This window comes from Lathyrus oleraceus, chromosome 1, assembly GCF_024323335.1.
Source record: "Lathyrus oleraceus cultivar Zhongwan6 chromosome 1, CAAS_Psat_ZW6_1.0, whole genome shotgun sequence".
Classification (NCBI taxonomy): Eukaryota; Viridiplantae; Streptophyta; class Magnoliopsida; order Fabales; family Fabaceae; genus Lathyrus; species Lathyrus oleraceus.
In genome coordinates this window covers 937,665-1,009,753 of record NC_066579.1, presented here as the reverse complement: position 1 = coordinate 1,009,753, position 72,089 = coordinate 937,665, and the positions used below count along the sequence as shown (strand labels likewise).

The window sequence follows — 72,089 nt, the reverse complement described above, 5'->3', positions numbered from 1 at the left end:
TATACATTCACAGCATTATGCATACCATCATACATTCATCAACACATGTATCAAAACATCATATCATGTCAAATAATTAATCACAGTATTAGCACACTCCACTAATACCTATACTGCTCATAACAGCGGGAATTAATCCCTATTACATCATACGCCAATATAGGCCAAACACCAATTATGCACACATTATTCAAATATTAATTTTCCCAATTTCCAACAGTGTTAACCGGTTAACGCCCTGGGTTAACCGGTTAACGCAACACAGAACACGCTTCCTGGCAAAACTCAACAGTGTTAACCGGTTAACGCCCTGGGTTAACCGGTTAACACAGACAGAACAACAATATTTTCACAACTCACAACAATGTTAACCGGTTAACGCCCTGGGTTAACCGGTTAACGCAAGCAAAACAGCAATACCTCACAATTCCTAACAGTGTTAACCGGTTAACACCCTGGGTTAACCGGTTAACGCAAGACAGAAAGCTGTTCCTGCGCTAACACGAAGCAGAATGCAGAATTCTCCGCATTTTCCGCCGTTGGAGGACTTCCGGACCTCCGATTCCAATTCCGTAAAAAGCTATACGTTCGGGAAATCACAACTCGCACAAATACAGATTCAATTACAGCTTTAACACAACTTATCCAACGAAATTTTTCAGCATTCAACATCCCAATTAGGGTCAATTCAACGGTTTATCACTACCCATTACATGTTAACCCATAATACCCATTAAACGACGATAAACCCCCCTTACCTGAGTTAATCCGGCGATCCTTTAGCTTCAAGCTTTTCTCTTCTCCAACCTTGTTCCTCTTGCTCTGTCTCTTTGCCCTTTTCCTCTTTTCAGCCGCTTCTCTGCTTTTCACGTGAAACCCTTTCTTTACCAAATGGGACTCTTTTCCTTATTCCAACTTATATACTCCAATAATAAAATCCAATAATATTATTCCAATAATAATAATAATCCAATAATATTCCAAATTATTTAATTAAATTAATAAATATAATATTAACTTAAATTAAATAATTATCTTATTTTTATCGGGGTGTTACAGGAGCTACTTGGATCATCAATATGATCTCAAGAGAGGAACTCCTTGTGTGGTTTTGTTCTCTTTCCCCTCACCTCTTGTATGTTTAGGATTTAGCCCTTCTTCTTCTTCTCTCCACTCTAACCCAAGCCAAAACTCTTTGTGCAAACATTTAACCATTGTTTTTAAACATTAGAAACCTAAGCCTTATGCTTTAGATTTTCAAACTTTCTTTTCATAACACTTATTTTGAATTGAACTTTTAAGTCAACTTTGATCATTTTTGTATATACTTCTAATTGGTAAATATAACCCATTCAAATTTCTTTTGTGGTTCCAATGGCCACTTTCTTAATCAAAATCTTTCATAACCTTTAGCTATTAGGTTTAAATTATCCTTGTGGTAGATGTAATACTCACCTATATCCTTAGTGATGGACAATAAGTCTTCCATGCTTACTATAGGGTTAACCCCTCACTAGCATGTTGAAGTTATCCTCACATGGTGGATTTGTGGTTTGGTTGAGTTTTCTCCCTTTGATAACAAAAGACCTTAAGGCTTTTGGACCAATCAATTCACCCACTTGTTTTGAGATTTTTACCCCGAACTACAACGCTCGTCTCACCTTCTTTTCTTCGCTGACCGTTACCAGCAAACAGTTTCTTGGGAACTGATGAGTTGGAAGCACTGTTGTCTTGAATTCGGCCCATCTTCAACAGACTCTCGATCCTTTATCCAGCAATCACTATCTCTGCAAAGCTGATTGACGGGCAAGCAGCCAATCTCTCGATATAATTGCCTTGAAGAGTGTTTATGAACATGTCCGCCATCTCCCTTTCAGAAATAAGGGGTTGGACGTATGCAGCAATCTGTCTCCAACGCTGAGCATATTCTCTAAAGGTTTCCTTGGCAGTATGAGACATTCCTTGCAACAAGGTCCGATTTGGAGCCATGTCCAAGTTGTATTGATATTGCTTGACAAAAGCCTCTGCCAAGTCTTTCTAGCTCTTGATGGTAGTACGAGACAAATGAGAATACCATTCACGAGAAGCTCCAGTTAAACTGTCTTCAAAATAGTACATCCACAACTTTTCATCTTCAGTGTGAGCTCCCAACCTTCCCAGATAAGATTGGAGATGAGTGCGTGGGCAAGAAGCCCCGTTGTATTTCTCAAAAGTAGGGGGTTTGAACTTGTTAGGGATCCTTATTCCCTGAACCAGACCAAGATTGGTGACATCAAAACCTAAGGAATTTTGAGACTCCAAAGATTTGAGCTTCTCAGCAAGCTCATCCATACGGCGAGTGGTCTCGAGGGCCTCGTCGTGCAAAGAAAATTGATCATACTGACAATCTTCAGTAACGGGGCACCCGTTAATCCGAATCCCTTGATTCACATTGTACCTTCCGCCAATACCATTCCCAACATTTCCCGTGTTGCCAACATTACCCGGGTTTCCATCAACATTTACGTTACCCGCGTTTCCAGTGTTCACATGGTTATCAGCGTTCCCAGGGTTACCAGGGTTCCCCTCAGCACTTGGTATTTCCACCTCTGGATCGGGCCTCGGTTGCTCAACCAATTCCTTCAGCTTCGTCTGGCCTTCTGCCATACCAGTCATCAATGTCATGAACTGATCCATCCTTTCACGCATATCAGCCAGTTCTTTCTGTATCTGGTCCATTGCTAGTCGTGGACGGTTTTCCTTTGTCGGGTACCTGTGAACTCGCTTGGGACCAATAACTGCCTGTAACAGGGAACAAACATTAGACACTGCGGTGACACCTGCAAAACAAACTAGGGTTAGTATGTATGGCATGCGATGCACTGCTTATTTGATTTTAAGCCCCCCCCCCCCTTAAAAAGGGAATACCCTGCAAATAAATAAGCATGAGATGTTGGATACAAATATGCAGATGATGTTATGCAATGCAATGGCATGTCAATCAGAATTGCTGGATCCGCTTGAACATCTGTCAGGTTGCACTGCCTGGAGAGAAATTAAGAGGATCAAGCAAAGCACACCAAACAAAGGTCATGGGATGGATCATGTTATCCTTAATATCAACCATCCATTTTTGGTGGATTATGGTTTACACCTTATCAACACCCAAGTTTCATTGATATTAAGGATACCTGAACGGATCAACCATGAATCAAGGGTTTGTTGCAAGTCACGAGCATGGAGTTTAGGTTAAGAACCACCCAAAGGGAGTGTACTAAGGTTTAAACCTACCAAACATGTTCTACAAAAGGTTCCCATAGTCATAATCCCATCTTTCGGATATTATCGGAGGAACGACTACTCGTATTCCAAAAATATTCTCAAGAGAGACTCTTATGAGTGTAGTATCGCGTAACAATCGTATCAAATCTTACACTTGAACGACTTTCACACTACGTCCTACGAATAGGCCAAGATGGGTTTGGTAAACTAAGGTCCTTGGCTTCTAAGGTCTATATTGGAAAAAGTAATGTCTAACCACAACTTACTTGTGTGACATTATTGATCCCAACATGACCTCCACCAAGTGAATGGGCTTGCAAGTCAACTTGCTAAGGAATAACTCCACACAAGTCAACAAGACTATGCCATTCTCCTATCCTAAGTGCACTCGAGTTCGGGTATAGAACTCATCTCACAAACAGAACCAGCAGATACGACAGTCATATGTACACAATGCAATAAAGCAGGTAAATGCTTAAAGATAAATAAATGTACAAAAGAATAAACACCCAATAAACAAACAACCTACAAAAGCTAGGAGGGACTCGCTTAGGGAAACCGGGTCCCCAGCAGAGTCGCCAGCTGTCGCAACCTGAAAAATGGAATGCGAAAAAAAACAACCTGCGAAGAAAGATAGGAGAGTCGCCACCGTGCGTTATTTATCCCAAAGGAGGGAAAGGAAACGCTCGAAGTAAACCTGGAAAAAGGAAAGGACAAGACAGGGTCTCGCAACCAAATCTTGGGTTCGAGAGTCGATTATGCGAAGGGAAGATATTAGCACCCCTACGCATCCGTAGTACTCTACGGGATCCACTTTTGTAGTTCTTGTCTAAATGGTGTGGGTTTATCTAATGTGTTATTTACTAAAAAAAGGGTTAAAAGAAAATGACTCGCACGGATGTCGCATCCACTGCATACGTATCTCATCTGAATATGAGAATCAGAGTCTTCGTAGCTCGGCTACCTAGGGGTCAAGGGTAATTGTGCTCGCTAAGACATCGCGTCTTATGCCTACGTATCTCATCTGGAATGAGAATCAGAGCAAGCCGTAGTTCGGCTAACTATGGGGTTATGGATTGGGTTTTGGACGAACGACGTTACTACGCAATCTACCGGATGCTCGACCTTTGGAGACTTACTCGCCTGTAGTAGAAGGAGTTAACGTGTTCTTAGGAGAAGAAAAATCAATGAGTTGGTAGGGTTAGGGATGCTCATGCAAAAAGGCAGTCCTTGACGAAGGAACCGCGCTACCTGTGGGGATACGAACACATACAAAACAAACATGTATAAAGTAAACGTGCCAACAAGGCAATCAGATTAAATCTCCCAAATGGTATCCCACAAGCAAAGTGCAATATCCAGCGAGCTATCCCTGCAAAAGTCATGTGAGCCTTCACAAAAACTCAACAAAAGGGTTAGTGAAACACGATAAGCATTTTTTTCATGGATAACAGTATGGTTTCAGAAACCTCAAACCCTGTGGCATACACTTCAGAAATTAAACGGTTAAGCATTCAAGGCATTATTTATACATTCATACATAATTATGAACCCGTGGGTAAAAACCTAATGAAATTCATCCATCATACCTCAAACATTCAGAGTATTCAACTTCAAAGCACAAAGGTAATGGGAATAAGGGCAAACCTGATTGGGGAGATCGGTTGAAATCAAATGGCACGGTTGGATTTGCAAACCAATGTTAGGGTTTGCTTTAGCTGGAAGTGTGTGAGTCAGAATGAATCTTTCAGAGTTGCCTGGAGGTTGCTGCAGATTAATTCTCACTATCTCTGTCTATGTTTCTCTCCAGGTTTTGTCCAGGGTTTTGTTCCAAGGAAACCTCAGAGTGTTTTGCTTCTCTTCCTTTTTCTGTTTGTTCTCCCTCTTTTATAACCTGATTTTCATGGCTTTGTGGACTCAAATGAGAGAGGTCCAAGTCCAAGATTTTTCTATTATATTTTATTTATTTATTTATTTAATTTATTTATTATTTATTTATTTATTTTCGAAACGCGTGGGCTTCGCCTAGCGAGCATGACAGTTCATGAACAAACTTTTGCTCCTTCAAGATTAACGTTTTGACTGATGAATAGACCCCATTTGAACATGTTGGAAGTATCTCAAGCCATTCCCTTGTGTTGATTGATCACCCAGATAGGACCCACAAAGTGTCTTGGATGATGTTCAAGCTTCTTGGAGCTAATCCCGATTGACATAATGAAATGCAATATATCTAATGTTAAATGACCTAAAAATGAATGCGTGAATAAGGAGGGAAAATTTTGGGGTGTTACACAAAGTGCCAAAATCATGAATTTGGTGCCAATTTTTCACACGGTTTGAATATCAGATTTCCATATTGGATTCACACGTTTGGGATCCAATCTCACACGAACTTTTACCTCATTTCATTCCCTATAAATAGATAAATGTTTTGCCTCATTTACTAAGCTTCAAGAGACAAGAAATCATTGCCTCACTGAAACTCGAAAGCACCAAAAAACCAGTCACTTGTTTTTTTGATTCAAGTCCTTTTGCTTCCAAATTTCTGCCCATAATCCTTCATCAACATCATCTGAACCTGTCTGAAGCATTGTTGTGGTCTGAAACTCCCTACAACCTTGATTCCAGTTTCACAATCTTCAACTTTCGACCTCAATTTGGACAAGGGAGTTATGAGTGAAATTACACTTCAAACAAGTTACCATTCTCTTCGTGTTGTTCCACTGATTGAAATCCCTCATCTCTTTCTTATTTATCTTTTGGTTTGGTTATTTAATTTAAATTTGAAGTTTTAGGGTTCATCACGAGTTTGAGAAAATTCTTTCTGCTAAGAGAATATCAATTGCTTTGATGCAGAGAGATATGGACGATGATGGTAGTAGAAGCTTGTATGAATAGTATTTGAGCTCAAAACTCCCAGTTCCTAAGTTTGCAAAATAATAAATCTAGAGGTTGAAAGCGAAGTGCTTCGCGCGCTTCAGAGGGAAATTTGAATCCCTTTGTCAATTAGAACGCGTCACCTCTCTTATTCGTTACATTTGAATATTTTTTTCTATTTTTATTTCATTTAATTCATTTTCCTTTCAAAATTAATTGTAAATAGTTCCTTTATTATTTTTTAGTCCAACTTTTTTCATAAGTTCATAAAAATATTCTCTACCACATAATATTTCCATATTTTTTAAAACTCATTTTGCATTTAATTCATATTTTCTTTTATTTTTCATTTAAAATTTTCTTCCATCCTTTTTTCAAGTATCATTTTGTTTTCTAATTATTTATTTAGAATGATTAATTTCAAATCTTTTGTTTTTCTCATACTTCTGGCTGGTGTGATTCTCATCTCTGCAGTGGTGGCCGATGAACCAGATCCTGATCCACCAAGTATGAACCTTGAAATCAACATCAATTTATTTGTTTATCAACTTTGTTTAGAATTGGGTGAATTAAATTTGTGCATGAAACTGATAAAAGATTTTAGGAAAAAACATCCATATGATGAATTTTTATAACCACTCTTCGTATGAATGCATTTGGTGTATGATTACATTTTGTTGTTACAGTAACTTAATTATGTATGTTGTTGATGAAGGTCCAAAGATAAGCATCTATGAAGAGCTTAAGGGGTGTTACAAGCATGAAAAAGGTAAAAAAAAAAATTATATGTTTTATTTTAATGGGATTGATAAGTAATGTAAATCTTGGTTAATTAAGTCAATTTTGTAAAAATTTGCAACTTTAGGTGGAAGAAAAATGATTTTGGAGCCACTTCATGATGGAAACTGCAAGGAACAAGGAGGCGAAAAGTATGGTGATAGCGAATTTGATGGTATTGGTGGCGGTGTCAGTCAAGGAAGAGGTAGTAGAGGTGGCATATGGAGAGGTAGGGAAAAAGGAGGTGGAAGTGGTAGTGATGGAGAAGATTCTGGTGGTGGAGGAAGTGGAAGTCGAAAAGGAAGAGAATATGGTGATAAAGGCAGTAGAATTGGAGGAGATTATAGTGGTGGAGAAAGTGGTGCTGGTAAAGGCAACGAAAGTGAAGGAGATTATGGTGGTGGCAAAGGCGGTGGTAGTAGAGGAGATTACGATGGTGGAAATGAAGATGGAAGTGGTAGCAAAGGAGATTATGGTGGTGGAGCTAGTGGTGAAAGTGGAGAAGGTGGTGGTAAACGGGGAGATTATGGAGGTGGAGCGGGTGGTGGTAAAGGAACTGGTAGCGGAGGAGATTATGGTGGTGGAAGTGGTAGAGGTAACATGGGAGATTATGGTGGTGGAGGTAGTGGCCATGGATCCGGTGGTGGAAGTAGACGAGACGACAATGAAAGTGAAGAAGGTGGTGGAAGCAAATGAGAAGAAGGAGGTTATTAATGCAATGGTACATGAGACTTCTATGATTTATGGCAAATATAAAAATAGAATATATATACTCTATTCAAATTTCTTTTATCCTTAAACATATGTCATAATTACAATATTGTCTCTCTTTATGTGTAGTTCATGAGTTTTGAATAAAAATATTGAGATATTGATAATAATAATAATAATAATAATAATAATAATAATAATAATAATCACCATCATGGAAAGTTTCCATAATCCATTATATGTTTTGTTCATAAATACCTATTGATAAATACAAATAATACTTAAATACTCTAATTAAAAAGTGTTCAAATAATATACCGTTAATAGTATTAGTATCTTTACAATTCACTCAATATTATTTTTTAAAAATCAATCAATTCTAATGGGTCATGAAATCCCTACAAAAAAAAATTATTAGATTATATATTCCCTTCACCCTTCTTAATTAAGTAATGTATATAAATATTCTGAAGTATCAAATCATCATGATTCATAAATAAAAATATAAAAACTAATATTGAATGACATAAATAAAAATATAAGGTAATGACAGGTGCATAATGCACTCAAGTTTCTAATTTGTTGCATGAAAATTTTAATAGTAAAGTATATATACTAAGCAAGGCGAAACTAATATTCCCACAAAATCAATGCCTCGAGGATCCTGAGCGGGAGTTAAAGATCCAATTGTTTTGGGGGGAAAATCATTTACCTTTTTTAGTTACCAATATGATGTTATACTTTAATATCACTTACATTTTATGGTAAGACTAAGTGAATGTAACTTTTGCTTGAACAACACAATTTGTTTTCACCAAAATATCATTTCATATGCACGTTTAACATAACTAACGTGTTTTAACCAAAGTATTACTTTAGATGCACGTTTAACGTAACTAACGCCATACCAAACATATGTTTTTCAAGGAATTTGAATTTGAAACTTTTATCTTATGAAAACATAGATTTAGTCTATAAAAAGAATTCTAATTCTAATTTTTGTTCATCTAAATTAGTAGTTGAAACTAGAACTTGAATCAAAATTCTCAAATACTAAAAAATCCATACAAATATCTAAACTTAACTAAAATCGATATTGTTCATTGATGTGGAGGATAACACAAGTATTATTTCTTATTGATCTATCGATCTAAATCATTCTTTGATCGGTAAAACTTATAACTCAAGATTATTTTGTATAAATTTATCAAACCCCATTTGTGTTCTTATTCTTTGATTTCATGAATTTCATTAAAAACCAAACATTGGAATTATATGTTGTGCATTTTAATTTTTGTTAAGTGGAGTTAGGCATTTGATATACAATAATTTAAAATTAGTGAGACTAGATAAATAAGAAGTTCGATATGTCGTCTAGAAGCTATGGGTTTTTTCCTTTTCTATATTATAAATTAAAACACATGAATTTCATCGGAAATTAATTATTCTAATTTTGAAGACAAAAATTTATTATCGTCATTTTATTTATTTATGGTAAAAATTTACCTGCACAAATATTTTATAAATTGGTTAATTGATCTTATTATTATTGTTATTATTATTAATAATAATATTTGTAACACCCATATTCTTTTCCTAATTGTGCTTATTGTCTAATTGGTTAGTTGATGAAGAATTAGTTGTCCTAACGTAACTCTAAGCACTTGATTAGAGGTGAGTGTCAATCATTAGTAATAAGGGTCCATGTGCAAGGGCAAACCAATATGTTCTAATGGTACTATAAAACTTAAACTAAAGAGAAACCTAATTTCTCTACATATTTTCTCTTGGTTAGTAACTTGAATATCAAATGTGACATGATAGGAAGAATAAGCCAATGACAGTTAATGGATGTCGAGTTGCAAGTTAGAGCTAACCATCCAGACTTCACCCAACCCATGGATGGAGTCATTTTGTTAAATCAGTGGTTATATGTGCTGATTGATTCTGAGTTGAGAAGGGTGATATTGGAAGAATCTCACAATTCACCTGTGATACCCCAATTTTGCCCTTCCTTCAATAAATCGACACCTTTATCATGACATTCACATCATCTATATAGCATAACATGCATTTCATTCCACATAATACCTAAAATATCGACTAGAATAAACTTTTGAATTTACAGGCAGACCGATCGAACTGATTCTCAAATGAACGTGAAATTAGTGGGCGGAAATTTTAAAATCGAGCTTGCAAATGTCAGTTTTATTAATCTACAATTCGTGTAGTTTAATATGGCGTGTTCGTTTTATTTTTCTACTACTTTTTTAGTCGCATTTTGACCAGTCTAAGCCTTTTAACCAATCATTTTTTATTTTAAAATTTGATCAAAATCTGTATGTTTTCGAGAGCTTTATTTCACACTGGTCATTTTGGTGCATTTAGTTTAATTTTTCGAGCATTTTTGTACCCAACTTTTTTTCAATTTGAGTTCGTTTATCATTTTTTGTCAAAATGTTTGAAATAAGTAAATAGAATTTTCAATGTTTCTGTTTCGAGTTAATTTTGATTATTTAGATTAATGTAATTTTTTTTATTTAATTTATTTGTAACTATTTTTACACAATTTTCACTCAATATGGGCATTTTCGATAATTAATAAAAATAGAAAACCCTAGCATATATAAGTTAATAAGTGTTGAAAGAAGAGGACCTCAATTCTACAATCCATGTCGCCTCTTTTTTAGGTAAAACAGAAATTGAAAAGATTAAAGAATTGAACCAATAGCAGCTACAGTGTGACATTCACTTTCCAAAATCTCCCTCTCATTTGACATACCATCTCTTAACCCCTAGCATATACTTCTTATTGTAAAAAAGAATGCTTAAATGCACTTTTGATCCCCTTAGTTTGAGCATTTTAAAAAATTGTTCCTCGTACTACAAAACTAGTGATTATGGTCCCTAAATTTTGATGGTCTTTGGATTTTTGTGTTCCCTCTCCACTTTTACATACATGACATTGATTATTCGGATAAAAATATAATTTTGAATGATATATCATTAATGACTAGGATAATTTATTAATTAATATTTTTTATAGAATAAATTAATTATTAATTATTTTAATTAATATTTTTAGAAATTAATTAATTAAAATTTTGAAAAGAATTACTGGGCCTAAGCCCAATTCATAACAACATCCTTTTCAAACTTGCCCAAGAAGACATTGAGTAATGCATTGTTGACTTTTATAAACACTAAAATTGTTTATGAAAAAAACAATGTGGGGCATAATTCCCCCTTTTCCTTATGACTTCTACTCATATCTCTATCATAAACTAAATGTGCATTGATGCTTTTCAAGAGATAACCACCAAAATAAACACAATCTGGTAGCCATCAGATTATATTAGTTTTTGATGTCTAAAGATCTCAAGGAGTTCAATTTCATCGTGCATGATATTTAACAGCTTTTACTTGTTCCGTACAAATTCAAACTTCTTTACAACACAAAATTTTTGACGAATCATAACTTTGTACATAATACAACGTGTTCCTCTACCAATAATGTATTGATCACTTAGATTCTCCGTAGCTTGCAACACTCGTTTCTTAAGGGAGAATGACTTGCCTGAGATGTTGAATTCCTGAACATATTCAAGTCCAATCCATCAAGCTCCTCCATCAATATAATACCATTGATTTAGATCAGACACCATATTTGATTCCTTTCCAAGAAGACACCTTTGAACTATAATTACCAGTACAACAGAATTAAATATTGAGGATCCAATAGATATCATCACAATTTGAACATTACTAATACTGATACCTTTATGATCAGTTGAGTAGTGTGATTTGGAGACACATGGATTTATATTTAGGGGAGAACAAAGGTATGAAATAATAAATAAATAAAATAAATAAATAAAAGCAAAACAAATAAATAAGATAAAAAGAAAACAAATAAACAAACAAAACAAACAACCCTAAAACTAAATGGTAGGCTTAACTCTCTTTAGGGATATTCCCCAGCAGAGTCGTCAGTTATCGCATATCAAAAAATATGATCTCGTGAAGCGCGTCAAACACTCGCGGATGGACTGGCAGAGTCGGCACTGTTCTCTATTTATTCCTAAGAAAAGGGGAAATGACAATAAAACTGTAATGGAAAGAAAATGATAAGATGTTCATCGCAACCAAATTAGGGTTCGGAAGTCGGTTATGCAATTGGAAGGTATTAACACCCCTCACATCCATTGTACTTAACGAGAACCTCCAAAACTTATAAGGTTGATTATTTATTAAGGGTCTATTTATTTTATTTTATTTTTATTCGAGTATTTACAAAAATAAATTATTTACAATGGAAAAAGTTTTTTTAATTATTGTGCTCGCCGGGGTTTCAAAACTTCGTGTCTACGTATTCTCATTGTGCAATGAGAAAATCATAGCATCATAGTTCAAAAAAAAGTTTGTGTGTTGGTTGCTTTTATATAATATAATTTAAGTCATTCTTGTGTTCAAACCCCGACTTGTATGCTCGCACGATGGAGGCTTAAGCACTTGTTTATGTTTTGCGTTGAAAATAACTTGAACTATCCTTTTATGAAATATTTTTGGAATGGTGTACAAGGACACATAAAAGGTTTGATGAGTGATGTTTGATTTTAAGTGTTTTGGTTCTAAGTAATCGATCGATGCAGATAGCGCTAACCAATCAATTACTCAAGGACATGGTGGATGTGTATCCACCTTCGATTTTCAAAAAATATTGATTTAATTTAACTTATAAAATTAGTTTGATGATATGTACAGATATGAATTATTTACAAGTTGAGAAAAAAAATATTATCTTCTATTTACTTTATTAATTCGAATATAAAGGAATATTTTATATATTTTTTAAAAATAGAATTTGAATAAGAAGAAGAATTATGATTGGTTGTTTGAACTTATAAAATAAAGGGAAATATTATTCATCATTCTTCATCATTAACCAACTAATATAAAATTTAAATTTAAATGAAAAACTTTTGTTTTAAATTAAATAAAAAAGGATAGTTTTTGTAACTAGCTAACAATTAATTAAATTAAATTAACACCAAAGCACAATTTAAAAAAAAACACTAAATGACTAACTTAAAAATACAAATAAATAATAAAAAGAATAAGAAATAAGAAAATAAAATAGAATTAGGAGGGGGTGCAAATTCAATGGGGATATTGGACTTTAAGCAACACCGTAGGGTGTGAGAATCAGTGGGTGCTAGGCCCAACTTTTAGTATCCCAAACACAAAGAAGAAAATAGAAAAAAAAATGGAAACTAAATAAAATAAATAATAAAAGAAACTGGGCAAACATAGGTTGCTGGATCTGATTACAAGGACGTGATTGAAGGTTTTTTATAACAAGGGTGGTTGGCAGTGCATGGGACTGGTCCATGGTTATCTGATCTGAGTGGCCAGGAGAAGCCACATGTTGTTCATCTACAACATGGTGATGAGAGTATATAAATGAAACTCTCTTCAAAAACTCTCATTTCCTTATCTTTTTTCTCTCCCTAATCCCCCTTCCATTTTCTTTCTACGCCCTTTTCCCTCTATCTAAGACCACCACCCTAAGGCTCTCCCCTCTCTCTAAACAACTCCAGCTAGAAATCGCCTCCTCCAATGCTTCCACCCTAAAAACCTTTACTGGACCATCCCTTTCAACCGGTGTTCATCAAGATGATGAACACTAACCCAAATCTTCAACCAAACACGAATCTTAGGCTTTAGAAACCCAAAACCCTAAGAACCCTAAACCTAAAACATGAATCCTAACGAACCCTAACCTTAACCTTCAATCTAAACCCATATTCCTATGAACCCTAAGAATATTTACATGAACCATAAAGCTAAATCCAAGAACCCTAACTACCCAGAACCTTCATCTTCTTCTTCAACTTTCAACCTCTAAACCTAAATCAACCCAGAATCATACCTAACCCATTCCAAATTTACCCTACCTTTTTCCAAACCTTAGATCAGAGCTTCTTAAATCTTAATCCACCCTCAAAACAACAACGTCAAGCCAAAAAATCTCAAACCCCAAAATCGCCTTCTGTTTGAACCCAGACCAAACCTTTCCCATACCTAAATCATACTAGAGAAACATGTAAACATAAAACAATCCACAGAACTACAATAAAAACCATAACTTTTATGAAACTCAACGAATCATGCGAAGAGGTTCAACAAGCAATCCTACCTACAAGGATAAGACTTTCCCAAGTGAAAAGGTAATATATTTCCTTTGATCTTTCTTTCTTTTTACTACTCCTCTCTTCGACTTTCGATTCTTCCTTTAGGATGTCTTTCTTTTTCCTTTTGATGCAAGGCCTTGACTTTCGATTCTTCCTTCAGGATGTCTTTCTTTTTCCTTTTGATGCAAGGCCTTGCTTATGGAATCCTGGTGGAGTAGTTGGAGCAAAAGTTTAGGGAATTAGTTGTTGTTGCTCTTTAGGGTGAAGAACAACAACTTAGGGTTAGAATTTGTGAATGAAGAATTGTAAAAAAAACGCTTTGTTATTTATAGTGAAAATTAGGTTTAGGTTTTCATGTCATATTGATTAGATTAGGAAGTTTTGGATGTAATTTGTTAGTCTTCACATATTGAAATGTAACAGAAATTCCACATAAATGAAAAGATTATATTTTTAATTCTTAATTCGATTTAAGCCTCTCTGATTCCACTATTCACGCTACTTTAGGTTTTTTTATGATTTTCGAATTTTGGGCTTTTATTTAACTTTGTTGACGCATTATAATAACAAAACTAATATTAGAGAAAAAAATGATTAAAGCGTTTTCGAGAAAATAATAAGTTTATGAAGAGAAAAATAAAAAGGCACTCTACTTAATATTTAAAAAATAATAATTAAAAATGCTAATAATAATGCTATTAATTATAAATAATAATATAAATAGTAATAATAATATCCTAATAATAATCTGTATGTTTTGGAGAAGTTTACTTCACACTGATCATTTTGGTGCATTTTGTTTAATTTTTCGACCATTTTTGCCCCCAACTTTTTTTCAATTTGAGTTCGTTTATCATTTTTTTTGTCAAAATGTTTGAAATAAGTAAATAGAATTTTCAATGTTTTTGTTTCGAGTTAATTTTGATTATTTAGGTTAATGTAATTTAATTTAATTTAATTTATTTGTAACTACTTTTACACAATTTTCACTCAATAATGGCATGTTCGATATTTAATAAAAATAAAAAACCCTAGCATATATAAGTTAATAAGTTCTGAAAGAAGAGGACCTCAATTTTACAATCCACGTCGCCTCTTTTTTGGGTCAAACAGAAATTGAAAAAAATAAAGAATTGAACCAATTGCAGCTATAGTGTGCCATTCACTTTCCAAAATCTCCCTCTCATTTGACATGCCATCTCTTAACACCTAGCATCTACTTCTTATTTTAAAACAAAGAAAGCTTAAATGCACTTTTGATCCCCTTAGTTTGAGCATTTTAAACAATTGTTCCCCCTATTACAAAACTAGTGATTTATCATTGATGACTAGGATAATTTATTAATTAATATTTTTTATAGAATAAATTAATTATTAATTGTTTTAATTAATATTTTTAGAAATTAATTAATTAAAATTTTGAAAAGAATTACTGGGCCTAAGCCCAATCCATAACAACATCCTTTTCAAACTTGACCAAGAAGACATTGAGCAATGCATTGTTGACTTTTATAAACACTAAAATTGTTTATGAAAAAAATAATGTGGGACATAATTTCCCTTTTTCCTTATGACTTCTACTCAGATCTCTATCATAAACTGAATGTGCATTGATGCTTTTCAAGAGATAACCACCCAAATAAACACAATCTCGTAGCCATCAGATTAGATTAGTTTTCGATGTCTAAAGATCTCAAGGAGTTCAATTTCGTTGTGCATGATATTTAACCGCTTTTACTTGTTCCGTCCAAATTCAAACTTCTTTACAACATAAATTTTTTGACGAATCATAAATTTGTACATAATACCACGTGTTCCTCTACCAATAATATACTGATCACTTAGATTCTTCGTAGCTTGCAACACTCGTTTCTTAAGGGAGGATGACTTACTTGAGATGTTGAATTCCTGAACATATTCAAATCCGATCCATCCAGCTCCTCCATCAGTATAATACCATTGATTTAGATCAGACTCCATATCTGATTCCTTTCCAAGAAGACACCTTTGAACTATAATTACCAGTACGACATAATTAAATATTAGGATCCAATTGATATCATCACAATTTGAACATTACTAATACCGATACCTTTATGATCACTTGAGTAGTGTGAATTGGAGACACATGGATTTAGATTTAGGGGAGAACAAAGGTATGAAATAATAAAGAAATAAAATAAATAAATAAATAAAGCAAAATAAATCAATAAGATAAAAAGAAAACAAATAAATAAACAAAACAAACAACCCTAGAACTAAATTGTAGGTTTAACTCTCTTTAGGGATATTCCCCAGCAGAGTCACCAGTTGTTGCATATAAAAAAATATGATCTCGTGAAGCGCATCGAACACTCGCGGATGGACTGGCAGAGTCGGCACTATTCTCTATTTATTCCTAAGAAAAGGAAAAATGACAACAAAACTGTAAGGGAAAGAAAAGGATAAGATGTTCATCGCAACCAAATTAACGTTCGGGAGTCGGTTATGCAATGGGAAGGTATTAACACCCCTCACATCCGTTGTATTCAACGGGAACCTCCTAACGTTATAAGGTTGATTATTTGTTAAGGGTCTATTTATTTTATTTTATTTTCATTCGAGTGTTTACAAAAATAAATTATTTACAATGGAAAAAGCTTTTTTAATTATTATGCTCGCCAAGGTTTCAAAACTTCGTGTCTACGTATTCTCATTGTGTAATGAGAAAATCAGAGCATCGTAGTTCCAAAAAAAAGTTTGTGTGTTGGTTGCTTTTATATAATATAATTTAAGTCATTCATGCGTTCAAACCTCGACTTGTATGCTCGCACGATAGAGGCTTAAGCACTTGTTTTTGTTTCGCGTTGAAAATAACTTGAACTATCCTTTTATCACAAATATTTTTGGAATGGTGTACAAGGGCACATAAAAGGTTTAAATAGTGATGTTTGATTTTAAGTGTTTTGGTTCTAAATAATCGATCGATGTAGAGAGCGCTAACCAATCAATTACTCAAGGACATGGTGGATGTCTATCCACCTTCGATTTGCAAAAAATATTGATTTAATTTAACTTATAAAAGTGGTTTGATGATATGTACAAATATGAATTATTTACAAGTTGAGAAAAAAAATCTTATTTTCTATTTATTTTATTAATTTGAATATAAGAAGGAATATTTTATATATATTTTTAAAATAGAATTTGAATAAGAAGAAGGATTATGATTGGTTGTTTGAACTTATAAAATAAAGGGAAATATTATTCATCATTAACCAACTAATATAAAATTTAAATTAAAATAAAAAACTTTTGTTTTAAATTAAATAAAAAAGGACAGTTTTTGTAACTACCTAACAATTAATTAAATTAATTAACACCTAAGCACAATTTAAAAAACACTAAATGACTAACTTAAAAATACAAATAAATAATAAAAAGAATAATAAATAAGAAAATAAAATAGAATTAGGAGGGGGTGCAAATTCAGTGGGGATATTGGACTTTAAGCAACTCTGGAGGGTGTGAGAATCAATGGGTGTTAGGCCCAGCTTTTAGAATCCCAGACAGAAAGAAGAAAATAGAAAAAATGGAAAATAAATAATTAAAAAATAACTGGGCAAACGTAGACCGTTGGATCTGATTACAAGGACGTGATTGAATCTTTTTTATAACAAGGGTGGTTGACAGTGCATGGGATTGGTCAATGGTCATCTGATCTGAGTGGCTAGGAGAAGCCAATTTTTGTTCATCTACAACATGGTGATGAGAGTATATTGTTAGACTATGACACGGATCTAGAAGGGGGGGGGGGGGGGGTTGAATAGATCCCAATTAAAATTTGAGTCGGCGCTACCAATTAAAAAATTGGTTTTGAAAATTTGTTTTAAGTGCGGAAGCGGTCGAGGAAAATATAGTCTAAAACAAACTGTTATTGGAAAACCGGATATGCGTCAAGCCTATGGATTAGTGATAATGTAGAATACGAATCACTGCACTAGTCACACTATCAATGATTTGTTTCACTTACTAGGATTCCTAGTTCCAATGATTGAAAGAGAAAACCAAACTAGATACACAACTAAGATAATTTTGGTTTAGGCAAATTATCAAACACTTGGTGTGCGAAAACACTCCAAGTGATATTTATGTTGAGTAAGTGATTCCAATTAGTCTAGTACAATTTCTTATTGTACTTTGGATTCAAAAACAGAGTTTTTACTTCTTACTCAATTAATATCAAGGTTTGATAAAGTGCTTATACAAAAATCACTTATTTTTTAAGCCAAAACAAATATGCTGAAAAATAGAGAAGACAAAGATTTGATGAGGCAGTTCCCCCGTCGTCCTCGCTTCGGGGTACGTCTGCCCTCAATTCTAAAACTAGAATTGAGATGATTTAATAGATATCACCTGTTGAGTATAACCGTTTATACAAGGATTGCAAAGCAAATATACAACAGAATTCTCAAGACGTTGAATGTTGCTTTCTGTCATACGGTGAACTGACTTTGTGTGTTTTTGCTTTGGAAAGCAAATGTTGCGGATAGCAAGAGTCGCCACCGACTTTTCTTTTATCCAATAAGGAAAGGCGGAAAAGAACAAGAAAGACCTTGATTAGATTTTGGGTTCGGGAGGTACATTATACAAAGGGAAGGTGTTAGCACCCTTTGTATCCATGGTTATCCATGGGCTCTTAATTGCTTGATCACTTATGTTTTTCTTGTCTGAAAAAGTGTGTGAGAGCTGTTTAGAAAATGTTTAAAAAAAAAGAGTTTAACTTTGTAATGATTCTTGTGCGAATGTATACAAAGTATTTATCTCGTTTAATTTTGAAAGTTGTTTAGAAAAATATAACTTGGCAATGATTCTAGTACGAATGTATACCAAGTGGTGATTTTCTAAAAGACGTTTTGAAAAGTGGGAGGTGTGAAAAGTATTGTAAGTTGTGAGTCAGCATTTAAGAGTTATACCTAACCAAGGTCTTTATAGGTATTTCCTATCCTTAGGAGGGTAAAACTGTCCTTACTATTGAGAAGTAAGTAGTCTTATCCTTTGGATGTAAAGGGACATCGTAGGGTCATCGATTGGTCATTGAAGGCAACATTTGTAAGGATACCTTAGCATTCGAAGGGACGATCATCATTTAACCGTAGGCTACCACGAAGGGTCATCGAGGGACAAAATCATGTATTCGAAGGCAACATTCGAGGGACTATGATGATTTAACCGAAGGGTCTTTGCTAAGTGTATCCCCACATTCGCGGGACATGACCGTAATACCGTAAGGCAACAAAGAGAGGGCCAAGATCATATATCCAAAGGCAACAATTTATAATCAGTTAGGTAATTAGGATGAATCTCCACAAGGGTATCCCACAAATAAAGTGGAATACCTAGCAAGCTACCTTCTTCGGGAGTATGTGAGCCCTCACAAAATTCAGCAAACAGGTCAGAATACCAAATGGGGTGCAATCAATAGTTGCACCAAACAAAGGAATCGCAGCAGTAATAATGTCAGGCCAATAATACACAGCTATGATATGACATGTCAGATAAACACAGAACAGAATAGAAAAGAAAAAAAACAGCGACTGTCATGTTCGCTACTGCCTCGCCTAGCGAAGGCTTGGCGAACACTCGCTACATGTTCGCTTAGCGATGTGTTAGCGAACGACTGTGGGTTTTGAGTTTAATAACAGTACGATTTCAGCAAGCTCCAAACCCTATGGCATCCATTACAGAAATTACATGGTTAAACATTCAAGGCATCCATGCATACTTAAATCCACATGCAAAAACTAAGATATATTTGTAAATTCAATCATTATGTCACATGTAAATTGGGAGCATAAAGCGGTAGTGGTAAAGCAAACATGTTTGCAATTGAATTGCAACGTTGAATTGGCAGATCACTCTTAGGGTTGGTGCCGGATTGAGTTGGGTGGAGGTAACCTTTGTGCAGATGAGTTTCCTTCGAGGTTTCCTTTAGGGTTGCTCTGAATTCTCTTGGTTAGCCTCCAGGGTTTGTTGTCTGTCTCTGTATTTGTCTCTGTCTGTCCCCTTCTGAATGAGCTTGGTATTTATAATAGTTTTTGTGACCTAATGGGCTCAGAATGAAGCCCAAAATTTCTGGTATTCGCAAGCTTCGCTAGGCGAGTAGTGCAGCGAAGAGTTCGCTAGGCGAAGGACTTTGCTCGCCTAGCGAGCAAGCCAATTTAAGTCATTTTCTGGATTTGGCCACCTGTGTGCTGGGTCTTTATTCCTTTAAGATCAATGTCTTGACAAATGAGTTGGAGTGCCTTGAAAAATGTCTTGCAAGATTAACGGGCAAATTTTGGGGTATGACACTTTCACTCCTTGTTCCTTGATTCAAGGTGAATCAAGTCCTTCGATTGTTGTTGATAGACCTCCGATTTCAGCCCCTTTGCTGAATAACCCTCAGTTCTTCAAACCCTCGGCCTGGCTGATCTCAACTACAACAAATCGAACCCGAAATCTTCCCTTCAATATCACTGAATCCGCTACTAGATTGATGAAGACTTCCTCTTCTCAATCACCTTCGCTCTGCTGAAAATTGATGAAGAATTAGTCCAAAACCCCCCCAAAAACAAACCAGTCTTGGAGGACAAAACCCTAAAGGTTTTATTCAAGAAAAAACCTGTCGCAAGCTTCAACCCGAACCGGATTCCCCAATCTCGGCTTCGAATGTTATCACCTTTAACCAATCACAAAGCACTTCAAAAATGGTTGTGTGTAGTTGATGTGTTGTGAGATGTTGAAGATGAAGATGATGAATCTTGGACACCTATTTCACTTTTTCTTGTTCTTTGAACACTTGAAATCAATTTGACAAATGTTTGTTGATACAAGTAACTAAACTTCTATTTATAGTAACAAACCAACCAACCCACTTAACAGCTTTTCAAACAGAGTGGGAAATACTTAAAAACTGAATTTGTGCACGAACAGTCGACCATAACAGGTCTATGCGTCGACGCATAGCCTGCAGTTTTGGACAGGCTGAAAAGTACACCAGTATGCGTCGACCATAGGTCGGCGTGCGCTGACTCATGGTTCATGCGCTGACCCATGCGGTCAACTCAAGCTTTTTGTGCGCTGACCCGTGGGAAATGCACTATGTTATGCGCTGGCCCGTGGGAAATGCATTATGTTATGCGCCGACCCTGTGGTCGACTCAAACCCTGCAAATCTGCAAAAATTCATATTTTTGTGGTTTTCATGCATTTTGTCATGACCACATTTTATCCACATATGTTGTATGAAATATAACAGTTTAGATGAGCATAGAAAAGGATATGATAGGTGATATGTTGCATTTGTTTTGTAGAGGTGGAATCGACAATGTCGATTCATCCATGGTGGTCATTTGTCATCATCGAAACCTATGATCGTATGTTGTATGACAGTTTGCCCTTACATACTCCCCCTTTTTGATGATGACAACCTGTGTGAAACCAAAGAGAAACAACATGCAATATTTACACACACTCCCCCTTTCTTTTGTAATTTAAGGCTGGCTGCAAAACAAACTGTTAGTTGTGTTGTGAATATCTTGGCTTGGCTTTGGTTTGGTACATGCTCTTCTCCCCCTTTGACAACATCAAAAAGAGAAAGAGAACTGTGATTCAACATAAGATGATATTCAATAGGAGATAACGAATCATATAATAATACCACACCAAATATTACTACTGAACAAATTGAAAATGAGATAACATTAAACTAGATTAACAAACAAGCATAACAATAATAAGTTTAGTCAAACAACAACAATACAGATGCACATGTAGTTCTATGCCCTAATGGCCTCGTCCTCGACTGAAACAAGCATCCGTTATTTGGTCAGTAACAATACTTAGATACTTGAGCCCCACATCGACGGACCGCTCCTGTCGTTCAAATGTTTCGGTGAATGCTGCATACCGTTCATTCATGCTGGTAGAGAGGCTATCAATCCTCTCATTTTGTGCTTGAAGCTGGCTGCTAATATGAGCATAGCGCTCATCCTGAGTTTGTATGAAGGATTGTTGAGCCAGCTGCATATTTCGCATCATATCTAAAAGTTCAGAAGAGTTTTCTTGTTGAGGAGGATACGATGGAGATTCTTCGGCACCATATTGATACGGCTGATAGAATTGGTGTTGTGTTGACCAGCCCATATGTTGCCATTCACCCCAGCCACCATGGTTGGGGCATCTTCTGCAGTTGAATAGGTATTCTGAACCCAAGCTGAGTTTGTGTAGTCGTGAGTGTCAGCTTGTGGAGGACTATCATGCTGCTTAAATGCTTGTCCAGCTCCTTCTTCTTCATTTTCCTCTTGGTCTTCTTCTTCACTTTCATCACTTTCATCATCTTCTTCAACAGTCGTAGGAATATACCCTCTGCGAACAAATTTGTATATTCTTCGCTCATCACACCAAAAATATCCCATCATAGACAAAGTTTTTAGGCTAAATTCTTTATCTGAGGAAATAGAGGTATACGGAAAGGACGGATAATCCACATCGGCTGCAGTAAGAACCTCTTGAATAAAAGATCCATAGGCAAGAGCCGTTCCTCGTCCAGAGTCTCGTAAGCTGAACATCCTACTAGCAATGTAGTAGGGCCAGTTTATTTTACGCTGATTTTTCAGAATGTATATGAGATGAACCTCCGCTTGTTCAACTCGGGAAAGGCCACCCTTCTTAGGTCGCAGGATGCGTGACACAATCCACTGGAGAATGCGCTCACCTGTTTTCAGTTTACCGGCAGTGACAATTCGTGGGAACGCATCACTGTTCACAATGTGGTCTGGGTATGGTCGTTTCAGCATAGCGTTCAAAGCGCTCTTAAACTCATATCCTTATATTGGGTGAGAATCAGTTACCGCAGCAAGAGGATTTTCATCAGCAGCCAATGTCATATCAAAATATTTATTCCAAACATTAGACTTAAACGATACCTTTCTTGTGTCGATCCTGGAGTGAAACTTTTGCCCACGAAATTTGTCATGAAGGCAAGTGTAGAACACACGGACCAGGTCTTCGCTATATTTGGCATTGCATTCCAGGAATTTAACAATGTCGTGATACTGTAGCAGAGACATGATTTTTACGAGATGCATGCGTTCTGCTGTGAGTTTGTAGAAGGCATGTTGCCTGACAACTCCTCTTTTACCAATGTCTTTGTTGAAGGTGTCGACAAGAGCCGGTGGAACTAATGATACAGCGGTAATGGGTAAAGAGGCAGAGGATGATTCCCTTGATCTCTTACCGGTAGGTCTGCGGGATGAGGAAGCCATTGGTAATGATTTTGAAGCTTTTTGTGAGGGAAGAGAGTGAAGCTTGGTGAAGGTTTTTGAGAATGATTTGCAAGAAGGAAGTTTACCCTTTTTATAGATGAAGATTTAGGGTTTTGGGAAGAGGAGAGGCCAAGAGACAATGGGCACTAGGTAGATGCAACTCACAATGTAGTGGGTTGAATGCACACTTAATGAGAATTTGAAATGTAAATGCATGGGAAGTTTGAACGTTTTCTGCAGAGAAAAACTGAGTTTTCGTGCGATGCGTCGACCATACCCTCTGCATGCGTCGACGCATACTGTTTGAATTTTGAAAAAGAGAAAATTTTTGAGGTGTGCGTCGACCATTGCCCTGTTATGGTCGACTCATACAGGCAAATTTTGCAGTTTTTCACTGTTATGCACATATGCTCACATGTTTGATACATAAATAGAATGCCACACAACATTTAAACATCCAAACAGATATGGCATAAGAAACGATGCATATATATATACAATATTATCATGTAATACAACTATTTAACTATGAAGGTTGGGAGAGAGAGAAGGGTAAAGGAACAATATCACCTCGATGCCGGAATAACTTGATGAACAATGTACTTGTGCTTGCAACAACATCAACTTGTTAGAAGTACAAGACTATAGTTTTAAATGAAATAAGATAAAGCAAGCAATTTATGACGCCCGTTCCGAAATGTCGAGAATACCAAGTTCTCGGCGAATATGAAAGAAAGGCTCAGTAGCTAGCGGCTTTGTGAAAATGTCCGCTAGTTGATTTTCAGTATTAACATGTTCAAATACAACATCACCTTTCTCTACATGATCCCGAAGAAAGTGGTGTCGAATTTCGATATGTTTGGTGCGAGAATGCAACACAGGATTTTTGGTAAGATTAATGGCACTTGTATTGTCACGGAAAATGGGAATACGTTCGAGTTTGAGGTTAAAATCCAATAGTTGTTGCTTAATCCATAGGATTTGAGCACAACAACTACCGGCGACAACGTATTCCGCTTCGGCGGTTGATAGAGCAACTGAAACTTGTTTCTTGCTGTGCCAACTGACCAAGAAATTTGAAAATAAGTGACAAGTACCACTGGTGCTTTTCCTATCCGATTTGCAACCAGCAAAGTCGGAATCGGAGAAACCCATCAATGAGCAATCATTACCTTTGGAATACCATAGTCCATACTTTGGAGTACCGGATAGGTATCGAAGTATTCGTTTGACAACTTTTAGATGGGATTCCTTGGGACATGATTGATATCTTACGCACATACATACGCTAAACATAATGTCGGGACGAGAAGCAGTAAGATAGAGAAGTGATCCAATCATACCTCTATACCTTTTTACCTCTACATCCTTACCATTTTCATCTTTATTCAAGTTTGTACATGTTGGCATGGGGGTGTCAATGGCCTTGGCTTTTGCCATGTCAAATCTCTTGATAAGGTCCAAACAATACTTTGTTTGACTCACGAATGTTCCTTCATTGAGTTATTTAATTTGCAAACCGAGAAAGTATGTGAGCTCCCCCATCATACTCATTTCGAATTCACCCTGCATAAGATCTGAAAACTCTCTCACGAGATTCATGTTAGTAGACCCAAATATAATATTGTCAACATAAATTTGTACTAATATCAAGTGCTTTCCTTGACGTTTAATAAAGAGGGTTGTGTCAACCTTTCCTCTTGAGTAACCTTGATCAAGTAAAAATTTACTTAGTCGCTCATACCAAGCTCTAGGAGCTTGTTTGAGACCATATAAAGCCCTTTTTAGTTTGTAAACATGATCGGGATACTCATGAGATTCAAAACCCAGAGGTTGTGCAACGTAGACCTCTTCATTTATGTAACAGTTAAGGAACGCACTCTTAACATCCATTTGGAATAGTTTAAAGTCTTTCGCACAAGCGAAGGCAAGGAGAAGGCGTACAGCCTCGAGTCGGGCAACCGACGCATAAGTTTCCTCATAGTCGATGCCTTCCTCTTGGTTATACCCTTGTGCGACTAAACGCGCCTTATTACGGGTTATTACCCTGTTTTCGTCCAACTTGTTCCTAAACACCCATCGGGTGCCGATTACTCGATGATCTCGCGGAGGAGGGACAAGGTCCCAAACCTCATTTCTAGTGAACTGATTTAGTTCCTCCTGCATTGACAAAAACTAGTGTTCATCGAGTAGGGCTTCTTTAGGGTTTTTAGGTTCCATTTGTGAGACGAAGGCGAAGTGATAACAGAATTACTTAGCTTCGATCGAGTTGTAACACCCTTTGAGATATCTCCGAGAATGTTGTCAATTGGATAGTCTTTGGGAGACTTCCAAGCTTGAGGGAGATCATCGTTTGAAGGCGGATGAGCTACCTTGGTTTCCTCATGGTGTACATCTTTATCCTCCTCAACTTTGACTTTGTCGGGTTGATCAATCCCTGGCTCGCCACCCTTGAGTATGTCTTCCGTAGATGTACCTGCACCATGAACAACACTACCCTTTCCGACGTTTCTCGGATAGGATTCATCAAAAGTGACATGCACAGACTCTTCCACAGCAAGTACTCGTTTATTATATATTCTATATGCTTTACTCGATTCAGAGTATCCGAGGAAGATACCTTCGTCGGCCTTGGAATCGAATTTGCCCAAGTTTTCCTTTCCATTATTTAATACAAAACATTTGCAACCAAAAACATGTAAGTGAGAAACATTTGGCTTTCTCCCTTTTAAAAGCTCATACGGTGTTTTATTTAGAATTGGGCGAATGAGCACCCTATTCAAAACATAACACGCCGTACAAATGGCGTCGGCCCAAAAATATTTCGGTAAACCACTTTCGTTAATCATTGTTCTTCCCAATTCTTCCAAAATCCGATTTTTACGCTCCACAACCCCATTTTGTTGAGGAGTACGTGGAGCGGAGAAGTTATGATCGATACCATGGTTACCGCAATATTCTTCAAATAAATGGTTTTTGAACTCACCCCCATGATCGCTTCTAATTGAAACAATGTTTGTATTTAATTTATTTTGGGAAAGCTTAGCAAACCTTTCAAAGGCGGAGAACGTATGCTCTTGCTTACTAAAAAGATAGTCCAACAAAATCTAGAAAAATCGTCCACTATTACGAAACCGTAATAATTTCCTCCTAGACTTTTAATCCTAGACGACCCAAATAAGTCCATATGAAGAAGTTCGAGAGGTCTCGTTGTTGAAACGATATTTTTGGATTTAAATGAGATCCTCGTTTTCTTCCCTTTTTGACAAGCATCACAAAGGTGATCCTTGGTGAACTTTATTTTGGGGAGACCTAGGACTAGATCTTTTGAGACTACTTTGTTTAGTAAGTCAAAGTTAACATGTGCTAAACGCCTATGCCATAACCATGAATCTTCACTCATTGTTACAAGGCATTTGTCACTTGTTAACGATACTTCGTTCAAGTCTAACATATAGATATTATTCACTCGCAGGCCATTAAACATACTCTTCTTATCATCATTATGTACAATTTTGCAACAATCTTTTGAAAATGATACATTGTATCCTTTGTCACATGATTGACTGATGCTAAGTAGATTGTGTTTAAGACCTTCGACAAGCAATACATCAGAAATAGTAGTGGAAGAAGGGTTACCTACACTACCTTTACCTAGTATTGCTCCACGGTTGTTGTCACCATAGGTTACATATCCTTTCTTCTTAGCCACGAAGTCAATGAAGAGTGATATGTCTCCTGACATGTGCCTTGAGCATCCACTGTCCATAACCCATCTTCTTTCGGTGGTCTCTAGGCATTGTACCTATGGAAATGCAATTAACACGAGAAGGTACCCAATGGCTTATTGGGTCCTGAATGGTGAGTAACGAAATGGTTGCATTTGGGCAGCCATTGATAAATGCCTTTAGGAACTAAGAATCTCCTAAACCTGCATTTAGCAATGGAGTGCCCTTTCTTGCAACAATAAAGACAAGAGAAATTAACATTTTGATTACCTTTTCTATCTTCATCCTTTATAACATATTTATATTTTTGATATGGGTTAACCATACTTTTTCGAAAGTTTGATTTATCGATTGCAAAGGTAATCTTGGGCTCAAGAGCCTTGTCAAGTTTGGCCTTTAGGTTTCTTACTTCACCTTGCCAAATATAACAAGTATCACACCCAAAGTTTATTATCCTATTTCTAAGGTCCTCACAACCTGCTTTTGTGCTTTCTACAATAGAAGCTTTGAGTGCCTCAAGTTTCCTTTCGGATTCTCGAATTTTTTGTTCCAAATGGGAAAAAAATTGGTTATTTGAGGCGAGCTTTTTAAAGGCCTCTTTCGCTTCACAGTGTAAAGTATCAAATGCAGCTTGTAATTCATGATGAGACATACTAGAGGATTTTTCATATTTAACATGTCGTACCTGTTTCTTTTTGTTCTTTTGATGAGCAGAGAGGCATAGGTTTGCAGCTTCATCTTCATCACTAGAACTTTCATCATCGGAGGAGTCGTTATCGCTTTCCCAAGCTATGTATGCTCTCCTTGGCTTTGATGATTTCTTGTGTGATTTGTATGATTCCTTTTCCTTTGTCTTCTTGTTCATCGGACAGTCCGGTTTGTAATGACCGGGCTTCCCACAAGTGTAGCATGACCCTCTAGTCTTTTTACCTTTTGAGTCATCATCTTTAGAGTACCTCGATTGTTTCCGGAAATTTACCAAGTTCTTATCGGAATGTTGGATGTCGTTCTTTCTCACGTAACGATTGTAACGTTTAACGAACAATCCCATATCTTCGCTCTTGTCCTCTTCTTCTTTGTTGCTCGAGGAATAATCACTTTGCTCTTTTGCTTGAGACTTCGAGGAGGAAGTCTTAAGAGCTATTGATTTTTTTCACTCACCTTTGTTTTGTCCTTCTTTTCTTTCTTTTCGTGTTGTTCTAGGCTCAAGAGTACTTGTTCGTGCTCTTGTAGTTTGCCAAATAATGTTGTTAAGTCTAATATGGTGAGATCATTTGCTTCTTTGATGGCGGTCACTTTCGGCTGCCATTCCCTGTTAAGACATCTCAAGATCTTATTAGTAGCAATATCATTAGAAACCGGCCTACCTAGTGAATGTAATCGATTGATGAGATGAGTAAATCTCTTTTGCATGTCAGCAATGGTTTCCCCTTGCTCCATGAAAAAGAGATCAAACTCTTGTGTTAGTGTGTTGATTCTTGCCAACTTAACATCGTTCGTCCCCTCATGGGCAATTTGTAGTAAATCCCACATGGCCTTAGCAGTAGGACAATGGGATACACGATAGTATTCATCTACACCTAATGAGAAGATTAGGATATTTTTGGCTTTACAATCATAATTGTATTTCTTTTCATCATCATCGGTGCATTGTGCTTCGGGCTTTGGCACTAATTCATCATTCTCATTGGTCATGGTTATTTCAATTGGACCATTGAGAATAACGTTCCATATTTTTCTATCTATGGAATTTATGTGCACCCGCATACAGTCTTTCCAATAACTATAATTTTCACCATTGAAAACGGGAGCTCTATTATAAACCCCTTTAGGTTCGTTAGCCATTTTCTATCAAAGTTATATTTTGAAGCACGGAGTAAACCGGAGCTCCTGATACCACTTGTTAGACTATGGCACGGATCTAGAATGGGGGGTTGAATAGATCCCAATTAAAATTTGAGTCGGCGCTACCAATTAAAAAATTGGTTTTGAAAATTTGTTTTAAGTGCGGAAGCGGCCGAGGAAAATATAGTCTAAAACGAACTGTTATTGGAAAACCGGATATGCGTCAAGCCTATGGATTAGTGATAATGTAGAATACGAATCACTGCACTAGTCACACTATCAATGATTTGTTTCACTTACTAGGATTCCTAGTTCCAATGATTGAAAGAGCAAACCAAACTAGATACACAACTAAGATAATTTTGGTTTAGGCAAATTATCAAACACTTGGTGTGCGAAAACACTCAAAGTGATATTTATGTTGAGTAAGTGATTCAAATTAGTCTAGTACAATTTCTTATTGTACTTTGGATTCAAAAATAGAGTTTTAACTTCTTACTCAATTAATATCAAGGTTTGATAAAGTGCTTATACAAAAATCACTTATTTTTTAAGCCAAAATAAATATGCTGAAAAATAGAGAAGACAAAGATTTGATGAGGCAGTTCCCCCGTCGTCCTAGCTTCGGGGTACGTCTGCCCTCAATTCTAAAACTAGAATTGAGATGATTTAATAGATATCACTTGTTGAGTATAACCGTTTATACAAGGATTGCAAAGCAAATATACAACAGAATTCTCAAGACGTTGAATGTTGCTTTCACTCCTTATTCCTTGATTCAAGGTGAATCAAGTCCTTCGATTGTTGTTGATAGACCTCCGATTCCAGCCCCTTTGTTGAATAACCCTCAGTTCTTCAAACCCTCGGCCCGGCTGATATCAACTACAACAAATCGAACCCGAAATCTTCCCTTCAATATCACTGAATCCGCTACTAGATTGATGAAGACTTCCTCTTCTCAATCACCTTCGCTCTGCTGAAAATTGATGAAGAATTCGTCCAAAAACCCCCCAAAAACAAACCAGTCTTGGAGGACAAAACCCTAAAGGTTTTATTCAAGAAAAAACCTGTCGCAAGCTTCAACCTGAACCGGATTCCCCAATCTCGGCTTCAAACGTTATCACCTTTAACCAATCACAAAGCACTTCAAAAATGGTTGTGTGTAGTTGATGTGTTGTGAGATGTTGAAGATGAAGATGATGAATCTTGGACACCTATTTCACTTTTTCTTGTTCTTTGAACACTTGAAATCAATTTGACAAATGTTTGTTGATACAAGTAACTAAACTTCTATTTATAGTAACAAACCAACCAACCCACTTAACAGCTTTTCAAACAGAGTGGGAAATACTTAAAAACTGAATTTGCGCACGAACGGTCGACCATAACAGGTCTATGTGTCGATGCATAGCCTGCAGTTTTGGACAGGCTGAAAAGTACACCAGTATGCATCGACCATAGGTCGGCGTGCGCTGACCCGTGGTTCATGCGTTGACCCCTGCGGTCGACTCAAGCTTTTTGTGCGCTGACCCGTGGGAAATGCACTATGTTATGCGCCGACCCTGTGGTCGACTCAAACCCTGCAAATCTGCAAAAATTCATATTTTTTTGGTTTTCATGCATTTTTTCATGACCACGTTTTATCCACATATGTTGTATGAAATATAACAGTTTAGATGAGCATAGAAAAGGATATGATAGGTGATATGTTGCATTTGTTTTGTAGAGGTGGAATCGACAATGCCGATTCATCCATGGTGGTCATTTGTCATCATCGAAACCTATGATCGTATGTTGTATGACAGTTTGCCCTTACATATATAAATGAAACTCTCTTCAGAAACTCTTATTTCCTTATCTTTTTTTTTCTCTCTGATCCCTTTTCCCTCTTCTTTCTACGCCTTTTTCTCTATCTCTAAGACCACCACCCTAAGGCTCTCCCCTCTCTCTAAAAAACTTCAGCTAGAAATCTCCTCTGCTGGTGCTTCCACCCTATCAACCCTTACTGGATCATCCCTTTCAATCGGTGTTCATCAAGATGATGAACACTAACCCAAATCTTCAACCAAACACGAACCTTATGCTTTAGAAACCCCAAACCCTAAGAACCTTTAACCAAAAACATGAATCCTAACAAACCCTAACCCTAACCTTCAATTTACACCCAGATTCCTATGAACCCTAAGAATATTAACATGAACCATAAAGCTAAATCCAAGAACCCTAACTACCCAGAACCTTCATCTTCTTCTTCAACCTTCAACCTCTAAACCTAAATCAACCCAGAATCATACCTAACCCATTCCAAATCTACCCTACCCTTTTTCCAAACCTTAGATCCTAGCTTCTTAAATCTTAATCCACCCTTAAAACAATAACATCAAGCCAAAAAATCTCAAACCCTAAAACCCCAAAATCACCTTCTGTTTGAACTCAAACCAAACCTTTCCCATACCTAAATCATACTAGAGAAACATGTAAACTTAAAACAATCCACAGAACTACAATAAAAACTATAACTCTTATGAAACTCAACCAATCATGCGAAGAGGTTCAACAAGCAAGCCTACCTACAAGGATAAGACTTTCCCCAGTGAAAAGGTAATATATTTCCTTTGATCTTTCTTTCTTTTTAATACTCCTCTCTTCGACTTTCGTTTCTTCCTTACGGTTGTCTTTATTTTTCCTTTTGATGCAAGGTCTTGCTTATGGAATCCTGATGGAGCGGTTGGAGCAAAAGTTTAGGGCATTAATTGTTGTTGTTCTTTAGGGTGAAGAACAACAACTTAGGGTTAGAATTTGTGAATGAAGAATTGTAAAAAATGCTTTGTTATTTATAGTGAAAATTAGGTTTAGGTTTTCATGTTATATTGATTAGATTAGGAAGTTTTGGATGTAATTTGTTAGTCTTCACATATTGAAATGTAATAGAAATTCCACATAAATGAAAAGATTATATTTTTAATTTTTGATTCGATTTGAGCCTCTTTGATTCCATTGTTCACGCTACTTTAGGTTTTTTATGATTTTCGACTTTTGGGCTTTTGTTTAACTTTGTTGACTCATTATAATAACAAAATTAATATTAGAGAAAAAAATGATAGAAACGTTATTGAGAAAATAATAAGTTTATAAAGAGAAAAATAAAAAGGCACTCTACTTAATATTAAAAAAATGATAATTAAAAATACTAATAATAATTCTATTAATTATAAATAATAATAATAGTAATAATAATTTCCTAATAATAATAAAAAACAATAACCCAATAATAATAAATAATAATACTAATAGATAATAATTTAATGATAATACTTAATAATAATCTAAATAATACTTAATACTTAATAATAAAATTACTAATTTTGCTAAATAATCACAATGACCAAAAATAGTAATATTTGCAACAAAAATAAAAAACTCTTTATGTGCCAGTGAACTTAAAAAAGAGGATAAAAGTCAAAATGGTCCTCCTTTGACTTTTAGGTCATTCGAGTTGACCATATGACTTACTCATGAATGACTTAGATGGAACATGGCCTCAAATGATAACTTGGGTGAACTGAGAGTGACACAAGGCACTCATGCACCAAACCTACCCTAATGGAAACTATGGTTTTAAAAGACTGAGATGGATAAAGTAAACGGGATCTAAATTTTTGGTATGACAATGACCAACACCTTTAGAATGTCAAGTCACACCATGAAAATAAGTTTTAGGTAGCAAATCTAAAACATGTATTAATAACAAAGATCCATCAATATTAAATCTTGAATAAACTTACATAGAACTCCATGAACTATTCAGTACTGGAATATAATGACTACATCTACATCCAACAAAGATATTTTTAGCTACGCTTACTCATCGTAGTTGTTTCGATAATCCCGCAAAGATAATCTTTGAATTTTATCTGCCATATCACCCGAGCAACGTTCCTGCCTTAAATCTCCCACTCTTATTCTCATGTGGGAGACCAATGTGAACCTACTCCAGTTATATACTACCTCAATCCACCGAAACTCCCCTAAAATTTATTTGGGAACCCCTATTTATTATTGATGAAACAAGAGTTTCAATGGGCGCATTGTCCTCTCGACTAGCAAGCCTGCTTTTCTTTTAAGGTAAGCAACTCCTAGTTAGGGAAACAGTTAGCCATATTCCCCCTTTGGCACTGGGAGCACTGCTCTCTCGATCAAAGAAGCAACCCTTCCTTCACCATGAAGTAACTTAACATTGAAGTCTTCTAGCTTCTTGAGTTTGCTAGGAGTGCCAATAGTCATGACTCATCGAACCCGTCTTGGCTGAAACTTTATTAGGACTTTGTTTTGGCTAGGCCTTTATGCTATGGTGATTTTCCAGTTCTTTTTACATGTTTTTGATTAATACATACTAGAAAAATCCTAAAAGTTTGTTTTAATGCTTTTTATAGGTAAATTGGGTTTTTTTTATCATGATTGCTTGTAAAATAAGTCAATAAGTTTTTACGTATTTAAGGTATTTCTGGACCTTATTAGTGATTAACATCATCTATCCTTGAAGAATTATTCGAATTCTTATAGTTTTGATTTCATCTTTGCTGCAGAACTGATGATTCTAATTAACAAAATACCTTTATGAGGGATAAGTTAGGTCTTCCCTATTACCATTTTTCGTAGAGTAGTTTTTACTATTCCTTTTGTTCAGTGTTTTGGTATAGTTGTCTCATGTACATAATTTTCATTTTATTTTTATTTTTATTTGAGTTATGGACAAAGGATAAGGGTAGCTAGTAATGGCAACATAATCGAGATGTTTAGCTATTCCCTTGATGTCAGAATGCTCTTAATTCAATAGAAAAATAGAAGATAAAAAGTACGAGTGAGATGCATCTATCAAAAAAAAATAAAAATAAAAATAAAAATTTAAATATAGATTTAGTCTCTACAAATATATAATTTCTTTTATTTAGTTTTAATTCTTAGAAATATATGTCATTTAGTTTTAAATCATTGTTATTTTATTGTATAGCTTTTGTAGGTAGCATATTTAATTTTATTTATATAATATTATTATCAAAAAGACTTAAATAAATATTACCTACATATTTCAGAGATTAATCTAAATTAATTTTGCAACATCAAAAACAAAAATGACATATAATTGTGATGATTAAACCCAAACAAAAAATATAAGACTAAAAAAAATATTGATAAATATCATATATTTATTTAATTTAAATAAAAAATATTTTAATAAAATTTCTTAAAATAAACACACTAAATATATTCTTCTTTTTAATATGTATATGAAATGACAAATAAAAACATATAATCTAATAATATTAGCATTATCAATTGACTAGTCCTCACATAATATTAAGAAAAAAGTGAGAATGAAAAATAAAAATTAACCAAGGTTGTAACTAATTTTTCTTAACAAGATAGTAATATAGAATTTAAAAAAAAAACATTGTCACCCCACTACTCAACTTTGTAATCTCATTTTATTTTTCTTCCCAAGCAAGTTACAATTTTCATGGATTCTTTAACTTTCATTTTGTCATCAATCCTAACCTAGATGCCTTTTTATGTGTCATTTTTCATATCTTCTTCAACAAAGTTGGATGAAACTTAAATTTAATATGGTAACAAAAAATAGTGTTAATGATAAGGCCCCATATTATTAATAGCATTTAATTTGATAATACTTTTGAGGGACTATAACAAAGAGTGTTGTAAGAATATTTTCTTCCATCCTTTTTTCAAGTATCTTATAAGACTAAAAAAAATATTGATAAATATCATATACTTATTTAATTTAAACAAAAAATATTTTTATAACATTTCTTAAAATAAACACATTAAGATATTCTTCTTTTTAAAATGTATACAAAATGACAAATAAAAACATCTAATATAGTAATATTAGCATTATCAATTTACTAGTCCTAACATAATATTTTTTTTTAAAAAGAGAGAATGAAAACTAAAAATTAACCAAGGTTGGAACTAATTTTTCTTAGCCATGCAATAAGATAGACTTACGAAAAAAAACATTGTCACCGCCCTACTCAACTTTGTAATCTCATTTTATTTTTCTTCCCAAGCAAGTTATAATTTTCATGGATTCTTAAACTTTCATTTTGTCATCAACCTTAACTTAGATGCCTTTTTACATGTCCTTTTTCATATCTTCTTCAACAAAATTGGATGAAACTTAAATTTAATATGGTGACAAAAATAGTGTTAAAGATAAGGCCCCATATTATTAATAGCATTTAATTTGATGATACTCATGAGGCTCTATAAATAAGAGTGTTATAAGCACGGACGAAGCCAAAAATATTTTAGAGTGGGGGCAACGTATAAAATATTAAAAATAAATTTAATTAATATGCACTATAATTTTACCATTCTTTTACGTATATCTTCAATTATATTTAAATATTATTTTATTTATTATATTATTAATCAAATATTTTTATAGAATCTCTATATAATGAGATGTATTTCGATATATGTATGATATTTGTACATCATACAATCCAATTATACTCTTACAATTATAAATAATCCATTATATTTTAATTATAACCTATATTCTTTCATTTTTAATATAAATCGTTTCTGAACTTTTCATGTGGATTATAAAATATAACCATTGTTATATAAAAGAATTATAATTTTTTTTACAAAACTTTTCTTCATTAAATAGAAGTATGAAAAAGATAAATTAATAAGATATTATAGAAAACTCAATAAATATATATATATATATATATATATATATATATATATATATATATATATAGTTTGTCCCAATTTTGCCTAATGTTGTGGTGAAAATTGCCGAACATATATTGGTTTAATTTAAGAAAAAACAATGTCTTAGTTAAAAGTCATGCATCATGAAATAGAAAATAGAAAATTTTAAAGCAAAATACCACTTACATTATATTAGTATACGTACAAATTTGAATTGTTTGTGGGGGCAATGACCCACATACTTGCCTATGTAGTTCCGCCCCTAGTTGTAAGAACATTTTCTTCCATCCTTTTTTCAAGTATCATTGTGTTTTATGTTTATTTATTTACAATGATGAATTTCAAATCTTTTGTTTTTCTCATATTTCTGGCTGGTGAGATTCTCATTTCTGCAGTGGTGGCCGATGAACCAGATCCTGATCCACCAAGTATGAACCTTGAAATCTACATCAATTTATTTGTTTATCAACTTTGTTTAAGATTTAGGTGAATTAAATTTGTGCATAAAACTGATAAAAGATTTTAGGAAAAAACATCCATATGATGATTTTTTATAACCACTCTTCATATGAATGCATTTGGTGTATGATTAAATTTTGTTGTTATAGTAACTTAATTATGTATGTTGTTGATGAAGGTCCAAAGATAAGCGTCTATGAAGAGCTTAAGGGGTGTTACAAGCATGAAAAAGGTAAAAAAAATTATATGTTTTATTTTAATGGGATTGATAAGTAATGTGAATCTTGGTTAATTAAGTTAATTTTGTAAAATTTTGCAACTTTAGGTGGAAGAAAAATGATTTTGGAGCCAATTCATGATGGAAACTGCAAGGAACAAGGAGGCGAAAAGTACGGTGATAATGAATTTGGTGGTATTGGTGGCGGTGTCGGTCAAGGAGGAGGTAGTAGAGGTGGCATATGGAAAGGTAGGGAAAAAGAAGGTGGAAGTGGTAGTGATGGAAAAGATTATGGTAGTGGAGGAAGTGGAAGTGGAAAAGGAAGAGAATGTGGTGATAAAGGCAATAGAATTGGAGGAGATTATGGTGGTGGAGCAAGTGGTGTTGGTAAAGGCAACGAAAGTGGAGGAAATTATGGTGGTGGCAAAGGTGGTGGTAGCATAGGAGATTACCGTGGTGGAAGTGGTAGCAGAGGAGATTATGGTGGTGGAGAAAGTGGAGAAGGTGGTGGTAAATGGGGAGATTATGGAGATGGAGCAGGTGGTGGTAAAGGAACTGGTAGCGGAGGAGATTATGGTGGTAAAAGTGGTAGAGGTAACATAGGAGATTATAGAGGTGGAGGTAGTGGCCATGGATCCGGTGGTGGAAGTAGACGAGACGACAATGAAAGTGGAGAAGGCGGTGGAAGCAAATGAGAAAAAAGAGGTTATTAATGCAATGGTACATGAGACTTCTATGATTTATGGCAAATATAAAAATAGAATATATACTCTATTCAAATTTCTTTTATCCTTAAACATACGTCATAATTATAGTATTGTCTCTCTTTATGTGTAGTACATGAATTATGAATAAAAAATATTGAGATATTGATAATCATAATAATAATAGTAATCACCATCATGGAAAGTTTCCATAATTCATTATATGATTTGTTCAGAAATACCTATTGATAAATACAAACAATACTTAAATACTCTAATTAAAAAGTGTTCAAATAGTATAGCGTTAATAGTATTAGTATCTTTGCAATTCACTTAATATTATTTTAAAAAATCAATCAATTCTAATGGGTCATGAAATCCCTAAAAAAAAATTATTAGATTATATATTCCCTTCACCCTTCTTAATTAAGTATTGTATATAAATATTCTGAAGAATCAAATCATCATGATTCATAAATAAAAATATAAAAACTAATATTGAATGACATAAATAAAAATATAAGGTAATGATGGGTGCATAAGACACTCAAATTTTTAATTTGTTGTATGAAAATTTTAATAGTAAAGTATATATACTAGGCAAGGCGAAACTAATATTCCCACAAAATCAATGCCTTGAGGATCCTGAACGGGAGTTAAAGATCCAATTATTTTGGGGGGAAAATTATTTACATTTTTTAGTTACCAATATGATGTTATACTTTAATTTCACTTATATTTTATGGTAAGAAAAAAGGAGTGTCATGAAAGTAATAAAACAAAAAAATAATATATATAATTAATTAAATGGATGTGCAAGCAGACTAAGTGAATGTAGCTTTTGCTTGAAAAGCACAATTTTTTTTCACCAAAATATCATTTCAGATGCACGTTTAACATAACTAACGTGTTTTAATAAAAATGTTACTTTAGATGCACGTTTAACGTAACTAATGCCATGCCAAACATATGCTCTTCAAGAAATTTGAATTTGAAACTTTTATCTTCTGAAAACGTAGATTTAGTCTATAAAAAGAATTCTAATTCTAATTTTTGTTCATCTAAATAAGTAGTTGAAACTAAAACTTGAATCAAAAATCTCAAATACTAAAAAATCCATATAAATATCTAAACTTAACTAAAATCGATATTGTTCGTTGATGTGGAGCATAACACAAGTATTATTTCTTATTGATCTATCGATCTAAATCGTTCTTTGATCGGTAAAACTTGTAACTCGAGATTATTTTGTATAAATTTATCCAAACCCATTTGTGTTCTTATTCTTTGATTTCATGAATTTCATTAAAAACCAAACATTGGAATTATATATTGTGCATTTTAATTTTTGTTAAGTGGAGTTAGGCATTTGATATACAATAATTTAAAATTAGTGAGATTAGATAAATAAGAAGTTCGATATGTCGTCTAGAAGCTATGGGTTTTTTCCTTTTCTATATTATGAATTAAAACACATGAATTTCATCAGAAATTAATTATTCTAATTTTGAAGACAAAAATTTATTATCGTCATTTTATTTAATTATGGTAAAAACTTACCCGCGTAAATAATTTATAAATTGGTTAATTCATATTATTATTATTATTATTATTATTATTATTATTATTATTATTTATAACACCCATATTCTTTTCCTAATTGTACTTAGTGTCTAATTGGTTAATTGGTGAAGAATTAGTTGTCCTAACCTAACTCTAAGCACTTGATTAGAGGTGAGTGTCGATCATTAGTAATAAGGGTCCATGTGCAAGGGCAAATCAATATGTTCTAATGGTATTATAAAACTTAAACTAAAGAGAAACCTCATTTCTCTACATATTTTCTCTTGGTTAGTAACTTGAATATCAAATGTGACATGAGAGGAAGAATAAGCCAATGACAGTTAATGGATGTCGAGTTACAAGTTAGAGTTAACCATACAGGCTTCACCCAACCTATGGATGGAGTCATTTTGTTAAATCAGTGGTTATATGTGCTGATTGACTCAGAGTTGAGAAGGGTGATATTTGAATAATCTCACAATTCATCTGTCATACCCCAATTTTGCCCTTCCTTCAATAAATCGACACCTTTATCATGACATTCACATCATCTATATAGCATAAGATGTATTTCATTCCACATAATGCCTAAGATGTCGACCAGAATAAACTTTTTAATTTATAGGCGAAGCAATTGAACTGATTCTCAAATGAACGTGAAATTAACGGCGGAAATTTTAAAATCGAGCTTGCAAATGTCAATTTTATTAATCTACAATTCGTGTAGTTTAACATGTCGTGTTCGTTTTATTTTTTCAACTACTTTTTCAGTCGCATTTTGACCAGTCTGAGCCTTTTAACCAATCATTTTTAATTTTAAAATTTGACCAAAATCGGTATGTTTTAGAGAAGTTTATTTCACGCTCATCATTTTGGTGTATTTTGTTTAATTTTTCGAGCATTTTTGCACCCAACTTTTTTTCAATTTGAGTTCGTTTATCATTTTTTTGTCAAAATGTTTGAAATAAGTAAATAGAATTTTCAGTGTTTTTGTTTCGAGTTAATTTTGATTATTTAGATTAATGTAATTTTATTTTATTTTATTTATTTGTAACTATTTTTACACAATTTTCACTCAATAAGGGCATGTTCGATATTTAATAAAAATAGAAAACCCTAGCATATATAAGTTAATAAGTGCTGAAAGAAGAGGACCTAAATTTTACAATCCACGTCACCTCTTTTTTGGGTCAAACAGAAATTGAAAAAAATAAAGAATTGAACCAATAGCAGCTAAAGTGTGTTGTTCACTTTCCAAAATCTCCCTCTCATTTCACATACCATCTCTTAACCCCTAGCATATACTTCTTATTGTAAAAAAAGAAGGCTTAGATGCACTTTTGATCCCCTTAGTTTGAGCATTTTAAACAATTGTTCCCCCTATTACAAAACTAGTGATTCTGCTTCCTTAATTTTGATGGTCTTTAGATTTTTGTGTTCCCCCTCCACTTTAATGGGCCTAAACCCAATTCATAGCAACATCCTTTTAAAGTTGCCCAAGAAGACATTGAGTAATACATTGTTGACTTTTATAAACACTAAAGTTGTTTATGAAAAAAAACAATGTGGGACATAATTCCCCCTTTTCCTTATGAATTCTACTCAGATCTCAATCATAAACTGAATGTGCATTGATGCTTTTCAAGATATAACCAGCCAAATAAACACAATCTGGTATCCACCAGATTAGATTAGTTTTCGATGTCAAAAGATATCAAGGAGTTTAATTTCGTTGTGCATGATATTTAACCGCTTTTACTTGTCCCGTCCAAATTCAAACTTCTTTACAACACAATTTTTTTGACGAATCATAACTTTGTACATAATACCATGTGTTCCTCTACCAATAATATATTGATCACTTAGATTTTCCGTAGCTTGCAACACTCGTTTCTTAAGGGAGAATGACTTACCTGAGATGTTGAATTCCTGAACATATTCAAGTCCAATCCATCCAGCTCCTCCATCAATATAATACCATTGATTTAGATCAGACTCCATATCTGATTCCTTTCCAATAAGACACCTTTGAACTATAATTACCATTACTAATATTGAGGATCCAATTGATATCATCACAATTGATATTGAGGATCCAATTGATATCATCACAATTTGAACATTACTAATATTGATACCTTTATGATCAGTTGAGTAGTGTGATTTGGAGACACATGGATTTAGATTTAGGGGAGAACAAAGGTATGAAATAATAAAGAAATAAAATCAATAAATAAAGCAAAACAAAAAAATAAGATAAAAAAAATAAAAATAAACAAACAAAACAAACAGCCCTCAAACTAAATAGTAGGTTTAACTCTCTTTAGGGATATTCCCTAGTAGAGTCGCCAGTTGTCGCATATAAAAAAATATGATCTCGTGAAGCACATAGAACACTCGCGGATGGACTGGTGGAGTCAACACTGTTTTCTATTTATTCCTAAGAAAAGGGAAAATGACAATAAAATTGTAAGGGAAATAAAAGGATAAGATGTTCATCGCAACCAAAATAGGGTTTGGGAGTCGGTTATGCAAGGGGAAGGTATTAACACCCCTCACATCTTTATACTCAACGGGAACCTCCTAAATTTATAAGGTTGATTATTTGTTAAGGGTCTATTTATTTTTTCTTTTTTTTATTCGAGTATTTACAAAAATAAATTATTTACAATGGAAAAAGGTTTTTTAATTATTGTGCTCGCCAAGGTTTCAAAACTTCGTGTCTATGTATTTTCATTGTGCAATGAGAAAATCATAGCATCGTAGTTCAAAAAAAAATTGTGTGTTGGTTGCTTTTATATAATATAAGTTAAGTCATTCTTGCGTGAAAACCTCGGCTTGTATGCTCGCACGATAAAGGCTTAAGCGCTTGTTTTTGTTTCATGTTGAAAATAACTTGAACTATCCTTTTATGAAAAATATTTTTGGAATGGTGTACCAGGGCACATAAAAGGTTTGATGAGTGATGTTTGATTTTAATTGTTTTGGTTCTAAGTAATCAATCGATGCAGAGAGCGCTAACCAATCAATTACTCAGGGACATGATGGATGTGTATCCACCTTCGATTTGCAAAAAATATTGATTTAATTTAACTTATAAAAGTAGTTTGATGATATGCACAAATATGAATTATTTACAAGTTGAGAAAAAAATCTTATTTTCTATTTATTTTATTAATTTGAATATAAAAAGGAATGTTTTATATATTTTTTAAAAATAGAATTTGAATAAGAAGAAGGATTATGATTGGTTGTTTGAACTTATAAAATAAAGGGAAATATTATCCATCATTCTTCATCATTAACCAACTAATATAAAATTTAAATTAAAATGAAAATTTTTTGTTTTAAATTAAATAAAAAAGGATAGTTTTTGTAACTAGCTAACAATTAATTAAATTAATTAACACCTAAGCACAATTAAAAAAACACTAAATGACTAACTTAAAAATACAAATAAATAATAAATAGAATAAGAAATAAGAAAATAAAATAGAATTGGGAGGGGGTTCAAATTCAGTGGGGATATTGGACTTTAAGCAACACTGGAGGGTGTGAGAATCAATGGCACTCTACTTAATATTAAAAATATGATAAGTTTATAAAGAGAAAAATAAAAAGGCACTCTACTCAATATTAAAAAAATGATAAGAATTTAATTGAAATACACTGACAGTGTAAAAGGATTTTACACCGTCAGTTAATTATAGACGTCGGATATTAAAAGAAGTTTGACTTTTATTTTAAAAATCTATAAAGTAATACAAACGGATGATGGTGATGAATCGACGGTGTAAAACTTTTTACACTGATAGTGTATAGTAGTTAATCTCAAATGATAATTAAAAATACTAATAATAACGATATTAATTATAAATAATAATAATAATAATATCTTAATAATAAAAAATAAACAATAACCCAATAATAATAAATAATAATAATAGATAATAGATAATAATTTAATGATAATACTTAATAATAATCTAAATAATGCTTAATGCTTAATACTTAATAATAAAATTACTAATTTTGCTAAATAATCACAATGACCAAAAATAGTAATATTAGCAACAAAAATAAAAAACTCTTTATGTGCTAGTAAACTTAAAAAAGAGGATAAAGGTCAAAATGGTCCTCCTTTGACTTTTAGATCATTCGAGTTGACCATATGACTTACTCATGAATGACTTAGATGGAACATGGCATCAGATGATAACTCAGGTGAACTGAGAGTGACACAAGGCACTCATGCACCAGACCTACCCTAATGGAAACTATGGTTTTAAAAGACTGAGATGGATAAAGTAAATGGGGTCAAAGTTTTGGGTATGACAATGACCAACACCTTTAGAATGTCAAGTCACACCATGAAAACAAGTTTTAGGTAGCAAATCTAAATCATGTATTAATAACAAAGATCCATCAATATTAAATCTTGAATAAACTTACATAGAACTCCATGAACTATTCAGTACTGGAATATAATGACTACATCTATATCCAACAAAGATATTTTTAGCTACGCTTACTCATCGTAGTTGTTTCGATAATCCCACAAAGATAATCTTTGAATTTTATCTGCCATATCACCTGAGCAACGTTCCTGCCTTAAATCTCCCACTCTTATTCTCATGTTGGAGACCAATGTGAACTTACTCCAATTCTATACTACCTCAATCCACCGAAACTCCCCTAAAATTTAATTGGGAACCCCTATTTATTATTGATGAAACAAAAGTTTCGATGGGCGCGTTGTCCTTTCGACCAGCGAGCCTGCTTTTCTTTTAAGGTAAGAAACTCCTATTTAGGGCTACAGTTGGCCATATTCCCCCTCTGGCACTGGGAGCACCGCTATCCCTCGATCAATGAAGCAACCCTTCCTTCACCATGACGTAACTTAGCATTGAAGTATTCTAGCTTCTTAAGTTTGTTAGGCGTGCCAATAGTCATAACTCATCGAGCCCGTCTTGGCTGAAACTTTGTTGTGACTTTGTTTTTGCTAGGCCTTTATGCTGTGATTTATGATTTTCCAGTTCTTTTTACATGTTTTTGATTATTACATACTAGAAAAATCCAAAAAGTTGTTATAATGCTTTTTATAGGTAAATTGGGTTTTTTTGCCATGATTGCTTGTAAAATAAGTTAATAAGTTTTTACGTATTTAACGTATTTCTGGACCTTATTAGTGATTAACATCATCTATCCTTGAAGAATTATTTGAATTCTTATAGTTCAGATTTCATCTTTGTTGCAGAACCGGTGATTCTAATTAACGAAATACCTTTATGAAGGATAAGTTATGTCTTCCCTATTACCATTTTTCATAGAGTAATTTTTACTATTCGTTTTGTTCGGGGTTTTGGTATAGTGGTCTCATGTACATAATTTTCATTTTATTTTTATTTGAGCTATGGACAAAGGACAAGGGTAGCTAGTAGTGCCAACATAATCGAGATGTTTAGTTATTCCCTTGATGTCAGAATGCTCTTAATTCAATAGAAAAAATAGAAGATAAAAAGTACGAGTGAGATGCATCTATCTATAAAAAATAAAATAAAATAAAATAAATAAATATAGATTTAGTCTCTACAAATATATAATTTCTTTTATTTAGTTTTAATTCTTAGAAATATATGTCATTTAGTTTTAAATCATTGTTATTTTGTTGTATAGCTTTTGTAGTATAGCTTTTGTAGGTAGCATATTTAGTTTTAGTTTTAGTTCTATAATGTTATTATCAGAAAGACTTAAATAAATATTACCTACACATATCAGAGATTAATCTAAATTAATTTTGCAAGATCAAAAACAAAATGACATATAATTGTGATGATTAAAACCAAACAAAAAATATAAGACTAAAAAAGTATTGATAAATATCATATACTTATTTAATTTAAATAAAAAATATTTTAATAAAATTTCTTAAAATAAACACATTAAATATATTCTTCTTTTTAATATGTATACGAAATGACAAATAAAAACGTCTAATCTAATAATATTAGCATTATCAATTGACTAGTCCCCACATAATGTTTTAAAAAAAAGTGAGAATTAAAAATAAAAATTAATCAAGGTTGTAACTAATTTTTCTTAGCAAGATAGTAATATAGATTATTTTTTTTAAAAACATTGCCACCGCCCTACTCAACTTTGTAATCTCATTTTATTTTTCTTCCCAAGCAAGTTACAATTTTCATTGATTCTTTAACTTTCTTTTTGTCATCAATCCTAACTTAGATGCCTTTTTATGTGTCATTTTTCATATCTTCAACAAAATTGGATGAAACTTAATTTTAATATGGTGACAAAAAATAGTGTTAATGATAAGGCCCCATATTATTAATAGTATTTAATTTGATAATACTTTTGAGGCACTATAAATAAGAGTGTTGTAAGAACATTTTCTTCCATCCTTTTTTCAAGTATCTTTTTGTTTTATGTTTATTTATTTACAATGATGAATTTCAAATCTTTTGTTTGTCTCATACTTCTGACGGGTGTGATTCTCATCTCTGCAGTGGTGGCTGATGAGCCGAATCCTGATCCACCAAGTATGAACCTTGAAATCATCGTCAATTTATTTGTTTATCAACTTTGTTTAAGATTTTGGTGAATTAAATGTGTACATGAAACTGATAAAAGATTTTAGAAAAAAACATCCATATGATGAATTTTTATAACCACTCCCCCATGAATATATTTGGTGTATGATTAAATTTTGTTGTTACAATAACTTAATTATGCATGATATTGATGAAGGTGCAAAGATAAGTGTCTATGAAGAGCTTAAGGGATGTTACAAGCATGAAAAAGGTAAATTTTTTATATGTTTTATTTTAATGGGATTGATAAGTAATGTGAATCTTGGTTAATTAAGTCAATTGTGTAAAACTTTGCAACTTTAGGTGGAACAAAAATGATTTTGGAGCCACTTCATGATGGAAACTGTAAGGAAAAAGGAGGTGGGGAGTATGGTGATAGCGAATTTGGTGTTATTAGTGGCGATGGCAGTCAAGGAGGAGGTAGTAGAGGTGGAATAGGGAGAGGTAGGGAAAAAGGAGGTGGAAGTGGTAGTGATGGAGATGATTATGGTGGTGGAGGAAGTGGAAGTTGAAAAGGAATAGAATATGATGGTAAATGTAGTGGTAGTGGAGGAGATTATGGTGGTGCAGCAAATGGTGCTGGTAAAGGCAGTGAAAGTAGAGGAGATTATGGTGGTGGAAGAAGTGGTGATTGTAAAGACAACGGTAAAGAAGGAGATTGTGATGGTGGAAGTGGAGGTGGAAGTGGTAGCATAAGAGATTATGGTGGTGGAGCTAGTGGTGGAAGTGGAGAAGGTGGTGGTAAATGGGGAGATTATTGTTAATTGAAAATTAAAATTCTGTTTTTTTCCCTCCCGAAATTAACAGATTTTATTTTCTTTAGAATCACTTTAGTTGTAGCTTTTATTCCCAATGTATAAATACATTTGTATCATTCCAATTCAAGGTTAATGCAAAAATATACTCATCCAAAATATTACTCTATTCTCTCTATTTTCTCTCTCAACTTCATCTTCCCCAAATATTCTTTTCTTCCACCATCGTTGAACCTTCATTTTTCAGTTTTATATTTTATGTTCCAACATTTGGTATCAAGAGCCTTGGTTATCGATCCTAATCCACTGCAACAATGGCAATCGTTTCCAATGATCGAATTCCCACCAATATCCCGATTCTTGATTCGAAGAATTATGATAAATGGGCAAAACAAATGAGCGTTTTGTTTGGTTATCAAGAGGTGCTTGAGATCATCGCCAATGGAGTTACACAATTAGGGGCAGAGGCTACCGACATTCAAAGAGCTACACACAAAGAAGAGAAGAAGAAGGATTACAAAGCCTTATTCTTGATTCATTCTTGTGTTGATAACGACAATTTCGAGAAGGTTGGCGATTGTGAATCGGCGAAGCAAGCATGGGAAATCTTGGAGAAAGCATATGTCGGTGCCGTCAAAGCGAAGGTTGTAAGGTTACAAACTTACAAGCGACAATTCGAGTTAACACAAATGGAAGATAAAGAAACGATTAACGACTACATTACGCGCATTACCCGGTTAGTTAATCAAATCAAATCTTATGGGGAAATGATTCTTGAGTAGAATGTTGTATCGAAAGTATTGCATTCGTTAACGCCGCATTTCGACAACATAGTTGTGGCTATTGAAGAATCAAAGGATCTAACAACTTTGAGCAAGGATGAATTGCAAAGTTCGTTAGAGGCACATGAACAAAGGATGGATGAGAGAGGCGCCGACAAAGCCAAAGCGAAGATTGATTTGCAAGCGCGTTTCAATGAGAAGAATAAGAGGTCGAAAGGAAAATTTGTGGCGAGAGGTAAATCAAATTTTCAGAATTTTGGTTCAAATGATTCGCAAAATTCAAAGCATTCGACGAGTGAAAAGGGTGAATGTATCTCCAAGGATAGTGGTCATAGCAATGGTTTCAAGAAGCGTGATGTGAGTAAGGTGCAATGCTACAAGTGCAGAAAGTTTGGACACTTTGCAAATTCGTGTCGTGGTAAATCGAACGAGAATCACAATAATGAAGCCAAGATTGCTAGGGAAGAGGTAGATGATGAGGACACACTTTTAATAATGATCACGGAGGGGAGTTATGGCATTACGGATGTTCCGGGCAGCAGCTACAGCAGTGAAAGTTTGCGGGACAGCAGTTGTACTGTTCCGGAAAATAGCGAGAAAATGCATTCAGATCGAAATGCGTTGGTTACCGTTCGTGATGGAGTCCAAGGGAGAGATGGGTGGTACTTGGATTCCGGTTGTTCAACACATATGACAGGTCGAAAAGATTGGTTTGTGCAAATCAATCAAGCGGCAAAAAGTAAAGTCAAATTTGCCGACAACACCACTTTAAGCGCCGAAGGGGTAGGAGATGTTTTGATCGGAAAGAGGAATGGTGGACATTCGAGGATCAAAGATGTCTTGTATATACCGGGAATTAAGTGTAATCTTTTAAGTATTGGCCAATTACTTGAAAAAGGTGCGTAGTATGATTTGTGGGAAGAATTTGCCTAAGGAATTGTGGGGTGAGACCGTGTTTACAGCCACCTACTTGTTGAATAGGTGTCCCACTAAGAAGCTAGAGAAACTCACACCGGAAGACGCTTGGAGTGGCTTCAAACCAAATTTGAATCATTTGCGCGTTTTTGGATCGATTACATATCGACATGTACCGAATCAACTTCGGAAGAAATTGGATGATAAGGGTGAGAAGCTGATATTTGTAGGATATCACTCTACTGGAGGGTACAAGTTGTTCGATGGAAGAAATCGAAAGGTCGTCATAACCCGGGATGTGACTTTTGATGAAGTAAAAAATGCAAAAAATGCTGCAGTAATCGGTTACCCAAATAGCAGTAACCTGTTACTCACAGAAAATGCAGCAGTAACCCGTTACCCAAATTGTAGTAACTGGTTACACAGAGAAGATTTGCAGCAGCAGCAGTTTTTTGAATTCTCTGATCCTGAGGCTAATGACACAGTTGTACCAGCACCTACAGTAGCGCAAAATGTTGTTGTTAATGATGGTAGACCAGTGAGGCAAAGAGCCTTGCCTCATAGACTCCGAGATTACGAAAGATTCCAAGATAACGAAGTGAATAACGATGGTGACTTTGTTCATTTCACGCTTGTGGCCGAATCCGAACTGGTAAATGAGGAAGAAGCCTTAAGTGATCCTAAGTGGATATGTGCAATGAAAGAGGAGCTGGAATCTATTGAGAAGAACGGTACTTGGGAGTTGGTCGATTTACCACTTGGAAAGAAACCGTTAGGTGTGCGATGGGTCTATAAGGTTAAAGCAAATCCCAAAGGTGAAGTAATCAAGCACAAAGCTCGATTAGTGGCGAAGGGGTTCTTGCAACGAGAAGGTATAGACTATGAGGAGGTATTCGCACCGGTGGCTAAATTAGAGACTATTCGTTTGGTTGTTGGTATTGCGCATAACAACAATTGGATGGTTTACCAAATGGATGTCAAATCTGCGTTTTTGAATGGTCCTCTTGTCGAGGAAGTCTATGTGGGGCAGCCACCCGGTTTCGTGATAAAAGATCAAGAGATGAAGTATTACAAGCTACATAAGGCGTTGTATGGTTTGAAACAAACTCCAAGAGCTTGGAACAAACGTATTGACGGCTTTCTTATTGACATTGGTTTCAAACGATGTGTATCCGAACATGGAGTTTATGTGAGATTAGATACGAATGATGGTGTGATTATACTTTGCTTGTATGTTGATGATCTCTTGATTACGGGCAGCCATGACAAGAGTGTTTCAAGGTTCAAAAGTGAGCTCATGAGAGTGTTTAAGATGACGGACCTTGGTGTCATGAATTACTTCCTTGGCATAGAGTTTCACAAGTCAAAAGTGGGGCTGCTTATGCACCAAAGAAGGTATGCTCTAGATATTTTGAAGAAGTGTGATATGGAGCATTGTAATGCTTGTATTACGCCTTGTGAGGCTAGAGTGCAGCTGTCCAAAAGTGATGAGGAGGATGATGTCGATCCAACGCTTTACCGGAGCTTGATTGGATCGTTACGGTATTTGTGCAATACACGACCAGACTTGGCTTTTAGTGTCGGTATTGCGAGTAGATTCATGGAGAGACCGAAGGTGTCTCACTTGGCGGCGGTCAAGAGGATCCTTAGATATGTGAAAGGTACTCTTGGTTGCGGAATTCTCTTTCCCGCATCGGACACGGGGCGTAAGTGCGATTTACTTGGCTATACTGATTCCAATTAGTGTGGAGATAAAGATGACCGAAAATCAACGGCGGGGTACATCTTTATGTTTGGTAGTACACCAATCTCTTGGTGTTCAACAAAGGAACCGATTATAGCACTCTCTTCTTGTGAGGCCGAGTACATTGCGGTGTCGTTAGGTGCGTGCCAAGCTATGTGGCTTATGAATCTATTGAAGGAATTGGGATATGGTGATGATGCTGCCACCATACTGTTTGTAGACAATGTTTCCGCAATAAATCTTGCGAAGAACCCGATTGCACACGGAAGGAGCAAGCATATTGAGATACGATTTCATTATTTGAGGGAATTGGTTGGTGATGGAAAGCTTAGGTTGAGCTATTGCCGAAGCGAAGACCAAGTTGCAGACTTGTTGACAAAGGGTGTGACAAGTGATGTGTTCAAGAGGCTAAAGAAGTGTTTGAGCATTGTGGACTTGGAGCAACTAAAGTGAGGTGGTGTGTTAGTTGAAAATTAAAATTCTGTTTTTTTCCCTCCCAAAATTAACAGATTTTATTTTCTTTAGAGTCACTTTAGTTGTAGCTTTTATTCCCAATGTATAAATATATTTGTATCATTCCAATTCAAGGTTAATGCAAAAATATACTCATCCAAAATATTACTCTATTCTCTCTATTTTCTCTCTCAACTTCATCTTCCCCAATATTCTTTTCTTCCACCATTGTTGAACCTTCATTTTTTAGTTTTATGTTTTACGTTCCAACAATTATGGTGGTGGAACAAGTGGTGGTAAAGGCACTGGTAGTGGAGGAGATTATGGTGGTGGAAGTGGTAGCAGTAACGGAGGAAATTATGGTTGTGGAGGTAGTGGCCATGGGTTTGGTGGTGGAAGTAGACGAGACGATAATGAAAATGGAAGAGGTGGTGAAAGCAAATGAGGATAAGGAGGTTAATAATACAATGGTACATGAGACTTCTATGATTTATGGCAAATATAAAAAGAGAATATATACTCTATTCAAATTTTCTTAATCCTTAAACATATGTCACAATTATAGTTTTGTCTCTCTTTATGTGTAGTTCATGAATAATGAATAATAAAAATTGAGATATTGATAATAATAATAATAATATAAAAAATTAAAAATAAATTAAAAATAATAATAATAATAATAATAATCACTGCAGAGATGAAATTTTTTTCCAGATGAAATTTTTTAAATGGTTAACCAAACTTCCGATTTGTTGTACGGAAATTTAATAGTAAAGTATATATACTAATCAAGGTGAAACTAATATTATCACAAAATCAATGCCTAGAGGATAGTGAATTGGGAGTTAAAAATCAAATTGATTTGGGAAAAAATTATTTACATTTTTTACTTACCAATACGATGTTATACTTTAATTTAATTACATTTTATGGTAAGAAAAAAGGAGTATTATGAAAGTAATAAACAAAAAAAGTAATATATAATTAATTAAATGCATGACTAAGTGAATTTTTAGTTTGGTATTACATTTGTTGTGGATTTAGTTTTGGAGAACTATTTTATATGTAGTTTTTGCTTGAATAGCACAATTTGTTTTCACCAAAATATCATTTCAGATGCACGGTTAACATAACCAATATGTTTCCACCAAAATATTACTTTAGAAGCACGTTTAACATAACTAACGCCATACCAAACATATGCTCTTCAAGAAATTTGAATTTGAAACTTTTATCTTCTAAAAATGTAGATTTAGTCTATAAACATAATTCTAATTCTAATTTTTGTTCATCTAAATTAGTAGTTGAGACTAGAACTTGAAGATACTGAAAAAGCCATACAAATATCTAAAGTTAACTAAAATCGATATTGTTTGTTGATGTGGAGCATAACATAAGTATTATTTCTTATCTATCTATCGATCTAAATCATTCTTTGATCAGTAAAACTTGCAACTCAAGTCTATTTTGTATAAATTTATCATAACCCATTTGTGTTCTTGTTCTTTGATTTCATGAATTTCATTAAAAATCAAACATTGAAATTATATATTTGGACAATTAATTTTTGTTAAGTGGAGTTAGGCGTTTGATATACAATTATTGAAAATTAGTGAGATTAGATAAATAAGATGTTTGATATGTCGTCTAAAGGCTATGGTTTTTTCCCTTTCTATATTATAAATTAAAACACATGAATTTCGTGGGAAATTAATTATTCTAATTTTGAAAACAAAAATTGATAATCGTTATTTTATTTAATTATGGTAAAAAATTATCCGCGTAAATATTTCATATTAAAATTAGTTATTGATATTTTTATTATTATTATTATTATTATTATTATTATTATTATTATTATTATTTGTAACACCCATATTCTCTTCCTAATTGTGCTTAGTGTCTAATTTGTTAATTGATGAAGAATTAGTTGTCCTAACCTAACTCTAATCACTTGATTAAAGTGAGCGTCGATCATTAGTAATAAGGTTCCATGTGCAAGGGAAAATCAATATGTTATAATGGTATTATAAAAATTAAACTAAAGAGAAACCTCATTTCTCTTCATATTTTCTCTTGGTTAGTAACTTGAATATCACATGTGATCTGAGAGGAAGAATAAGCCAAATTCAGTTAATGGATGTCGAGTTACAACCTATAGCTAATCATCTAGGCTTCACCCAACCCATGGATGGAGTCCTTTTGTTCAATCAGAGGTTATATGTGTCGATTGATTCAGAGTTGAGAAGGGTGATATTGGAAGAAGCTCACAATTCACCTGTCATACCCCAATTTTGCCCTTCCTTCAATAAATCGACACCTTTATCATAACATTCACATCATCTATATAATATAACATGCATTACATTCTGCATAATGCGTAAAATATCGACCAGAATAAACTTTTGGATTTACAGACAGATCGGTTGACCTGATTCTCAAATGTATATGAAATTAGCGGGCGGAAATTTTAAAATCGAGCTTACAGACGTCAATTTTATTAATCTACAATGTTGACAATGTATCAAGTGTGAGCAGTGTGGGTAATAGTCCCACATTGGTTGGAAATGTGGAGACTTTAGCATTTATAAATGAGAGAACTCATGCACCTATCACCTTAAGATTTTAGGTGAATATGTGGTGGGTGTCTCATAAAGGTGTTGCTCTAAAAGAAGAAGTCCCGCAATGTTCAATGCTCCCTAGTGAAAAACTCCTCCAACAAATGGTATCATGAGCCTTTGGTTCAAGAAAGGAACCGACTTACTTGTATCGAAAGTCAACGGCGTTAGTATGATGAATAAGAAACATTTCGTTGAAGAGTGTTAACAGCGCCAGTATGGTGAATAAGAAACGTTTCATGCGGTAGAAGATTTTGTGTAAGTAAGAAGAGCTTTCACTTGAGGGGAAACATTGTGGACTCACACTTGACGGGGAGTGTTAAGAATGTATCAAGTGTGAGTAGTGTAGGTAATAGTCCCACATTGGTTGGAAATATGGAGACTTGAGCATTTATAAATGAGAGAATCCACCCATATATCACGTTAAGGTTTTGGGTGAATGTGTGGTGTGTGTCTCACAAAGGTGTTGCTCTAAAAGAAGAAGTCTCACAATGTCAAATGCTCTCTAGTGAAAAACTCCCCCAACATACAATTCACGTAGTTTATCATGGCGTGTTCGTTTTATTTTTCGACTACTATTTCGGTCGCTTTTTGATCAGCCTGAGCCTTTTAACCAATCACTTTTTATTTCAAAATTTGATCAAAACATGTGTGTTTTCGAGAAGCTTATTTCGTGTTGATCATTTTGATGCATTTAGTTTAATTTTTTAAGCATTTTTGCGCCCAACTTTGATTCATTTTGAGTTCATTTTTTTGTGTGAAAATGTTCGAAATAAGCAAATATAATTTTCAATATTTTTGTTTCAAGTTAATTTTGATTATTTAGATTTATTTTATTTTATTTGATTTAATTTATTTGTAACTATTTTTACATTATTTTCACTCATTAAGGGCATGTTGGATATTTAATAAAAATAGAAAACCCTAGCATATATAAGTTAATAAGTGCTGAAAGAAGAGGACATCCATTTTGCAATCCATGTCACCTCTTTTTTGGGTCAAACATAAATTGAAAAAATAAAGAATTGAACTAATAGTGGCTACAATGCGTCGTTCACTTTCCAAAATCTCCCTCTCATTTGACATACCATCATTTAACCCCTAGCATATACTTTTGATTGTGAAAAAAGCTTAAATGCATTTTTGATCCCCTTAATTTGGGCGTTTTAAACAATTTGTCCCCCTATTACAAAACCAACAATTATGGTCCCTTAACTTTGATGGTCTTTGGATTTTTATGGTCCTTTCCACTTTTGCATACGTGGCATTGATGATTTAGATAAAAAATAATTTTGAATGATATATCATTGATGACTAGGATAATTTATAAATTAATATTTTTCTAGAATAAACTAATAATAATTGTTTTAATTAATATCTTTAGAAATTAATTATTTAAAATTTTTAAAAGAATTGTTGGGCCTAAGCCCAATTCATAACAACATCTTTTTCAAACTTGCCCGAGAAGACATTGAGTAATGCATTGTTGACTTTTATAAACACTAAAATTGTTTATGAAAAAAACGATGTGGGGCATAATTCCCCTTTTTCCTTATAACTTCTACTCATATCGCTATCATAAACTGAATGTGCATTCATGTTTTTCAAGAGATAACCATCAAAATAAACACAATCCGATAGCCATCAGATTAGATTAGTTTTTGATATCTAAAGATCTCAAGGAGTTCAATTTCGTTGTGCATGATATTTAACCTCTTTTACTTGTTCCATCCAAATTCAAACTTCTTTACAACATAAAATTGTTGACTAATCATAGCTTTATACACAATACCATGTGTTCCTCTACCAATAATATACTGATCACTTAGATTCTCTATAGCCTGTAACACTCGTTTCTTAAGGGAGAATGACTTACCTGAGATGTTGAATTCGTGAACATGTCCAAGTCCAATCCTTCCATCTCCTCCATCAATATAATACCATTGATTTAGATCGGACTCCATATGGGATTCCTTTCCAAAAAGACACCTTAGAGTTATTATTACTAGTAAAAGAAAAATCAATATTGAGGATCCAATTGCTATCATCACAATTTGAACATTACTAATATTGATACCTTTATGATCAGTTGAGTAGTGTGATTTGTAGACACATGGATTTAGATTTAGGGGAGAACAAAGGTATGAAATAATAAAGAAATAAAACAAAAAAAATAAATCAAAATAAAGAAATAAGATAAAAATAAAACAAATAAACAAACAAAGCAAACAAGCCTATAACTAAATGGTAGGCTTGACTATCTTTAGGGAAATTCCTCAGCAGAGTCGCCAGCTGTCGCATCTCAAAAAATATGATCTCACGAAGCGCATTGAACACTCGCGGATGGACTAACACAGTCGTCACTATTCTTTATTTATTCATAAGAAAATGGAAATGACGATAAAATCGTAAGGGAAAGAAAAGGGTAAAATGGTCATCGTAACCAAATTAGGGTTCAGGAGTCGGTTATGCAAGGGGAAACTATTAATACCGTTCACGTCCGTTGTACTTAACGAGAACCTCCTAAAGCTCTAAGGTTGATTATTTGTTAAGGGTATATTTATTTTATTTTATTTGAGTGTTTACAAAAATAAATTATTTACAGAGGGAAAAGTTTTTTTAATTATTGTGCTCACCAAGGTTTCAAAACTTTGTGCCTACGTATTCTCATTGTGCAATGAGAAAACCAGAGCATCGTAGTTTGTAAAAATAAGTTTATGTGTTGGTTGATTTTATATGATTGAATTTAAGTTATTCTTGCGTTCAAACATCGAGTTGTGTGCTCGCACGATGGAGACTTAAGTGCTTGTTTTTGTTTCGCGTTGAAAATAACTTGAACTATCCTTTTATGAAAAAAGATTTTTGAAATGATGCACAAGGGCACATAAAAGTTTGATGAGTGGTGTTTGATTTTAAGTGTTTTTTCTTCTAAGTAATCGATCGATGTAGAGAGCACTAACCAATCAGTTACTCCGGGAAATGGTGAATGTGTATCCAATTCCACCTCCCATTTGCAAAAAATATTTATTTAATTTAACTTTAAAAAGTAGTTTGATGTGTTGGTGTAAGCCCTAGAGGCCAATACTTTTGGTACTTGTGTCGAATTATTTAAAGGCATTTTCTTTATTATGGTTGATTAATAAAGTCCCTAGAATAGATAGTCCGTTTAATGTATTAAGTGTGACTTAATCATGAGAACACATTAAACATAAGGGCACTATTCTTAAAGTATCAGTAGTCGAGCTTTAATGTGAAGTGGGATAACATTAAAGCATTAAGACTATTATGTTTGTAGACTGATGATCACATCTCATGGATCATGGATAAAGCGTTATCAAGTCTTAAACATAGGTATGAATATTAGGAGTAATATTTATACCGGATTGACCCGCTATGAGAATACTATATAGAAAGTTATGCAAAGTGTCATAAGTTATTCTCATGGTGATAATAGTGTATACCACTCTTCGACCTGAAACCACTATGGATCCTAGATGTAGAGTCGAGTGCTTTGTTGCTGATCCAACGTTGTCCGTAACTGGATAACCATAAAGACAGTTGATGGGTACTCCACAAAGCATGTTGAGGGACATGAGTGTCCTAGATGGAATTTGCCCATCCTGCGTAATAGGATAAATGTCTATGGGCCCAATATTGAACTGGACAAGGGTGACACGGTCTATACCTTGTGTTCAATATAGACATAAGGGCAAAGGGGTAATTATACACATAATTATTATCTCAGGAGGTTTTGTCAGATCACATGACATTTTCGTGACTTGGGTAGCTGTTAATACCTCAGGATTGGCATTAATTTTAGAAAACAAATAATGTAATCACCTCTGTTGTTTTAATATGTTGGGTTGAAGAAATTCAACATCTGGACCAACATGTCATGTACGATGTCACGACGTCAGGTCTGTGACATCGCACATGTGTAGGAAACTGAATTAATTAATTCAGTATATGTTCTGGGATCAGCAAGGATATCTGGTGAATATCCTAACTCCCAGGTGGAGGTCTTGAAGACTAAATCAGAAGATATATAGGCTCAAAATATGGAGATATATATGGAGAGAGTTTAGGAACTTGAAGACCTTGTTTGTAGCAGAATTTTTCTGCTGAAGTTGCAACAGCAAAGAACAAGTCTGCTGCAACTTTCTGAAGGCCCAAATCCAGTTGGGTGATTAGGTTATAAATAGCTGATTGTAATCTAGTTTTTGTAAGCCTCTTAGAATGAATTTTTAAGGGTGTGTGTAAGGTAAACCTCCCAATCTGTGGGAAGGTTACCATGTGTTTCTCAGTGGTAAACCTGAGAGTGTTTGTTACTCAAAGCCTGTAGGCAAGAGTGATTATGTTCTTGAATGAAGTTGTGAAGCAAGTTCAAGGTGTTTGCACATTACATTGTATTTGTAGTGATAGGAATGGAAACTGGAGGTTTCTATCTAGGAGTTCCTAGGTATAGATTGCATTGGGTAGGGATTAAGTGATGAGTTGTAAACGGGGGAGTTTAACTCTGAATTGATACTACTAATAGTGGATCTTCTTCCTGGCTTGGTAGCCCCCAGATGTAGGTCATGTTGGACTGAACTGGGTTAACAATTTCCTGTGTTTGTTTACCTACTGCATGTTATAATCATGTCTGCCATAATTCAGGTTGTGTTACAGTCTGCCAATCAAGTTAATAACAAACCTGATACATAGACTTTTGTTGGAATGTCAATCAGAATGTTTTGACATTCATCAACAACAGCACATACTGTTTAATAAGCTGATGAATTCAGTTCAGTATGTAGTGAAGTCTGGTTTTAAAAAGCATATCAGACCTGGCCAAAAGAGCAGTGTGAAATTGCCAAACTGGATGTCTTGACAGTTCTTCCAGTAAGCTGATACTGAAGTAGAGACTGGTTGGTCTTTTACAGTACAGCAAATTTAGCAGTCTGTGTTCAGGAACTAAACAGACTGAGCATATGGTTCTGGGCTTGGATGTCAGACGGAATGTTGTGACATTCATTCCTGACAGCATATGCTATATTGTTGGATGGTTAGTTTTTCTGTTTCAGGATTTTTCTCAGGCTATTCTTCAGGAATCCACCAGCTGATCTAAAATCTAGGAAACTAACAACTAAGCTACAATTAATGAACCTAACAAATAATCTATTTGTTAGCTCCTTAATAAATGGAGATTAGTTTAACTTGTTACAACCTTTAATCTAGGAAATACAAGTACATGACCAACAAACTGGAACAATGTAACAGATGATGTCCAAAACAGGATTGAGACGTCGTGCTGATAACTGTGTAGGAAAACAACAGTAGTGAATGTTATGGTGCACATAACTAAGTGTTCCTTCATTCTAGGATGACATAGAAGGAGAGGATGTGACACTGTGAAAGGGTGCACATTAGTACAGAGTGTAATAACTGTCTTGCTGTATTAGGTACAATGTTAGATCAGATGTCATGACTTGAAGTAGAACATCTGAATACTGACTACACCAGAATTTCAATTGGTATCAGAGCAGGCATCCTGTTCTGTCTCTGGATGAGATCCATGGGTGATACTTTCTGGTAGCTGGCAAGGAGTTATGTTAGTACTGATGCTGGAACCTGTGTAAGGTTCTGTAATTCCCTGAATGGTCCCTTGAAGTAGGTGGATGGACTGTTCATGACAGGAATGGTGTGTACCTGTCTCTGGAGGTTGGCAATAGGCCTGTGTGTGGGACAGCTGTGCCAGTACTAAATCACATTCAAACCTGGTATGGTCTTGGAGGCCAATCTGGTGAAGTGTGTGGTCATAGGTTGAGTTGTATTATGATTTCCGCTGCATAATACCTGGCAAAACTCAAACTCTGATGTAGTTTCCCCTCATGTGGATGAAAGGCTGCTGTGTTCAAGATCTCATCATAATCTACTGAAGATGTCAAAGATACGTGAGTCTCCTCAAGTCCACTCGTCATGACGTTCTCACTTCAGGATGGTAAGAGTCACTTAATCACTGATTCTCTTACTCTCTTGAGTAGTGTATATGAAGACCTTGAAGACCTGCAAGGAAGGTTTGTTCCAAGGAGGTGGAACCAATGTTCTATGTGATGTTAGAACATGTTGTTCAACAAGTATGCAGCTACTGGTTGAAGAGCAGATGTTTTAGGGTTCAAACAAAGGGATAATTCTGTTTGGAACCTACTCCTGACCTGGAAGAGGAGACATCTGTGTGTGCTAAGTTGACAAACGCAGGGTCAACTGGGTGTGTGCTCAAGAAGGTCATCCCTAGAAGTTGAGCTGGTTGAGATGTGACATTGTGCAATCTCCTGCTGTTTGGCATATCCCTGCAGGTTGATCAGGATTGGATAGTTGTTCCCTGAAGTACTATGGTGTGTTGGAAGACAAGTCTCCTGGATGTTAGCAGTCAATAATGGGGTAACCTGATTGTGATATCATTTAAGGGGGCTGGAACCATGAATCTTGTTATTCAAACACCACGTTCAGAAGTGGCAGTTCTTACTAGGAGTGAGAATATGAAGATTCATAGGTTGGTTGAGGTAATATGCTCTGGCAATGCATATCTACCATTGACTGGTGTTGTTTGTCTCACTAGTACTTATGGTCAGCTGAAGTCTGATTGGTCTGATTGGAGGAGTTAGTTGCCACTGGTAGGGATAGTGTATGTCATGTTGAGACATATGTGTACAATGCATGGATATTGGTGTGGAGTATCCATGATTGTTAAGTTGAGGGGGAGTCTTGGTTAACCTCCTCAAGTCTGGTCAGCCTAGGGTCTGGTTGGCTGTTGACCTGTGTCACATGGGTTCTGGTGGTTGTGTGTCACATTTGCAAGGAAGAATTCATCTCTCTCATTCCTAAGAGTGAATTTAATCTGGGAAGACTTTCAAAATTGTCTAGGTGCTTGCAAGCAGAAGATGTTGACACAAGAAGAGTATTTTCAAAGTATTCTTATGGTGGAAGTATCTGAAGGGATGATTGGGAAAGGATTTAAGATCAATGTCTACTTGTGCCAAGTGCAAGTGTTTAATTGATTATCCTTGGAGCTCAAGATAACTGATGTTCTTAAAGATGTTGGAACATCACTTCTTCAAGACCCTGTGCAGAATCACAGGAAGGACAGTACATTGGCTTATGATCTATCTCTTTGGTGGCAGCAAAAGCATATGATCTCTGAAAAGGTTTCCTGGCAAGAAACATGTTCAGCCTTGGTATGTACAAGAAGAAGAAGACATCATAGTCTTGATGGTGGTTACTTGGATCAGTTTATTTCTGATCTAGGTAAGGAAGTGCATTAGCTTATGCACACTGTGAAGTCAAGAATAAGTGGCAGCAGTCTTGACATCATGGAAACAGCCTTGCCTTAGGATGTGGAATCCTTGGTAAAGCTGAAGGGTTAGTGTCTAACTGGTCCTTCTGAAGACTCATACATCAGAGTGTCTGATGTCTTTGGAGAAGAAGCAGGGATTCATCAAGGTGTGAGCTTGGATGACTTAACTGCAAACTTGCAGGATGGAGGTTGTTTACTCAAACTTGGTTCCACAATCAAGTCTATGAGAACATTGAACTCTTGTTCTGTGAAGGGAGGAAGTTCTTTCAAGTGGCAGAAGAAGGAGCTGAATTCAACAGCTGGATGTCAAAACACAATGTTGTGACATTTGGTTCAACATCAGATTCTTAGTTGATGAAGTGGCACATCAACTTAAGATAGAAGGGTCTGCAGGGTTGTAGATTGGACACTTCAAAAGGCTTGAAGTTCAAATTTCACCTGGAAGGTCAGAATATCTTTGGGAGAAGTCTGATACACGTGGAGAGGTCAAAAAGCAGCATTTGACCTGTTCATATGAGAATTCATGAAGGAGGTAATCAACCAGTGGCATTTGGTCTATCTCAGAAGTGAGTTCGAAGAATCAAGGTAATCAACATAAGGCAGCTGATTAGTCTTGAGGAAAGTCTGAGACAAATTACTTTTGAACAGAAAAGTATTAAGTTAAAGACAAAAGGAGGTGGTCTCTATTCATCTCTTGGAGCTTGTGGTAGAAGTTCTGAGCTATCTATGGAAGACTGTCTCTGGTAGTGGGATGAGAGTGTATATATCCCAATGTATGTCTGGGTTCCTCTGGCCCAAGCTGAGGACTCAGTAATATCTGAAGTCTATCAGATAGTGCTCCTTGTGATGCTGTGAAGGAAGTCCCAGCTGATGTTAAAACATCTTGTGAAGTGATCTTCTGTTCTGGTTAGAAGAGAAATTGACACAGAGTGTGGATGTGTTCAGCCAAGAGGGTTGGACAGAGGGTGCGCTCTTGAAGACATGAAGATGCGTCTTATGTTTTCCTTTCATCAAGTGGTCTGGAATCTTTTTGAATCAGGAAGTATGTGAAGGTCCAACCTTGGGGTGTTGGATATGATCATGTGTGACCTCCAAGAGAGTAGGTTGCCCATGACAGGGGGAGTTGTGCCTTTGTGCTGCAAGCAATCACCAAGCTTGTGGTCTATGTGCTCTCAGATGACTAGATAGTTATCAGGATGTTGTGATGTATGTCAAGACTGAGTGAGCAGAAGAATGTCTGACTGGATGTCATGACATTGCCCTGGACATTGCTGTCAATTCCTTCTGAATCTTAAAGTCATTAGGAATTATGAGGGTGATGTGGCTAAGTCTGATAAACCAGAATAAGACTGATGGCTACAGCTGTGTGGTACAGGAGGAGTAACCATCAACTGAAGTGTGGAAAGCTGGCTGTAGCAGTGCTAGGTGTCTGGAGGTATGACAGAGGTCTAAGTTGAATACTGGCTGAATGCAGGAATGTTAAGACATCGCGTGCAACATGTCTGACTGCATATATGGAATGGTCTCCATGCACTGGAACGGCTGTTTTGGAAAAGAAACAGTCAAGAGCTATAAAAGGTATTCAAAGATAGTCTGAGATTTGGTTGGTGATTCTCTGACTGTTTCTCAGCAAAAATAAATGCATCTTGACCAAGCATTTATTTCTACCGGAAATTCCTAGGCACAGGCTGGACTATTTAAAGGATGCAATAGCCCTCTTCCTCTCACAAGAAAAACACTCCATTCTCAGAATCATGGGGTATGTTAAGGTTTGGGCAAGCTGCGCCTGGATCTGGTTTTGTGAGGGCTTCCTTTACAAATGTTTAGCTAAAAAGGGGGAGAGAAATATCCTGGGGATGAGAATGTACCAGAAGAAAGCCAACTGTGGATGTGGCAGCAAACAGAAGTTGGCATCAGGCACAAAATCCACCAACTGGGGTTTCCACTTGTGTCTTGTGATCTGAGTTAAGAAGACAGTTGTGCCGTGTGATCTGAGTTACATTGTCTATGTACTCAGCATTACATATTCTTCTGGAAGCTCTCCGGTTGAGGGGAAGGGTTCTGGTACAACTGAGTATTGTCCCTCTTCTTCCTCATGTACACCAACATTGGTGTTCATGGTGGGGGAGATAATAACAGAGGATTATTTGTTTTAGCTAAAATTTGCCAAAGGGGAGATTGTTAATACCTCAGGATTGGCATTAATTTTAGAAAACAAATAATGTAATCACCTCTGTTGTTTTAATATGTTGGGTTGAAGAAATTCAACATCTGGACCAACATGTCATGTACGATGTCACGACGTCAGGTCTGTGACATCGCACATGTGTAGGAAACTGAATTAATTAATTCAGTATATGTTCTGGGATCAGCAAGGATATCTGGTGAATATCCTAACTCCCAGGTGGAGGTCTTGAAGACTAAATCAGAAGATATATAGGCTCAAAATATGGAGATATATATGGAGAGAGTTTAGGAACTTGAAGACCTTGTTTGTAGCAGAATTTTTCTGCTGAAGTTGCAACAGCAAAGAACAAGTCTGCTGCAACTTTCTGAAGGCCCAAATCCAGTTGGGTGATTAGGTTATAAATAGCTGATTGTAATCTAGTTTTTGTAAGCCTCTTAGAATGAATTTTTAAGGGTGTGTGTAAGGTAAACCTCCCAATCTGTGGGAAGGTTACCATGTGTTTCTCAGTGGTAAACCTGAGAGTGTTTGTTACTCAAAGCCTGTAGGCAAGAGTGATTATGTTCTTGAATGAAGTTGTGAAGCAAGTTCAAGGTGTTTGCACATTACATTGTATTTGTAGTGATAGGAATGGAAACTGGAGGTTTCTATCTAGGAGTTCCTAGGTATAGATTGCATTGGGTAGGGATTAAGTGATGAGTTGTAAACGGGGGAGTTTAACTCTGAATTGATACTACTAATAGTGGATCTTCTTCCTGGCTTGGTAGCCCCCAGATGTAGGTCATGTTGGACTGAACTGGGTTAACAATTTCCTGTGTTTGTTTACCTACTGCATGTTATAATCATGTCTGCCATAATTCAGGTTGTGTTACAGTCTGCCAATCAAGTTAATAACAAACCTGATACATAGACTTTTGTTGGAATGTCAATCAGAATGTTTTGACATTCATCAACAACAGCACATACTGTTTAATAAGCTGATGAATTCAGTTCAGTATGTAGTGAAGTCTGGTTTTAAAAAGCATATCAGACCTGGCCAAAAGAGCAGTGTGAAATTGCCAAACTGGATGTCTTGACAGTTCTTCCAGTAAGCTGATACTGAAGTAGAGACTGGTTGGTCTTTTACAGTACAGCAAATTTAGCAGTCTGTGTTCAGGAACTAAACAGACTGAGCATATGGTTCTGGGCTTGGATGTCAGACGGAATGTTGTGACATTCATTCCTGACAGCATATGCTATATTGTTGGATGGTTAGTTTTTCTGTTTCAGGATTTTTCTCAGGCTATTCTTCAGGAATCCACCAGCTGATCTAAAATCTAGGAAACTAACAACTAAGCTACAATTAATGAACCTAACAAATAATCTATTTGTTAGCTCCTTAATAAATGGAGATTAGTTTAACTTGTTACAACCTTTAATCTAGGAAATACAAGTACATGACCAACAAACTGGAACAATGTAACAGATGATGTCCAAAACAGGATTGAGACGTCGTGCTGATAACTGTGTAGGAAAACAACAGTAGTGAATGTTATGGTGCACATAACTAAGTGTTCCTTCATTCTAGGATGACATAGAAGGAGAGGATGTGACACTGTGAAAGGGTGCACATTAGTACAGAGTGTAATAACTGTCTTGCTGTATTAGGTACAATGTTAGATCAGATGTCATGACTTGAAGTAGAACATCTGAATACTGACTACACCAGAATTTCAGTAGCAGTGATGTGTTGCTAGATACTGCTCACTGTTTATTATGTTAAATGCGTGATTTAATATAATTGCCAACGCCGCGAAAACCTATAGGGTCACACACAAAGGACGGATTGATGAGAGATAGAATAATTAAGGAACATCGTAAGGTACGATGTACTTAAGTAGAATACGAAATATGGTAATGTACCAAATACTTAAGTGATTTTGGCATCTTATGAGATATGGGCCAAAATGCACTTAAGTGGGCTTTTTGGCTTGAAGCCCACACAAGTGGTTCTATAAATAGAACCCCTTGGGTAGAAGCATTGTAACTCACTGAGACAGAAAACACAACTGAAGAGTTGGAATTTCGTATCTCTCTCTCACTCACAGCCTTCATTCATAACAGCTAGCACTGCGATTGAAGGAATCCGTTCGTGTAGACTGAGTAGAGACGTTGTCATCGTTCAACGTTCGTGATCGCCCCGTGGATCTGTATCAAAGGTTTTGATCATTATCAGAGATCTGCACCAAAGGTTTGAATCGCCACAAGAGGTAACGATTCTATCACTGATCATGCCCATTCGTAAGGATCACTAAATGGAGAAATTTTTAAATTCCGCTGCGCCTTGGATGGCAATTCTCCTTCATGATGATATGCACGGATGTGAATTATTTACAAGTTGAGAAAAAAATCTTATTTTGTATTTATTTTATTAATTTGAATATAAGAAGGAATGTTTTTTATATATATTTTTCAAATTGAATTTAAATAAGAAGAAGGATTATGATTGGTTGTTTGAACTTATAAAATAAAGGGAAATAATATCCATCATTCTTTATCATTAACCAACTAATTTAAAATTAGAATTAAAATGAAAAAACTTTTGTTTTAAATTAAATAAAAAAAGGATAGATTTTGTAACTAGCTAACAATTAATTAAATTAATTAACACCTAAGCACAATTTAAAAAGACACTAAATGACTAACTTCAAAATACAAATAAATAATAAAAATAAGAAAATAAGATAGAATTAGGAGGGCTTCAAATTCAGTGGGGATATTGGATTTTTTTCTCCTATACACTCAGATCCTCAGGACAAGTGGACTCCCAACTATGAGGGACCATTTGTTGTCAAAAAGGCCTTCTCATGAGGGGCTCTCATTCTCACCATCATGGATGGGGATGACATGTCGATGCCGGTGAACTTGGATATAGTCAAAAAATATTATGCCTGGAAAAAAAATTAATGAAAAGCCCGCTAAACTGGCATTCGTTAGAATAAATCTAAGCAAAAATGATTATCCCGATAGACCCAAAAAAAGGAAATGTCCATGCAAAAGTTAGGGATTAAACAAAAAAATATATAAGTCTGCTAAGTTGAAAACTCGAAAGGGCGACTTATGCAAAAATGACATCCCGGTGGACAAAAGAATAACAAATTTCACGCAAAAGTTAGAGATAAAGGCATTTGACTATATCTTAACGTTGTCTTTTGAGCACATTCTCACCCTCAGCTTGACCTCAAATGACATCATATTAGTCCAATCACCGTCAACATAAGTAAAGTATTAGGGTACAATGCCACAACGAATGACAACCAATATTGTGATCAGTGGAAAATCAAACAAATTTCCCATTTCCATTTAATTTGTTTTTCAATTTTTTCAATTTCCTCTTTAAGGATTTTTGCATCCTTGTACACACCCTACATGTACAAAATTTCCTCGGTCAATAAAATTTAATCGTTATTCAGTAACTTCTTATCTTTTTTATTTTTCTGCATTTTGTTTGCAAAATAACTACCAATCTTGATTGCATAATCCCATAAAAATTTGAGAATAATAAAAATTGAAATCGAAAGGAAAACTATATCCATTGATTTGATTGTTGAAAACTCCCTAGTGGATTATCAGTAGTCTACAGTAAACACTTATCATACGATTATTTTTCAACTACTGCTCCATCAGATCATGCATCATTCTTCCCTAGTGGAGCCAGATGGTAGTCCTCAACCAGCAGGATTTTCCCCCACCAGCAATGGTAACTCGAAAGCTCTTCCTTGCAGATTCCCTGGTGTGGATACCAACAAGTCAAAGTCTATCTTTCACCATAAAAAAATCTTACTTTGCAATCATACATCATGCATATCAACCATTCATTTTGCACCTGATCTATCTCCCCAGCGGAATATTTCAGTCTATCCCCAGCAGATAAAATCAACCAGCTTATCTTTTTATCCCGGGCAAATTTTCGGACATTTTTGTATTTACTCCTCTTCCACTTGAACACCCAAAAAGCTAATGTAATTCACACGTTCAGGTCTAAGATGATTAAATATGGGCAACGATCATATCCAAAATTTACCCTCCCTTTTTCCTTTTTTGCATATCATATCATATCATGCATGACCGTTGCATTTGGTCATGAGATCACAAGCATGGCCACATTGTCGGTTTGTATCTTAACATTAGGGTTTCATATTTATTTTTCTTATCAACTAACCCTACCTTCAATAAGAGGTGGTACTTGTTTATTCTTGTGGTGTATATAGGCGATTATGCTCCAAACCAAGGCAAGACAATGGTCTTTGGTCAAGGGAAATGCAATTTTGCTCCATGTGATTCAAATGTGGTTCATGTGTTTATTTCCATGCCACATCACTCAATCTTCAAGATATCTTCAAGATCACCCAATCCCTAAACAAGTCTTCATCAAGGGATGCTTATTCTATCATCACGGTGGCTTGAAATGCAAGAAAACATCAAGTTTGCACAAAGGGTGACCGTTGGACGCTTTTGGCTCTATCATGCCAATCATGTCAATTACCCACATAGAGAAAGGACATGGTGATGAAATCACATTCAGAAGTGTCGGGGGAATATGAATCTTATCCGTATAAATCTGACACTTTCATGGCATGTCCATTGGAATGAGTACCAAATGAACCCTCATGGACTTCGGTCATCAACAGGTCTGCTTCGTGTCTATCCACGCATCTGAGCAGAACCATGTCAAAATTCCTTTTATAAAGCACATCGCCATTGAGGTAGAAACTGCCAGATAATCTCCTCAAAGTCTTCTTATCTTTAACAGATGCCCCAGGCGGGTAAATCTGACTCTGAAGAAAACATTTGATGTCATAATACTATGGCTTATCATCTTTCACTTCTTCAACTGTAAATATATGAGCTGGTCTATCCAAGCGCATCACAGTAATATTGGGGACTTCATTCCAGAGTTTCACCACAATCATAGAAGCAAGTGTAGCAAGTGCATCTGCCATCCGATTCTCATCTCGAGGAATATGATGGAAGTTAACCTCAGTAAAGAATGTTGAAATCCTCCTCGCATAATCTCTATATGGGATGAGGCCAGGCTGATTCGTCTCCCATTCACCCTTAATCTGATTTACAACAAGGGCCGAATCACCATAAATATCCAGATGCTTGATCCTAAGATCAATACATTCTTCTAAACCCATAATACAAGCCTCATACTCCGCCATATTATTCGTGCATTTGAAAGTTAGCCTTGCTGTAAAAGGAAAATGTATGCCCTGAGGAGTAATAATCACTGCCCCAATACCACTTCCATATTGATTTACAGCGCCATCAAACACCATGCTCCATCGGGAACCAGGTTCTGGCCCTTCATCAAGCGTAGGCTCATCATAATCTTTCATTTTCAAATACAGAATCTCCTCATCTGGGAAGTCATACTGAACAGACTGATAATCCTCAATTGGTTAATGTGTCAAGTGGTCAGCCAAGATACTACCTTTAATAGCTTTCTGAGCTCGATACTCAATATCATACTCACACAACAGCATCTGCCAATGGGCGATCCTCCCAGTTAAAGCAGGTTTCTCAAAGATATACTTGATTGGATCCATTTTGGATATTAACCAAGTCGTATGATTTAACATATATTGGCGTAAGCGTTTAGCAGCCCAAGCCAAAGCACAACATGTTTTCTCAAGCATTGAGTATCGAGACTCACAATCAGTGAACTTCTTACTTAGATAGTAGATGGCATATTCTTTCTTCCCTGATTCATCTTGTTGACCAAGGACACAACCCACAGAGTCTTCAAGAACAGTCAAATACATAATCAAGGGTCTCCCTTCCACAAGCGGAGACAGAATCGAAGGCTCGGACAAATACTCTTTAATACTGTCAAAAGCTTTCTAGCAATCCTCGGTCCAATCATGACGCTGATCTTTCCGGAGGAGCTTGAATATTGGCGCACATGTGGCAGTCATGTGGGATATAAATCTGGAGATATAATTCAAGCGGCCAAGAAAACCTCGGACTTGCTTCTCAATCCTGGGCGAAGGCATCTCTTGTATTGCTTTGACCTTGGCAGGATCAACTTCAATACCTCTCTCACTGACGATAAAGCCCAATAACTTGCCAGAACGGACTCCAAATGTGCACTTGTTAGGATTCAGACGGAGTTTGTACTTCCTCAAACACTGAAAGAGCTTCAACAAATGCTATACATGTTCAACTTCCGTTCTCGACTTTGCAATCATATCATCAACATATACCTCGATCTCTTTGTGCATCATATCGTGAAACAAGGTAGTCATAGAACGTTGATACGTGGCTCCAGCGTTCTTCAAACCGAAGGGCATCACTCGATAACAGAATGTTCCCCAAGGTGTGATGAATGTTGTCTTCTCCATATCCTTGGGTGCCATTTTAATCTGGTTATATCCGAAAAATCCGTCCATAAATGAGAAGACATTGAATTTAGTTGTATTATCTACCAACATATCAATATGTGGTAGAGGAAAATCATCTTTCGGACTAGCTTTATTCAAGTCTCTATAGTCCACGCACATTCAGACTTTTCCATCTTTCTTAGGCACAGGCACAATATTGGCCACCCATTGAGGATAGGTAGAAGTCACCAGAAACCCCGCATCAATTTGCTTCTGAACTTCTTCTTTGATCTTCACTGCCATGTCAGGATGAGTTCTTCTGAGCTTCTGCTTCACAGGAACACACTCAGGCTTCAAAGGCAGGAAATGTTGCACGATATCAGTATCCAGACCAGGCATGTCTTCATATGATCAGGCGAAGACGTCGACATATTCTCGTAGCATCTCAATCAACCCCTTCTTGACAGATTCTTCAAGGAGTGCCCCAATCTTCACTTCTCGAACACAATCTTCAGACCCCAAGTTAACTGTTTCCAGATTCTCGAGATGTGGCTGAATGATCTTCTCTTCATGCTCAAGCAGACGGGTAATCTCATCAGGAATCTCTTCAACATCATCTTCTTCAGCCTCAAATACAGGGAACTCAAAGTTGGGAGATGGTGCTGGATAATTATGTTCAATGGGTTTGATCAACCTGCATAATGATTTTGGATATAAAAGAGATTTTAGAATTCAAACAAAGCAAATCATTATGCAGATGAAAAGATTGATTTTATTCTATTTTTAGAGTTTTATGTGATCACCAATTTCATGCAAAAAGTGAAAAGTGAAAATAATTTGGAAAAACAATCATTTAACATGAATTTATTGAATGAATATCATTGTATTTATGGGCCAACAATGTCATCACTTCTCCTTTTGGCATGGGAGAAGGGTTTTTAAACAAAAATGAACATTACGTGGACTTATGGACAACTGTTGGAACATAAAAAACGACCCAATTATTGCAGATTCCTCCAGGGATAACAAAGTTGCCAGAATCTTCCTCTGCATCATCTTCCACTATAGCAGAAGCCTCTTGATCTTCAACCGTGTGGATGAAACCACCACTCTGAAACAGACCGTGCTTGTTGAAAGTTCCTAAAGAATAACCTATGCCAGCCTGGGATTTATTGTCTTCCAGCTTAATCATTTGTCCTAAACCAGTAGTTGCGCCATGCTTAATGGCCAACTTCGCATCATTGTAGGACGCAAATGAAGAAGTTCCTTTCTTAGAAGGCTCAGCAATAGACAAGGCTTGGAACTGCGTCCCAACCTTATCCTCAGCATCAATATAAGAAAATGAAGACAGATGGCTAACCAAGAGAGCCCTCTCTCCCCCTACCACCACCAACTTCTTGTTCTTGACGAACTTCAACTTTTGGTGTAGGGTGGATGTCACGGCGCCTGCCTCGTGAATCCATGGTCTGCCCAACAAACAGCTATATGATGGGTGGATATCCATGACCTGAAAAGTGATCTGGAAATCACTAGGTCCTATCTTGATTGGGAGTTCAACCTCTCCAATCACAGTCTTGCGTGATCTATCAAAAGCTTTGACGACCACTCCACTCTGCCTCATGGGAGGCCCCTGGTATGAAAGTTTCGCCAGAGTAGATTTTGGCAATACATTCAGCGATGAACTTGTGTCTACCAGCATGTTAGACAAGGCATCATCCTTGCAATTCATGGAGATGTGAAGTGCCAAATTGTGGTCTCTTCCCTCCTCGGGGAGACCAGCATCACAGAAGCTCAGGTTGTTACAAGTAGTAATGTTTGCAACAATGCTATCAAATTGTTCTATGATGACGTCGTGATCTACGTACGCCACGTCCAACACCCTTTGCAAAGCTTCACGGTGTGGCTCATAGTTCATCAATAAAGACAACACTGATATCTTTGAAGGCGTTTGTAGCAGCTGATCTACAACATTGTATTCACTCCTATTTATGAGCCTTAGCATCTCATCACAGTCCTCTCTAATCATGACATTCTGGCCAGCAGGGACAGGAGTTCTAGCAATAGTGGCAGGTCTGTCAACAACAAGTGCCAGATTCGAACAAGAAGAAGAATTCCCCAAAGGACGGGTAGCATTATCAATAGTATCAGCCCTTCTGGTGTCAGCCTGGGGTTTCGGCGGCGCCGAAAAAACACGACCACTACGGGTCAAACCACTGACATCAACAATATTCACAACAGAAGTGGAGGGTAAGGGTACCTCCTTCCCATCTTCTAATGCAACCGGATTATATTGATAGGGAACAACCTTGTCAGAAGAGTAAGGAACAGGGCCAGCTAGCTTAATAATGAGAGTAGGAGAAGCCTTCTGCTTGCTGCCATCATATCTGACGACAACCGGCTCAGGTATCCTAAATACAGGGGATATCACATTGACTTCGTCCTCATCACGATTTTGAAGTATCTCTATCACACCCTGGTCCAGCATTTCTTGGATGTCTTTCCTGACTTGACGACATCCCCTCTCATTGACAGTGCAAACACAACAACTGTCATGGTCATGCTCATAGTGATTGTATCCACACAACAGTCTATGCATCTCGACCAGAGATTGTCTGATATGGCTGACATATCTGACCTTGTATTTGCTAGGGCAACCCTGGACCATATTAACAGCAGATTTCCCATGCTCGGGCAATGGGTTCTTCTTCTCATTAGGACCTACGTCCTCGAAAAATAGAATACCACTTCTAACAAGGTCTTGAATCTTGGTCTTGAGAGGGTAACAGTTCTCCACATCACGTCTGAGAGCACTGGAATGATAAACACAATGAAGCTCGGGCTTATACCACCACTGAGGGTTGGTTGGTATAGCAGGTGGGTCACGTGGAGAAATCAATTTCCTTTCAATCAATGAGGGATATAATCCAGCGTAGGTCATTGGAATAGGATCAAAAGTGACCCTCTTCCTATCATAGCTAGTACTGATTTGATTGTTGTTTCGAGGCTGGTAGGCCTGCTGTTGAGGACGGTGTTGTTGTTGCTGATACTGCTGATGTTGTTGTTGCTGGTTTTGATGCTGATAATGTTGATTCTCTCTGAAAACAGGTGCTATATGAGCCACCTGGTGCTGGTTACTGGTCGGACGCACAGTCTTCCTCTTCATAGAGGGTCTTCTTGATTTAATATGGGAGGTCACAACATGTGCCTCGCCATCTTTCTTCTTAGCAAACGCCCTATAACGTTTGGCAGAAGAGCCTTCTTCTCTGGTCAGGCGCCCTTCCCTGACTCCTTCTTCTAGACGCATCCCCATGTTCACCATCTCGGTGAAGTCAGAAGGAGCGCTAGCAATCATCCGCTCAAAGTAGAAAGAGCTTAAAGTTTTGAGAAAGATCTTCGTCATCTCCTTATCTTCGAGCGGGGGCACAATTTGTGCATCCAATTCACGCCACCTCTGGGCGTACTCCTTAAATGTCTCTTTCTCCTTCTGGGACATAACCTTCGGTTGGTCCCTATCGGGAGCCATATCAACGTTATATTTGTACTGCTTGACGAAGACTTCTCCAAGGTCGTTGAAGGAGCGGATGTTCTCACTATCCAGGCCCATGTACCATCTCAAAGCGGCACCGGACAGGCTGTCCTGGAAGTAGTGGATCAGAAGTTGATCATTGTCAGTCTGAGTCGACATCTTGCATGCATACATCACAAGATGGTTGAGCGGGCAGGTGTTTCCTTTGTACTTTTCAAAGTCAGGCACTTTGAATTTGACAGGAATCTTGACATTAGGTACGAGACATAGCTCAACAGCAGATTTGCCAAAGAGGTCCTTCCCTCTGAGAGTTTTAAGTTCCTTGCGAAGCTCAAGGAATTTATCATTCATAGCATCCATTTTTTCATACATATCTGGGCCCTCAGATGGCTCAGAGTGGTAAATGGTATCATCTACTCTCGGCAAAGTA

The 72,089-nt window shown here is 35.6% G+C and overlaps 3 protein-coding genes across 3 annotated transcripts; all 3 read left to right on the top strand.

Moving 5' to 3' along the window:
- The first annotated feature begins 6,551 nt into the window (after positions 1-6,551).
- On the top strand, positions 6,552-7,614 carry LOC127086467 (putative glycine-rich cell wall structural protein 1). Its single transcript, XM_051027240.1, has 3 exons — positions 6,552-6,648; positions 6,857-6,910; positions 7,007-7,614. Exons 1-3 carry the CDS (start codon positions 6,552-6,554, stop codon positions 7,612-7,614), a joined length of 759 nt encoding a protein of 252 aa, XP_050883197.1.
- A 28,124-nt stretch (positions 7,615-35,738) lies between these two features.
- LOC127086462 (glycine-rich cell wall structural protein 2) lies at positions 35,739-36,800 on the top strand. Its single transcript, XM_051027227.1, has 3 exons — positions 35,739-35,857; positions 36,067-36,120; positions 36,214-36,800. The coding sequence occupies exons 1-3, from the start codon at positions 35,761-35,763 to the stop codon at positions 36,798-36,800; spliced, it is 738 nt and encodes a 245-aa protein (XP_050883184.1). The 5' UTR covers positions 35,739-35,760.
- Positions 36,801-46,052: 9,252 nt separating this feature from the next.
- LOC127086452 (uncharacterized) lies at positions 46,053-47,426 on the top strand. Its single transcript, XM_051027218.1, has 2 exons — positions 46,053-46,382; positions 46,521-47,426. The coding sequence occupies exons 1-2, from the start codon at positions 46,053-46,055 to the stop codon at positions 47,424-47,426; spliced, it is 1,236 nt and encodes a 411-aa protein (XP_050883175.1).
- Positions 47,427-72,089: the final 24,663 nt, after the last annotated feature.

Excerpts from the sequence above, each read along its gene's own strand:
- LOC127086467 (XM_051027240.1), top strand. The coding sequence starts at position 6,552 with ATGATTAATTTCAAATCTTTTGTTTTTCTCATACTTCTGGCTGGTGTG. Across the intron at positions 6,649-6,856 it reads ACCAGATCCTGATCCACCAA|GTCCAAAGATAAGCATCTAT; the intron begins GTATGAACCTTG and ends TTGTTGATGAAG. Across the intron at positions 6,911-7,006 it reads GTGTTACAAGCATGAAAAAG|GTGGAAGAAAAATGATTTTG; the intron begins GTAAAAAAAAAA and ends TTGCAACTTTAG.
- LOC127086462 (XM_051027227.1), top strand. The coding sequence starts at position 35,761 with ATGATGAATTTCAAATCTTTTGTTTTTCTCATATTTCTGGCTGGTGAG. Across the intron at positions 35,858-36,066 it reads ACCAGATCCTGATCCACCAA|GTCCAAAGATAAGCGTCTAT; the intron begins GTATGAACCTTG and ends TTGTTGATGAAG. Across the intron at positions 36,121-36,213 it reads GTGTTACAAGCATGAAAAAG|GTGGAAGAAAAATGATTTTG; the intron begins GTAAAAAAAATT and ends TTGCAACTTTAG.
- LOC127086452 (XM_051027218.1), top strand. The coding sequence starts at position 46,053 with ATGGCAATCGTTTCCAATGATCGAATTCCCACCAATATCCCGATTCTT. Across the intron at positions 46,383-46,520 it reads TCGGTGCCGTCAAAGCGAAG|AATGTTGTATCGAAAGTATT; the intron begins GTTGTAAGGTTA and ends ATTCTTGAGTAG.